The sequence below is a fragment of the Gymnogyps californianus genome, chromosome 3 (genome assembly GCF_018139145.2).
Source record: "Gymnogyps californianus isolate 813 chromosome 3, ASM1813914v2, whole genome shotgun sequence".
Taxonomy (NCBI): domain Eukaryota; kingdom Metazoa; phylum Chordata; class Aves; order Accipitriformes; family Cathartidae; genus Gymnogyps; species Gymnogyps californianus.
The window spans coordinates 64336121-64403145 of record NC_059473.1 but is presented as its reverse complement, the minus strand read 5'-3'; the positions used below and the strand labels follow the sequence as shown (position 1 = coordinate 64403145).

The following is a 67025-nucleotide window of genomic DNA, read 5'->3' as shown; positions in this document are numbered from 1 at the left end:
ATAAAGACATGACACTTTCCAGTATTTTAAAGCAGACTTGACACATTATCTTTGAATGCATATCAAGAAAAATGATCACCTCTCAAAAAGAAGAGGAAAAAGAGATTGATTGTGATCCATTGATTTGAATTTGTTAAGAAAACCTGTATGTTGAAAGGTAACTATTCCTCAACCAGAAAAAATGCTTGTCTGAGGTTATAAACTCTTTGGAAAAAGAACCATCTTTATTTTTTCTGTATTTTTACCCTACTGAGTACAGCATGGTTCTTCTGCGGGACTGGCACACAACAGTAATAGCAGTAAAACATTGGTATCTCAAAGATGGATATAAACACATATATATTTATGATCAACCAAAAGACTGTCAATGTATTGAAAGTCCAGGTGTAATCTTACAGCAGTTTTGCATTTGTATGAGTTATATGACTTCTGCAGGCTTCTGAAATAAATTAACTTTGTTCAAATGAGAGTCATTTCTTGAATCTGCAGACACCTTTAATGTGGCTGCACATTATATTTGCAGAATTCAAAACTTCCACTTCGTAACCTGGATGCAACTACCATATCTTTTTTTAAAAAAATTCTGTTCAGGTATAGACCCAGAGGAACTGATTTTCCTGTCTCTTACAACATGCACTCATTCTGAGAAGCATCCCAAGCTATGTGTGAAATAGTAGAAAACTGTATTACTTACCAATGTAAGTTAAAGAAGCCTTAATTAGTCACACTGGTTCTGAGCTTCCAAGGCACAAAATGAGCTCTTGAAATCTTTTGGGGATGTTTTTCTATTGAAAATAACCAGGGAAAAATCAACAAATGAGAATGGAGAGAAAAAATGTAGCCATGAGAAAGATGTATACATGAAGAAAAGAAAATAATAATTGAGGGAAGTCAAAACGGTTGCATATATTTCCTTCAGTAAGGGCAAAATCTGTTAAACTAGGTCTACATTCAGTTTTACCCAAACAGATTGCTAGTCTTTATGCTATCCTGTCTCTCTGATTGGAAGCTAAAGTTGTCTCTTACAGCGCATGATATCAGTAGCAAAAAGTAAAACACAGGCAGACTTTCAATATAGTTTAAATGTGATCTCTTTGCATCAGCAACGTTGAGGAGAAAGTTACACTGTTTTAGCTGGTGAATGGATGAACGTGTTGCTTTGATGTAACAAGTTTTATTCCATGAGAATGTTCAAACAAACAATCTGTTCAAGTTGTAAGCAATGTGATTATTTATAGTCTGAGTCTGATACAGACCTAACACACTTACTGTGTGAACAGTAAATACTTTGTGAGGGTAAGAAAGTGAAAAAAGTGGTGTTTGCAAGCACTGCCACATGGTGTACAGCATTTGCTGAGAATGATAATGCAACATCTCCTCCAGATCCCCACAGGATGTGTATTCTTGTTATTTCAGGGTCTCTTCCAAATTTATTTGACATTATTGTAGGATTCACATAAAATTCAATGGATTTCGGTCCTTAGCTTGTCATGTAAAATACTGGCTCAATACAGAGCTTATATTCGGAGAGGTGAAATAAAACCTTCCTATTCCCACACCCTGAATAAGCACTTTCACCCTGTTTAAGATCATTCCAAAAATAACAGGAAGCAGGCAGATAATAGGTACTATCTGGCCTAACATTATAATTGCAGCCCCAGGGAAGGAGAGAATAATGGATTCTTCTATACCCATTTTCCCCATGACTGAATCTTCAAGGAAAAGGGACATTTGTAATAATAAAGATTCCAAATCTTTAAATAATTGCCTTTTAAAAGCCAACTGATTAAATAATTACTTAAAAATCAATAATTTCTACCAGTTCTATGCAGTACATACATAGTTGTTTACTATTTACTTTGTTTCCCTTCTTAACTTGAGGGATAAATGTCTAATGAAAAACAAAGTACAGAGAGATTTGTATAACCACAGCTCAGCAGATGAGTGGAGAAAAGTAAGCGTGTGCTTCAAAATGTAGATCTCAGTTGTCAGAGCATGCTTATAATTGCTCTTTATTAGGCTTTCTGCTGGTAGGAGTTAGGGGTCCTCCACAGGGGCTGGGAAGGCATGAGCGGCAAGGGAAGCCGGACTGCCGCGCTCGTTCTGGATCCATCCATCCGTCCGTCCATTCCGTCCATCCGTCCATCTGTCCTCTGTGAGTATAACCAGCTACAGGTACATTCCCGAATGTTGCAGAGCTCTTATATTAGCAGAGTTTGTGCCTTCAGCTGGTGATTTCCTGCTGTTTGTCAGTGACCTTGGCTTCACCCTTAACGACTGCGGTGAGCCCCAGCTTACCTGTTTGTAGTTCAGCAGCCTCTTGTGAACTAAACTTAGCCTGGAAAACCAGAAAGTGAAGCCAGCACCCAGCCTTTCAAGTGGTGAGGTGGCTGGAGGTAGAACGACAATGTTGCCGTGACTCACTGGCAGGAGAGTCAGACAGGATCGCGGGAAGAAGCAAGGGTCAGACACTGGCCTTCAGGTGTCTGTCTGTCTGTGAGGGGGGGACAGACATGGGTGATCTGCACGCAGCTGTGTAAGACCATCGTCTTAACGGTGCAATCATGACTTACGACAGTCCCTTCTGATAAAGGATTATAGCTAAGACACCGTCAATCAAAAAAAAATTAGCTATATGCAAGAAACTTTTTTTTTCGTTGTTTGATTCATGGACGTGAGAATTCACGTAACAATATTTCTCAAAGAGTGTCCCCATTCATTAGTGTAAATTTGTTCTCCTGAGCACCAAGTGGTTGGTTATGCAATTTTAGTGTGACGATTCCTGGGGGATTTGTACACCGTCAACAATAAGGGCTCTATGCTCATCAAATACATGGCCTGCAGATGATCAGAGAATATGTTTCAGCCCTCACCTCACACTATCTTGCTAAACTTGTCTGGGCTGAGGAAACTTGTTTTTGCTCTTCCCTGTGGGCCTCCCACTAAGAAACAAAAATGAAATTATTTCAGTATTTCCATCTCTGCTCTCACAACCCACCTGATTCTGAAAAATCAAAACATCTCCCCTCAAAAAATCGCAAAATGAAACAGTGATCTCCACAAAAGCAAGAAAACATTTACAAAAAGATGAATGAAACCTCTGGTCTGTGTGCAGAAGACAAAAAGTAATCTATCAAGAACAATATGTGTGATTTGTTTAACTAGAAATACTGCACTTCATTATGCTTCATTCAACAGCCAGTGAAGACTGTGAGGCTTTTCCTGGTAACACCAGTGAGAGCTGGAAGACAATGCTTTATGTTCATTTATGACCCACGCACAGGTTCCTGCTGATTTTCTACTTAGCTCCCACATTCAGTAATAATGGAACTACCTTTAACCTTGAGGCAGCTATCATCTTCATGCGAATTAAACTTACCTGTACATGGTTTCTCTGCAAGTTTATTGTTCCTTTCTGACAAACTTTCTTTTCTGTCTTCTCCAGGAATACTGATCATCTTACAGATTATAAATCAAGAAGAGACTAAGGTTATCACATAATCTGGCCTCCTACATAAACCATCTGAATCAGTTCTTATTTGAATTGGTGCGTGGCTTTTAGATGTATTGTTTTATCCTGATCTCATGAGTAAACGCTTCAAAGCCAGAAAAAAAAGGCCGAGGCCTGCATCCAGAAACCCCTGACCACTCTGTTCTGCCTCCCTTTCTATGACAGGTCTTTTGGGCTACATTTATACTTCTAAGTAAAACAGAGTGGAGACTGTGCTTTGGCCTGGAAGACACATGACATGGCTTGAATCCAGGTCCGAAAATCCCCACCACCATCCCCAACAGATTCATTTTATCCAGACCTCCTAATGGGAAAGGTTCACGTAACATGCTGTGCACTTAGCAACACCCACACATTTTCCAGGGTAGTAGTGCTAGTTGGCAAGGGCCAAAGTTATGCTTGGAAGTGTGCTAAAACTGTAAAAGTATCAGCAACTGCAGAAGGGTGCATGAGTGTGAGCTCTGACCCTGTTTTATTTGCATGTGTAAGAAAAGCTCAGTGACCTTTATCTAAGCTTGCAGTCATTCTCTTAGGTTTCTCCATCTGCAATTTACTTCTCTGTCATTTATGCAACACTCCCTGTGTACATACTCCCTTCACTCCTCCTTTCTATTTGTCTTGACTACTGTGTATCTAATAAACTTGTCTAGTTTGTTAGTACACCCTACTGCAGTCTGGGGGCCTCAGGATCTCCAAGATGTGCGCTCTTACAGTTTCAACCTGCATCCCAGTTCTTGCATATTTTGTTTCCTGTTTGTTCCCCCAAGTAAATATGTGATGTGGTAGCTATCCTTAAAAGCAGGCTAACACCTAGCTGAGATGACTGTACGTGCTGAGGAAATGGACAAGTGTTGTCCATCCTGAGTGATGGTAGGTTGGTTTTACTCCAAATGAAAACAATGTGTGAGGGAACAGTCACAGCTTTGGTGCATACGATCGTGAGATCGTGGTAAATATAATAAAATGACAAAGTAGCATTTTGAGAATTGAAAATCCTGAGCATTTATGGGAAGGTGAATGATTCTGAAGGAGACAAACTGGTCACAACTCTATACAGTTGTCTTCTGAAGCTGTCTTAAAATCAACCTTATTTCTGGACTATGAGGGTGGAAATCACGATTTACTATGTAAATGACCTTTCAGTATGAATTTGAGTATAGTGTTAATTTTTATGGCATTGAATTTTCTCCACAGGTTCAGGCAGGCAGAGGAGACCATCCATTGTTCCCATTCATGTGGGGGGGATAATAGAAAGTATTTGAAATTTGTATTTAGTCATCTGAGCATCTTTTGGTTTTTGTCGGTATTTCTCATGGTTTGGGGGTCTTTTCGGCAGTACCTTTCTTTCAAAAAGCGTCATGTCCTCTAGCAAAAAGTAATGATGTGAGAAGACCCAACCCTTCAAGCTGAGATACTTGAACATTGAGAGACACCTACTGATACCATCCTAGTTTTATCTGGCTGTTTAGGGAGGAAGGAGGGAGTTCTTGTCTGTTGCTGCCCAATCATAATTCTGTCATGATGGTGGTGAGTTTTCTTCTCAGGTAGGCAGGAGATGTCACTTCCTTCTTCACTCAATATGTCTGAAGGCAGGGAATGAGGTCTTAGGAAAGATGTTCACAGTACTTGAATGAGGGGCAGCTCCAAGCAAAAAAACGTGTGGATACAGCTGCTACTGGGATCCCAAGGTAGGATAGGAATGTGGTACAGAGTTTGGGGCTGTAGTTTTTGGGAGAGAGCTAAGGAGTAGGAGTCATGGCATGTGAGGATATGGCTAGGGCCTCAAATTACCTTAATGGAGGTAATTGACTTCAGTGCTTAAAATGTGTTCTTTTTTGCTAGCTAGTAACTAACTTCTTTAAAGCCAGCTAATTTTCTTTTCAAGGTCCTACACTGGACCTCTGACACTCATACAAAGTCAGACATGATTCACGTTACTTTTGAGACTACTTCAAACATAGATGCAGGTGGCATCATGATAGTGTTGGATGTCACCCTCTGCAAGATGTGCCTTTCTCAAAACCACAGTCTGCCTTTGTGGTTGTTGTTTTAGAAGCAGCCCTTCAGCTGGTGTTATCACATGATGACACAAAGTGTGGGAAATGAGACAGTCAACAGGTGCTAAGAGACCTTGAATACTAGAAGCAAGAAAAAAAAAAAGAAAGAAAAGAAAGACTAAAGTTAGGCCAAGGAGATACAAAAGCACCAAAAGTTTTGAAAATTATTTTCAAGGTAAAAAGAACCCAAGCCAAGAGAATTATGGGTCATTCTGGCTAGGCCAGAGGAAACACTATGCGAGAACAATGTATTTATAGCCCATATCTTCATGTGGTTATAAGATTTCCCTACTCTATTACATCAGACTTTCTCTAGGACTAAGTAGAACAAAACTTTATTTACTGCTCTTTATTTGGAAGGTTTTGCTTGCAACAGTAAAGCCATGCAACACTTTGTTGTTTTAGTTGTTGCTTTTTCAGTGAAAACAGTTTCAGCACATGGGTTCCAGGGCAACCATAGGGTCTGGAGCAAACTCAGTCCTAGAGTTGTTGAAAAGTTAGGGTAGATACTGTAAGTCAAGTGTAATAAATTTTCTCTTTATTTTTTAGCCTGATTTCCTAAGGAAATGAGGATTTGATTGTGCTATCTGTCCAGAGGTCTGTCTATCTCTTCCTTTGTATGTCTCCTGCCCCATACCTTCTGATTTCACTGGCCAGTTTCTAGAAATTTCAAAGCGTGACAAGTATCATCTCAATGATAATTATGATCCTAAGTGTTTCTTGGAATTCAGCTCCTAGGTGGAATACCATCCCACATTAATACTGCAGTAGAGCAAAAGGAAGCAGTTACAAAAAATATTTGCCTCGTTGGCCAATGAGCCTGCACATAGTGGCTGGCCACCAAGCACATCAGTATCTCCAGGTCAGCCATGATATCAACATCTCCTTCGCACTGGAGGTGTTGATGGAATTATTGTTGAGCAGGGGCTATTGTGGTGGAAATGGTTAAGGGACAAAGGATTCAGATCTGTAGGAAACCAGCAATTCCTTTGCTTATGGAACCACCTATTAATTACACATAAAAAACCTCTCTGGAATCAGAAATATTCAGCATGCAGTAGGCTATTCAATAAGCATATGCATGAAGAAGTACCCCAAATGCATCTTTAAATGCAATTAAATATGTGTACAAAATAGCTAAGGAATATGTTGATATGTTTATGCATCAATTCTAAACATTCAAATGCTTACTTGCGTATACAAATACAAGGTACGATTACAGCACTTGTAATATAGGCACCCAGAAAATTTCATTATCATTTTAGTTTGATTAGCATTATCAATTTTCTCCAGACTACTGACAGAAATCTCAAGTCCAATTAAAAAAGAATAACTGTCCCAGAAGTATTTTAATATATTGTGTATATATATATTTACCAAAGACTTTCAAAATTAGTACAAGACCAAAATTGAACATAATTAATTGTAAGAATATATGTTTCAAAGCAAAGACTGATAATGAAAGGTATCTTCTGAAACAAAGGCTGAAACAAACTTTCAGTCCAAGACATTGTTTTTTCATTGCTATCACCAGTGGGGCACATGGTCCATCGTGGCTTCTCTGCCAACTCTTTTTTTTTATGAGTCAGCAGGGGATCAAAAGTCTGTCAAACAACAGAAAAGAGATAACACATCTGTAGACCACACTGTTTCATATGTGCCTCTACAGCTTTATTCTAACGTGCCAGAGGAGGAGAATCAAAATGACTGCTTCCTCAAGTCCAGCCACGTGCCACTCTGTGCAAGCCTTGGTGAGTTGGACAAAAGGGCAAAACTGTCTGTAAATGAGATTAGCATTAACAAGGGCAGTGGGGAGTCAGCTTGGTCACTGCTGCAGATTAGCCCGTGCTCCCGGCTGCTCTACCCAGCAGAGACGCCGTGGTGCCCCAGGAGCTGTTCCCCAAGACGTGCTTATTCCACCTACGGCAAACCCTTGGATTTCACTCCAAGAATGCCAGGAGGGAGAAGTGTGGGGGCAACTACTGGCAAAACTGCATTACAGCTTTAATCTTACTGATTTTAAATTGAACCTGCATAAAGGATCAGGCCCTCTATGTAAAAGACTGTATTGTACTGGTGAAGAATATTTCTCCCCAGATCAACAAACCAGCAATGAATTACTCTAAAATGAAGTCATTACCTTAAAATTAAGCAATAATTAATTTCTTTAAAAATATCTACAGCAAATTTAAAAAATGCTTTTTTAAAATATTTTAATTTCTAAAGAAATGTTCAGAGAAACTTTCTGGCCCTTTTATGATATATGTTCACATCTTCCAGATGTGACTGCAGCTATAAGGAATAACATTGATAGATCACATTTATTAGGTGCAATTCTGCACTAATAGTTAAAACAATGAAAAATTCCAAAGATAAGCTTGTCATGTACCATACAGAAAAGAAGATTAAAAAACAAGTCAAATGGAAAATCATCTTTAAAATCATCAGGAAGACTCTTCCCCAGAGACTGAGTACAGTCAAAATAAAAAATTCTACCGAATAATTAACAGGTGTTATTGAAAATGGGGTGGAGTGGTTTTAGGCTTATATCCTGAAGGAAGTAGCATGGTACCACACGAAATCATGCATTACAGGAAAATGAAATCCCACCCACCTAGCTGCTGTTGAACCTCTAAGAACTGCCATTGCACAGGTGGTTAATAAGGCAGGAGCTAAGAAGGAAGTCTGGAGCACAACTGCATCCTTCTATTTAAAAGAGTTTCAGCATTGCTCCAGCAGACAGCTAAAATCGTCCTGGCAATGTTATAGGCAGTAATGTCAACGAGCAGTATTGCTGCTACAGTCTACATGAGAATCCAGATCCAAAGCTCAGTGAAGTCAAATGTGAGTGGGCTTCAGTGGGCATTGGATTAGGTCCAGGTTGCACGAGGCAGAGAAGCTGCACTCAGGGCCTGGGAAGGGAAGAAGCCCACACAACCCATCCTATAGCAACCAGCAAGAGAGTGCTTCTTGAGTACCTACACGTAGATTGCTGTCTCAAAACACTGTAATCCAAAGGTGAGTTCAGCTCTTTGTTTCGACAATTCAAAGCTTGTAATAGACGAACTGAAAGGGGTACAGAACATAGCGTTGCACGATTAGCTAGTATGACAGACTGAACCATATGTGCTCATAGTATGGACTGCTGTAGAAGACTAATACAAAGTAATGTCCTGAATAACTGACAATAAAAAAACAAACACCAGAAGGTATTCTTTGAGAAAAATACCTGCGTGACATATGAAAACTCTGACCACAGTATGAGTCACTGCAAGTGACTTCTGATGATTCACTGCCATTTTTTAAAACTCTGATAACAATCTCTAGTTGTTTCCAAAAACTTTTTTTTTTTTGCAAACAAATGGCTTGGGCAGCTTTTCATATCAAAAGCCTGCAATTTAACTTTCTTCTTCTTAAGCCTCTAAACAGCTGTATTAGTGGGCTGTAGTAGGTTAAGATTGCTTACATTTCTTGCTCCTCATATCTTGGAAGGCTATTTCTAGTGTGGAGCATCAAGGTCTTGACTGCTCCATCTCCGACTGTAAATTACTTGTAATTCCAGTGGTGGTGGTCATCTCCCAGGAACCGCACCAAGGAAACAGAGCTCATGCTAGTAGACCACTGGAATGCCACCAGATTACATCTCTTGGTTACTAACATGGCCTCTGAGTAGTGGCTCGTGCCTTACTTACGCAGGAATGTTTAGTCACTTGCTTACACCAGTATCATTGCTCAGATAAAAATAGCTCAGGGGACGTTCTGTCAGGTACGAGAATGTTCCTCCTAGTCAAGCATGAATCCCTTTCCAAATGACATAATATAAACTGAAAAAAAAAGTTTTTCCATATCAGAAAGAGACAGTTGTGGGTTGTTTGAGTCTAGCTAAATCAAAGTAATTTGACACATTCAGCAGTGCCCATGTGGACAGAGTTTAGCAGTGAAAGACTTGGCTCTACAATTACTAGTCCTCTTGACAGTTCCCACAGTCTTCTGTCCTAAACCTTTTCTTTCGTTACTTGATCTGAATTTAGGCATGGTAAAAAAATGTCCCAGCAGTCTCAAGGTATCCAGACAAATTTTGCAGGCAACACTTTTAAAAATTGACATTATACAGTTTTGCAGTAGCTTTGAATAGTTTTGGAAAGTCATTCAAGTTTAATCTGCTTTGCAGATAAATTATTTGAATAAAATAAATGATACACTTCCTAGTTTAGACCACAGGAAGAATTTCTTCAGTCTGTTCATTCTGCATCTTATTACACATAGGTAATATGAAAATTTTGGATGGGAAACACCAATAGTCAGATAATTCTTCCAGTAATTCTGCTCTGAATTTTTATTCTACTCCAAGGCATACATCAGTGATTGCAACCACATGGAAAAAAAAAACTGGTCTTGGGTTATTTGTTGCTCGTATCATTTAGTTACCAAGTCTCAGCTGGGAATCGCAGCTAAGAGTAAATTTTTCCTAAGAAGTTGTTTGTTAGAAAAATATGGCAGAAATACAATCAGGTCATAGGAATGCAAGAGCAGACTGTAAAAATATTCATACTGGATCAGACCTAAGACTGATCTAGCTCAGTATTCAATATCTGCATTTGCCACTAGCAAAAATGATAAGGGGAGGATATAAAGAACAAGGCCAAGTACTGAGTGATGCTGGTGTGTATCAGCAGTCAATAATCAGCAGTTTAGGGGTCTCTCAGTCTGAAACCTCCTGATGGACCCATCCTATGCTGATTTGACTGATCTCTTTTAATTAATCTATATTTTGGCCTTCTTGCTATCCTATGGCACTGGTTTTGCCACAATACACTTGGGCATCACATGGAAAAAATATTCTCCTTCTCTTAAGCCTGCCCTCTGGCCATTTTATGGAGTGGCTCAAGTCCTTATCTTGTAAGAAACAGAAGACAAGAAAAGCTTTTACTAAATGTAAAACCAGCTTATTGTGTCATATTTAATGTATTAGGCATTATTGTTTACTTATAAATCAATATAATTGTGCAAGTCCTTACTGAATTTTTCATTTGTTTTTAATGCATGTGGACCTAGCAGTTTATGCCATTTCGGTTACAGTACAGAGATCAACGCTTTTCTGATTCCTATGGGGACATCTGTTCATTAGCACGCAGGGTGGCCAATATCGCTTTAGGTAAAGATCAGCTAGTTCCTCTGTTCTACACACTTGGGAAGAATAGCATTTCTTATAAAATGTAACAAATGTTTCCTGGACTCTAGCCAATATATTTTTGATCCTTTCTTGATCTTCATTTTCACTAATCCTTTTCTTTTTGTATTCTTGCCTTTTGTTGACATGCCAAAATTCTGTCAGTCTTGTTTCCTCTTTCAAAAAACGTATTTTTGTTAAGTTGAATTAAGCATTCTACCCTGTTGCCAAGAGCAAATTAAGTTCCCCCCACACTGAAATCAAATTTTGTAAAGTGCCCGGGCAATTAGCTCTAATATGTGGTTGCTGTAACTCTTAATTTTCCCTTTTCAAGGGTTTTCTTTTTTCTCTGTCTTTGTTTCTGAACAGAAGACGTGAGATTCCTTCTCTTCCCTCTGGTTGTGGCCTTTTAGTTCCCCAGCATCCAGCAACCATCCACTGATACTTAGCCAAACCTCACTTTTAATCTATAACCCTAAGGTATTTGAAGTAACAAATTGTTCATTCTTCAACCAGAAAGCTGAGCTGGTGGACCAGCCTGCTGGAACTGGAACAAAACTTGAAGAACAGACTTCTGAAGAGCTCTCCCAAGCACCACATTAAGCACATCATATGCACACCGAGAGATTTCCCATGACGACTGAAAACTGGCACAGCTCACCCACATAACTCAACAACAGAAGTCTTTTACATCAGAAGTTATCTTCTATGCATTTGTTGTCAGGGGTTTGATTCCAACAGGTTCAAGGAGGACAAAATATAAGCACATAATTATTCCAAGTAGATGGCAAAGGAAAGGCCCCATTTCAGAAAGATCACGACAAAATCCTGCCTGGTGTTGTATGGTGGAATGGCCCAGCTCTAGCTTAGCCTTCTAGCAATGCTTTAGCATTCTCACATCTACATCAGCCTACTATAGGCTTTCCTCTCCGGGCTGCTTTCAGCGAAGAGGTTTTCCTTATCCCCCACCCCAAAACCTTTGTATTAATGCACAGGCAGCATGCGAAAGACGAGGAATAAGACTTCTCTCTGCTAGCCATACCAAGCACTCTGTGGTGAGGAAGGATGTAAGCAGAGCCAAGGAAGCAGTTGTTTCAGTTCCAATAAAAAGTCATCTTATATCAAAAAATAAATGCTGGATGATTTCCCAATGTCAACTAGATTAGGATCAGCTAATTTGTTCATAAGGAATTTGACAGTTTGAACACTACTCAGTCAGCCACCGTCCCTCTCTTTCCTTTATATCCCCATTTATTTTGGCAGGCTTAAATAGTGCACATGATAAAGCTGTGTTATAGTAACAGCCATCGTGCTATTTTAAACATAACACTAGAAATCGGAGAAAAGCTGCTTGGACTCCAAAGGATATCTATATATATCTACAAACTGACCAGCCACACTGCAAATGCTCTAATGAAGCAACAACTGATTTTAACACATGAAACCTGCAATTACATGAAATACTCTTTTGTTTAAAAAAATTACTTCTATCCACAGACGCATGCAGAAGTGTTTTCCTGCCTCACATACTTCGCATTGCTGATTGCCAATCCCTGTCAATGTACTACTCCTTTAAGCCCAAGATGTGGGTAAGTTTTGCTGTTCCTGTCCTCCCCTTTTTTATTCGTACTCATCCCTGCAACACTCCTTAGTCTACCTCTTCGCTAATTTAATTTTCTGTCAACCCTGTAAGTGATTCAGAAGGGAGGTGCAGCTGAGAGTCAGGTGTCTAGCCCTCATTGACGTTCACTGGGGACTAGGCACTAACTGCCCTTCAGTGTTTTGAAAATTCCCTTATGAATAGTAACATGCTAATAACTTAGTCTCTATTTCAAGTTAATGTGGCCACAACAGTGTCCAGAAATTCATAGCTAGTCTTCAACCTGGCTTGTATGATACCCATCTATTGCAGCCAATTCTCCTGCTCCTTCAGGCCACTTAAAATAATCTGCATGTGGCCAAGGGCAAGAAGCTCAGTACATATCTCCAGAGAACAGGCAGAGGGATCCTGGGGGAGGATGTGGTGACAGGGGGAGGTGAAGCATCTTTTCCTTCAGCTGTCCCACCACTGCCCCCTGGAATGGGTGGGAAGGGGCTTGGAGCTAGGTCATGAGGCAGCCCGCGTCTGAATGTCCTCTCCTTTTTACTCTAGGCATCCTGGAGTACTTAGCAATTCAAACCCCAGCACAGACTCAAATCGCGTGATCTCACCATAGCAGCCACATGTGACCTGCTCCCAATTTCATGCAGTACAGTAACAATGTTAGCCATCTTTCTCTATTGTAATCATTGCCAGAACTGCACTGCCTGTACTCATAGTGCCTCTAAGAAAAGGCTGGGATGTTTGAAGGCAAGTCTGATAGCTTGTGAATTCCCACAAAGCCTGAAGTTTCACAGTAACACTCTGCTCCCCAGTTTCATCCTCCTCCTCTATTTCATGAGCCACCCCCTGCTCCTCTCTCTTCATCTTTTCATTTTCCATCTGGCAGACCTGATTCGTGCTCTATTCTATCCCACATGCTTCAGCTTCTTAATCCTCCTTGATCCTCACCCCTGATAAGACTGACTTCTTTATTATTAATGTTATCAAAAGGATGAATTAAAATTAATGCAAGACTTGTAATTCAGCTGCATTGTTGAAGTGAGAAGTCAAGCCAGTCAAAACAGCAAATGAAACATGCTCAAAGGCATATCACAGCAGCTTTTAAAAGAAAACACAGCCTCTTTAGAAAAGCCTAGGCTTCTAAACAGAAGAGAGAAAGGTGCATGATCATACAAGGGACAATAAGTATTCACAGAAGCTATTTGTGAAGTACATATGATACTTTTTCGAACATTTTAGGTCAGTTTCATGATCAGCACAACACATCTCATGATACAGCTATGGTATTCCTATGTCAAACCTACAATATAATCTATAGAAAAAATAATATTTTTTTTATATTGTAATCTTAACACTATTTTCCTAATAACATCACTCACTATTTTTTCTATAATGTCCTTATATTGTAAGACAAAGGCTAAAAATAGAAGTATTTTATCCAATGTCTTTGAGTTAGTTCATAATGCCATGTAACATACAGCTACTGGTTTTCAGCTTTGAGTGAGATGAAGAGGTCACTGTCTTTTTGGACAATGATTGCAGTCTGTTTCCCATTTGCTTTAACTCTTATTGCTTTCGTGACTTTATTTTGCAAGTTAAGTAGTACTTAAGCTTATATTTCCTGGCCTTTAGGTTAGGATGTCCACTGCTACAGGAAGCACTCTTGAAAGGCATATTATTTTATAAGCATTATTTCCAAGCATGATCAAGTGGGGAAAAATCAGAAAACCTCAGATGGAAAACAGATTTAAATTATCATGAGGCATAAAAGGCAAGAAAAAAACTAGCTATGAATGTATTAGAAAGAAGAGGAAAACAATGTATAGATCCATTGCATCGTGTAGAAAGAAAGCAAGCATGGCTTCACATACACACAAACACAAAAGATAAATTGCAATCAGCCACTTGGAAGAAAATACATTTTAACAAGGACAGAAGAGTACCAGACAGAGCACAGAAAAAGGAGGTTGAAGAACATATTTAGATAAGTGAGTTATGTTCTAGCCGGCAGAGCTAGATGAAAATTACTCTAGACAAAGCTAGCAAAACTTGGAAGTAGCCAAACTAGCTGATTTTGGAACTAACCAGGATACTTTCCCAAATATTAGTGATTGCCTGTGGGAACCTGGGGAGGACAAAGGAGGGTCCAGAAAACGAGAAAGGGCAGAAGCCTTTTAAAGAGAGAGAAAGGAAGATGTGAAGATGCCAAGCATCATAAACTAATCAGTCTATAAAAATCCTGGAACGAATTACTGAACAATCCATGTCAAGTGCCTTAAAGATAATAAAGTGATAAAAACAGGCAACAAGGGTGTGTCAAGAACAGCTCACTTCAAACCAAACTAATTTATTTCTTTGATAGGTAATAGACGTAGCACAGAAGGAAGAAGCAGAAGATGGGCTATATTTCAACTGCAGTAAAGCTTTGTCATTGTCCACATGGCGTTCCCAGAGGGAAGCAGAATCTTGATACAGTCACCATCAGGTAGATAAGCTTGGCTGAAAAAATTGGTTTCAAATCTACTTATCAGTGATTCCCCACCAAACAAAGAAAGTATCTCAAGCGGATGCGATTCTGCCATGGGTATTCTGAATCCAGTTATATTTAATGTTTCCATAATGACTTGCACAGTACAATAGAAATCATACTTTAAAAACTTGTGGGCAGCTGCAAGTACTTTGGTGAAAAGAATCACAGTTCGTACTGATCTTTTTAAATGGGAAGAATGGTCAAAATTTAGCGTGCTGGAAATCAAAGAAGAAGCCTGCACAATGCTGCACAGGAGCAGAACGCCACAAACACAAAAGGAGGAATGATCTGGGCAGTGCGGCAGACCAACAACTGCAGTGCCTCACAAACTGGATGAGAGACGACAATATCACATGGCTAGGAAAAAAAGCTAATATTGGTTTATTCTGTGCTGGGGAGATTTCTGATGGTGCCCTCCCAATCTGTGCTGATACTATGGACCTCCAAAAGTATCCTAGTTCCATCCGTATTGCATACTAGATGTATTCTGCTTCTCAACCCTCTTGCAAACCCTGGCAGCCATCCTGGTTCTCCTGTTAAATAAGAGGTTGAAGGATATTGCTTGTGCTGGGGAGTTTTGAAAAGGCATTTTGTATTGTGAAATTGATAAATGGATCTATGGATCTGACTCAAAGATCAGTTCAGTTAATACAAGTGATAATGGTATGCAGATGGGTGATAAAGTCTTTTGGACAGATTCTGGAAGACTTTACTCACTTCCCTAGCAGAGTGACTGAAGGATTTCAAGAACAGGTTGGACAATAATCTGATAATTACACTTGGTTTTACTTTAGTGGCAATAGTCTTTTGTGGATGGCTCCACACTTCCATCATTAATTTACATTCAGGTAATTTAAAAACAGTAGTACAGATGCTCAGTGAGGGAAAACTGGCTATAACTCTGCCTGGAAAAAGTAAGTTTGCCTGATTTATAAGAGGTTGTGGATCTGGCCTCAACTATTCAAATGTTAATATGTCAGTCTGTATTATGTGAATTAATTGGTGCTATCTTATTTGGGAGTATTGTTGAGTTTTATAGCGGTCTCTTAAAAAAGCAAAATATATATACATTTCTGGTTTACATGGCGTCTTTTATAGAAAAAAAAAATCTATTAATCAATAGACTTGGGTTTGCTTTTGTTTTTACCAAACATTGGTACATATCACATACTTAGGCCTTCATATCATAGGCCAACAACCACTGAAGTCAAGCTTAGGGGCAGGATTTCCTTTAGTCACTGAATCATACCTATACTTTTTGTTAACTTCAGAGTCAAATCACCTTTAGTTCTCCATCTCTTTATTTTACTATCACAGACTGCACAAAGACTAGGCTTATTCACAGGCACCAAGGCACAAGAAGGTTTGATCAAACATAGCGAACTAAAATGGCAAGCACAAAGTTTCTGTATCAAAGACTCAAAAGCCTGCTCAGGCAAAACACCACCCCTACATCTTAGCCGCGTACAAGAGTTTCCCAAACAGCAAGATACTGGCTTTAAGTACAAGGGCAGATCAGCTGAATCTTAAAAATTAGTCTCATGCTATTTGGCCCAAAGCCTGGACAACTGAACAAAATAAGGGAACCTAGATTAACTTTCCAGGTTAGCTGGCTGAGTGTTGTGGGGACTCTGCCTCTGTGGATATCACTTCAGAAAATGTCATTTATTTTTCATAGCAACCACAGCCTGTAGGTGCAAGAACAGGATAAAAGGGAGGAAAAAGAAAGCAATATTTACAGTTGATCTTTTTTTCACTTAGCTCTCACACACAGAAGTGATTCATTTTTACCAATAGGGAAAGTAAGGGCATCCCTTTCATGAGTCAGATTCTTTTTTTTCTTGTGGATTTCTCTGTTTTCAATGTTTTGTTTCTTGATTTTGCTTTTAATTCCCTGTGACAGAGATAAGCTCAGCAGTAAAAAGGTGACCACCAAACGTGCTTTCTCCTCATCCTATTTTCCTTACTATTTTTGAACTAAGTTGCAATTCAGGACTTCTTGTTGCTAGTAACAGTCTGAAGTGAGCGGTTCAGGTCAGACTTAAGTGCCTAAAGTCATGGAAGCTAACAAATACACATCTTTTTCATCTTTGGTCAAGAGATAAAAAACCTCATCAAAGCAGGCCGTATTTCACAGATAGATGAGTAGATTGAGGACTTACCTTTAGTCCTTACAGTTTGAAGATCTTGATCAGCTTTTCTGAAAAAAACCCCAACTCAACAAATTTTATACATACAAAGTTAAATTTCACAATTTAGCCCTGATGTAACCCATCTGGGCCTCCCAAATCACACCAGAAATTAATCAGCCATACAGAGGTAAGGCTGAAAGGGCTCAAAAGTATTCACTGACTTTGCATGCCTCTGTTTACGGTTGTCTGGCTTTAAACACTTACCAGCAGGTGTCTAAATTAGGCTATCTAAAAAAAGAAGAACCCAAAATGTGGGGGACTTTTAGAAAAGATTTCCCCAAGTTACTTGTTCAAGGATTTTGAGTGAGCCAGTGCTCAATTCAGAAAAGGCAACCAAGGGCCCGATCCAAAATTGACTGAAGGACACAGTCGGCTTGTATGACTCTCACGTCTCTGGAAGTGGCAGTCACAATGTATGCCAGACTGTGTAGTATAATGTATATGTTACAGGGTTCTGAGGCAGAGAGGTGGTCATTTTCATATTGAAACTATATACTGCTTTTCTATGCACCTGGCTAGATACTTGGTATACAGGCCTCGTCTTCTCTAAAAAGGAGAAGGAAAAAAAAAAGTAAATGAGGGTTGGTTTTAATCCAGTTCATTCATGATCTATGCTACAATCCTGAAACCAAGGAAAAAACAATCTTTAATCTTTCTCAGCTAGTCAGGTAGTGCCCGAGGAACCTATTATAATCATTTTGACTGGTATTTAGAAAGTGTACCTAGCTTTTTTGAGTTTTCTTGGACTTTCTGAAGTTAAAAACAAATCTGGAAAGTCAGCGTCACTTGGATACCAGCCATTCAAGTATTCTGATGGCAGACTTCTAGCTTGGTTTTCATCTCCCTCAAAGACTTATTGCATAAGATTTAAAAAATCAAAACATCTTAACCTTTTTTTATATTTACAGCTCTGTTAAAATCCTTAGCTCCCCCTCACTGGCTAACAGGGCTTAAAAACTTCAGTTGTCTTGTCTTCCTCAAGATTTTATCAAAGATTAATTAACATGGCTTGAAATGCATCCCTTTTCTTAATAAAAGAAAGGCTGTATTTATCTTTTTTTAAAGTTACCACCAGGAGAGTCAGGATATGAAAATAAAAGATTTTAACAATATAGACAGAAAGACAGTTTTGGGGAAGTTAGACTAACCACCTGACAGTGGTAGAGTGCAAACAGAGGTGAGAAAGGAGGTCAAATGTACATCAGTTAAATACACCTGTGAGAAGGTAGGTGTGGAGAAGAGTTCACTTAAGAAAAACCAGGGAAATGTAAAAGTCCATAAGACACTGAAAACAGATTGTTGAGCTCCCATCCTTCCCCAGCCATCTTGTTGGAAAAAACAGGACAGTATTTGCCTGCCTTTTAGTAAAGGAAATCGGGGCAGATGATTAACAGGTTTTCTGACTCTTTTTACAAAGGTTTAAGTAGGGGAAGAAAATTCCAAGATCTTGGTTATTACATGTATCTAACTAAGCACAGAATTTGGCCGCACATTTATCTTTGTAAGAGACAGGGTTTTTTTCTTTTCATGAAATCTTTACTCAAGCAAGATAATACCTGACTAACAACCACAGGGTGAAATCCAGTAACTATGGCTAGGACAGGCAGAAGAGCACTGACATCCTCATTCCTGGGTGGGGACCTGAGCTACAGAGCAATTGAAGGTTAGGTACAAAAGGGACACAGTTGAGCATCTCCGCACTTAACTCCCACTCCGTTTCTACATTAGCAAGTAGAACAGCTCAACAGGCATGGATTTGCTGCCTGACATGGTTGATGCTGAGGACCCCATGTCCACCCGCTGAGCGCTTCAGGAGGTTTTAATTGCGAGTAGCTGTAGTCTGGCACCAGGCACTGAAAGCCGATTAGCACAGGAGTGCACTAGGTGTGCTCCTGCCACGCACTCCCAGCTTACTTCTACCCGAGAGAACATCCAGCCTGCGCGCTCCCCGGCCACTCTGCAACGCAGACTGGAGCAGAGCAAGTGGGGCAGGATGATCACGGGGTTCACTTCAAAGGTGCAACCATAATCTACAGTGAAGACACTGACTGTCCCCTCGCCTGGGACCCAGCCGGGTGGGCTGGCAGCAGGTGAGCCTGCCAGCCAGGCCCCATCCCCGGCAGGAGGTAGGTGGAGCAGTGCCAAGGCTTTTTGGCCAGGCAAGCTCAGGCATGAGCCAGGCACTGAGCTGTTCAGTCATGTCCACACTGAAGCATTTCTGATACAGGCAGAGGGAAACAAAAGCTCAGGGGCCTGATGAATTTCAGGGCACGACCAGCAGTGGTTTCAGGACCGTGTTTTTTAAAGTATTATTTTGCTGCCTAAGTAACATTTTAGGGACCTGTATAGCACTTTAAGTAATTTGCCTGAAGCCACCACAGCCATTTGTGGCAGAATAGGGAAATACACCTTCATCCCCAGAGGCTCTGGCTAACACCATAACCGCACCAGCGTCCTTCCTCTTTTCTCCTTCCTCCTGGCTGGTCAGAATCAGCTTAAATTCACATAACAGGAACATATTTTGATCACAGAGAGATAGGGCCTTGAGAGGCATTGCAATGAGACAGCTCTTCCTGAAAGGGAGACACTTCGATCACAAAAGAAAAGTCCACGTGGCACGTAACAATCTGCCCAGAGCCCACAGTGGTCTATCAAGTATGAAATGGCCGCAGCAGTATGAAATGAGAGATGGTTGTGGAGATGCAAGAGGAAAGAAGGTGATGAGGTAAAAGGAAAAGCTAAGAAAGATATGTATTTATTCAAAAGAAAATAAAGTTCCTAGCTGTCATTCTGTTTCACTCAATGGCAAAATTTCCACTGACTTCAACAAGACAACTGGCTGACAAGCCACGTGCATGACTAAAGAAAGTGGGCCACCCATGTGCAACTTAGAACTGTCACTCCCTGTGAGACTCTGAGATGCCAACATTTTGTTTCATCCCAAATCAGCAGAAAAATTTAAATATGATGGGGTTTTTTTCAAATTGAAATATGCTGTGAGTATTTGTTTTGATTAAGTCACAACATTTGTTTTAGGCCTTGAGGTTTTGGCTAATGCTACGATAGAAAAAGCTACAATAGTAAGTATAGAATGCCCTGCATATTTAGTATATATGTAGAATATATAGAATATGAAAATTGAAATGATAGACCATTTTGGTAATTTCTTGATAATTACCAAACTAACTGTGATAGCACCTATTACCTTTCACAAGCTTTGGATCAGGCCTTTGGTGAAAAATCTTTAATTATAATTTTCATCACAGTAAAAATCTCAAGAGATGGAAATTAATCAAAAATAATTAATAGATTTTTTCCTCAAGGCTTGTTCTAACTTGTTGTTTAGTTCACTTTAGTCAAATATTTCATTTGTAATACTTTATTTATTGGGTGTAAAAAACTGTGAAAAAAATAATTAAAAATAAATTAAAATTAAGGGAATATTTCTCTCTGTATTTATAATAAGCTTTTCAACAATGCACATTTTCTAATTACAGTGCCAGAGGAATATGCTGTATGTTTTCATTGCACATGCAGAAGTAGCAATGTATGAGTGAATTGCTACCAAATATTCTGATGTATACATTTTCTTGTGGTATGTTTGCAAAATTAATACAAGATCTCATTGAGTTATTCATCTCCCATTCTGTCCTTTATACTAATAAATCGTGAAGAAAAAACACAGTATCTCACAAAAATGATATGGAATAAGATGTGACCCTGTTTTTTTCCAACTATCTAGAGTTTTTTATCAAGCTCCCAGAGTCTGAGCTCCTACAGGAGGGGAAAAATGTCTCAGCTCTAGTCCCAGGCGGCTGAGTGAGTGCACAGGGAAGAGGACTAGTGTTGGTTTTATGGCTCTACCGTTAGGATGGGAATGAGCCGGGTAAGAGGAATCAAAGCAAGAGACAAGAAGAATGTCTGATCTCATATGCACCCCATGAAAACTGAGAAGAGAATGGTGCTGATTATCAGCTTAATGCCAGGTAAGAAGAAATTACATTTCCAAATTTGGGGCAAAAAGTCAAAATATTGAGATTTGCTTTATAAAACAAATTCCAAAAGGTTTCTGGGGAAACATCAAAACAACTGTATTGAAACACTAAATATTGGAATGGTTCTGCTACATGATGTCAGTTTAGCAATACAAAGTGTTATTATTCTTTCTAATGATAAACAGAATACAGACATCATATTAGCACTAATGTAAAGGTTTTAAAAAAATAAAAATAGGAATCAAATAAAAATTAAATAGCACAAGAAAACTGAAATAACATACAGAAGCTGATATTGCCAGTAAGATTCAAACTATTTAAAAATTAAATAAAATCTTGTAAAATATTTGTATTTTGACAGCAGAGTAGCATTTTCTGATAATTTTCCAATATTTTTAAGGAATCTGATAATGAAGATTGTAAGGAAATGATACATTTGGGTCGTGCTTGTTCTTTCCTTTTTTTTTTTTTTTTCATTTTGGTTTTTGGACAGTAAAATGTGCAACTGGAGATATTAGTACCTAGTTCTTTGTGTATAATGGAGACAGGATATGATAGGATATGGTTTTAAAGATCTTTTTCCCTGTGAATCATCTTTATTCTAAAATAATACAAAACAAATGCCCATCCCACTTACAGTCAGCACTTCCCTACTGAAATGCAACACCATGTAACATGGTTCTTACTTTAAGAGTAAAACAAGCTTTCTTGAGAAGTGTGGGAGAAAGTATTCGGAGGAAGACCAAGCCACAGCAAACAGCTTAAGCTGGCCCCTGCTCTGCTAAATGTTTCCTTACACAGGGCTGCCAGCGGCCCTCCAGAACCCCACTGCCAGTGATGCTGTGCAAGCTGATACGGTTTCATCCATGTGCCATAACCTGCAGGGTCTTAATTCCTGTTGCCTCGCTGTGGCTTGAAAAGCAGAAGAAAAGGACACCGGGTAGGAAGTTGCTTACAATCGTTCTGCTACGTTTTATGAGATTGAATGAGGGGATTTCCCATCAAGGTGAAGGAGAAAGCACACCTGTAAAGACTGAACATCAGCAATAATTTGGCATAGCCTCCTTCCTGCTCCGAAACCTGCTGGAACGTTTTTCACTTTTTTCAAACTCTCTTTTGTGTTACAGCTGAAAAACAATATGCAATTTTAAAGCTGCGAAGCTGTACTTTCCTACCTGCTCACGTCTTAACATGACTGGACTATTTTTGGTTTAGAAAAACTAAAGAACTGCTTTTATACCTCTCTTCGTCTTTACCTTCCAGTCTTGCTCTATGATTTATTTTCCCTCACTCTGTCTTTCTCTCCCATGTGTCATCGTGTTAAGGCTCTTTAAAAACTGCCACACCCTCTGTACTTCACCATTGGGACAGCCTGGGTTTTTCTCGTGTTTGGATCACTCACTTGGATGTCACTCTGCTGATAGAAGCCTGGAGTGCAGAAGGGAGATAAAACCCATTTCTCCTATATGAAATAACGGTTGGACAAGAGTTGACCAAAATACATTCTGAAAGGGCCTGATCTAATATCCCCTGCAATCAATGGAAGGCCTTTAACTAACTTCAGCAGGTCTCAGATAAGGACTCACATTAATATTATTACCATTATCATTTGTAACGGAGGCTCTGAGCATTGCTGTACGGTATGTTTTGTAAGAATAAGAAGCAAATAGAGGACGGTATGTTTCTCTCTGCTGTTTTAAAAGAACATTAATTTCATGCAAATTTTTGCTTGCTTTGTTTTCTTTGCTACTTTTATATATCAGATGTTCCCTTGTTAGAGGCCTCCATGTGTTTTGAGATCTCTCAAGACTCAACAGAAAGATAAGAATACTAAAAATCAACAAGGAAGTTTTTCTCACAAATAGTTTAGGCCTTTGCGGTGATTAAGTTTTAAAGAAAAAAGACTTTGGAATTATTCAGATGAAAGAAGAAGTCCCACCTTATTTAATCGGGTCTCACTTGTATGGGTGACACTGATACCATTATCCTTCATGTTGCATTGTGTTCCAGGAAGAAACAGACCTAAATATCTGATATAAAAACCCAAGCTGAACTTTCTCAGGCCGGAGATGTTGAAGGCTTAAAAAAAGGCATAAATACTGCTCCCCTTTTAGAAAATTGCCTAAATACTATGTAATAAAAATCTGTAGAGATCAGAAAAATTAATAGGACTGTCTCTGCCCCTGTTGACCTCCACTGTGGGGAAAGAAGGAAGTGGAGCAGGAGAAACTGTTCTAAAAGAAAGATATCTCTCAGAGAGTTTTTTGCTTCAGTAACTTTCCATTTGATTTATATCACGATCGTTTCAGTGACTCTCATGAAGTTCAGTGGATTAACTTTTGCAATGTCCTCTAAGGAACGGAAATGTTAGTACCCCTTGTAACAGTCCTTAAGCTGGACCTGCTGAAGCTACATGATATGCTTTGGGTCATGCAACAGATTAATGGCAGCATGCAGTCCTCTTCTCTTAAGCTTTTAGTCTGACGAGTGAGCTCAGCAACTCCAAGATCACACTTGAGCACTTGAGGAAGTTGTGCCTGTGTGATTTGCTGCTGGCCATTGCTCTTGAAGTCATCGCGTTTAGGACTGAGCTTCATGTGTTATGTTCTGGGCTTTGTCCTACTCTCATTTAGATGATTAGAAAAATCCTTTTGACTCTGCTGTAAACAGAAGCAGGCATACGACATCATGCAAGGAGCCTGTTCAAGAACTAACAACTAAATTCAGGGTTGCATCTGAGTCTGAATTCTGTCTAAACTGATGTATATACTTAGATATACACGTATGTACACATCTTTTTCTATCAGTATCTAACAACCTGTTTCTTACACCACTTTACTCTTTTACCTCCTCTCCCTGATTTGTTACCCACCATCTCTGCCACTCTAAAGTTTAAGAGAGCTTTTAAAATTGTAGTTTGTATGCCCAAACTTCAATACAGGAATGAAGCAACTAATCAATAAACACTTAAGTCAGCCACTTCTTATCTCTAAGAAGTATCTAGTAACTTCTCCAAGTACTTTGGCTTGTAGGTTTTACTAACTCAGTACATTGAGAAGTGTATGTAACTAGGGAGTTTAAATGAATGTAAATAGTATTATTTATATATCATCAGTGAGGTTTGTCTGTATTAAAAGTTATATAGTTTTAAAATCACATTTTCAGTTAAACCGATGCAGTAAAATTAATACAAATGTGTGATTCATATAAATTTTATCCAAAATGGATAATTAAAGCTAAATTAATATGAGCCAGGCTGAACAAAAAGAATATCATTTATACCATGTTTTGCACTGTTTTCACTAACTTGCTTTCCAGTGTGATTTCAAGCTGAACAACTTTAACTTTGGTAAAGATGACAACCTAAGTCTGGCCTTAGTACTCCGACGCACTAAAATGCTGACGAAGTTACAGAATAGCCAGAACAGAAGGAATTCTCACAGGTGGCTACAAGTTTTAATGCAAGGACAGTTAAAGGTAGGGGAGAGATCCCTCGGTTTGCAATAGGGTAGGAAGGGGAGAACATTGGTTTGCCAATCACAGCTTTCCTAATCAAGGGGGGGTGTGGGGAAAGATGAAAGCGTTGAAAGCCTCAGGAAACTTAACTATAACTTTATGTCCAAATAAAGCTTTATGAGATGGTAATACAGCCAAAGGGAGACTGCGAAGTATTTGCCAAGATGTAACTCTATGAGAATAATTAGATTTGAGGCAACCTGGTAATTGTTATTTCTGAAAAGGATTGATGGATGGCTTTCTAGTCATATACCACTGGCACTCTAAAGAACACCACTGAGATGACCCTAAGAAATAAGAAGTCGGCCATTTAACAAAGCATTTGAGACAGACATTATGGAAGTATTTCCAGCTAATGAAAGGACACACAAAAGCATAGCAAGCATATGTGATCAAAGCCGTAGTCAGTACTTAAAGACTGATCTTGATCACAGATGTGCTAGAAATGCAAAATGTAGGAAATGCCAGAGGAAGGGTCATTTTTCAGTCGTGTGCTGAACAAAAGGCACCCAGGAGGAGCATGCAGAGCCATTCTTCTCAGGCTCTATTACTTGTGTTGGGAAGTCTGATGAACCCTGGAAAGTGGATTTCCTACTTCTTGGTAAGCATACGAGCTTTAAAACAGGTCTGGTGTTTCTATTGTCAGAGCTAGTATACAACAATCTTCATTACCAATCCAAACTAAAATAAACTGGTGTTGCCCCGGGGTAGCTCAGTGGGAGAACTGGACTTGAAAGGGCAGTTTACAGAGGAGACAACACACAGTGGCTGTTTGTTGAGACCCAGTGTATAGGAAGGGTACAGGTTAGCGGTCTGTTGAGCTGTAGTGTCATACCAATGCAGCTGATACAGAAGTTCAAAAGGAGCATCTGAAGAATGTGGGTCTCTTGAAATGTGAGGCAAGAAGGATGAAAAGCTGGAGAGGCAGTTCCCTTGTAGCAGTGATGCACAGCATCAAATCTCATTTCTTGACAAGGTCTGGAAGATCTAGCCAAGAGATCCAAGTGCCACAGTAACAGATCCTGCAGGATGAAACACAGCATACATCTAGACCAAAACCAGACTGACAAAATCCTGGTAGGACAGCAATGTGTTCAGGTGACCACTGTCCCAAAGCCATCAGGCAGGCAGATATGTTTCCCCAAGATATGGTATTTCACATGGACTTGGGCAGAGCTTCCTTCTTGCAAATAGTGCTTATTTTCAGATTTCTCCATTTGGCCAGTGCTTTTAATTTTGAAATGAATCTTTTGGTACTGGCAATATTTGCCCCCCTTCCAACACAAGAGGCTAATTGAGGAAGGCCTGAGCCTTTCGCACTCCTGTACTCAGTACGTGTGCTTAATCAAAAGGAGGTCAAGAAGGTTTGAGTGTTTCCTTAAGGTTTGTAAGTGCACAAGTGTTTCCCTGAATCAGGGCCTGCATCACCGTTACTAATTCAGAGAGTGCAGGAGATAACTGCAAGTGAAGAGCATCTTCCTCATGCAAAGGGAAGTAGCTGGTGTGTTTCGTGCTGTTCTCCTGTGAAATGAGACCAGTGGAAGACACTTATTCTACAAATGAATCTTTTGTGAGTTTCACTGTTGCCTACAGTAACCCTGAGGTCATTCTCCGCAGTCAGTTCATCTGTATCGGAAAGGAAAGGAATACAGAATGACAGGGCCTTTCCAACACCCATAAAAAAAATATTGTGTAGTATACCAAATTGCCTGAAAATGTTTCTCGTAAAACAAAGAGTATTCTTGGCATTGCTGCTTTCCACATAAGAGTAAAACAGTCCTCTTTCTTTCTTCTCTTATATGAAACCATGTGAAGCTTTTATGATGCGTTCCTTACACAAGATTTCTGCTAATAGATTATTGGGGTAAATTACTCCAAAGCCAGGCATGACCTTGTCCTACGGAAAGTTTTGATGACAATGGATACCCCAACCTGTCATCCAGTTACAGAAACAAAAATCTCAGTATGTTTATCCTGTGGAAGAAAGCACAGACACCACAGGGTCAGGGAAATCTACAGGCCATTGCTCTTTGGGAAAATCAAAACCAACAAAACTACATTTGCCTGACCAGAACCTTACAGAGGAGAGTAAATAGTCACAAAATACCCCCTGCCTTTTCAAACAGTAGTGAATTGCTAGCTATAAGCAAAAAAAGCATATTCTTTTGTAGGTTTAGGGTAATCCCTAAAACCTGGAGAGGAAACTGAAAATAGAAGACAGGATGGCCCTGAGGCTTTTAGAAACTGCTGAAAAACCCCAGGATTTCTAGAGTAGCCTACAGCATGTAAAAAAGCCAGAGAATCTCTGAATTGACACTTTAGTGAGGCAGTAAAAAAAAGGGTGATTTTCTGATAATACCAGCTTTGTCTGAGGAAGACCAGAAGAGTGGATATCAATCTTTGTGCGCTAGAGGGAGAGAAATAGCCAGCTGGGCTAGAATATTAGCCAAAATACTTACGAACTGTGTGGTTGCCAAGTACAACTAAAATGTCACTGGGAAGGTTAAGAGTATGTTTTCTTACTGGGGAATTCCAGAGGAATTATTATGAAAAAAAAAAAGGACCATGGTTTATAGGGCAAGGTTTCAAAGCTTTTTTGGCAAGATATAATTTCTACCACATTATCACCAGCCCTCAATATCCTCAAGCAAAGGCAGAGACTGGAAGAAATGTGCAGACAAGATGATCCTTCCTTGGCACAGTTATGTACAGATCAGCTCCTGTTATGTCAGCTAAATAAAACAGACTTCACAGAGAAGCATTTGCCATCTCAGTGACTGATGCTAGAAGAAGCTCTATCTATCTATCTACCTATCTATTTACAGAAGAGAGAGGTTGTACAGACTATATTATGACAATGTCCAGCTGTCTCTGAAACATGTAGATTTAGATGGGAATTTAGGTGAGGAGCAAAGGTGAACGCTGTCTGCAAAATCACAGGAAAATTTGTCTCAGCAAAATCGTGTGAGTACTTTTCTACAAAAGATGCTGAAGTATTATCAGGAGTACCTAAAACTGCGCATTTAAACAGAAACAGCAACGTTGCCTCTATTGCTTGCAAAGCCAAGAAGTATCTGAGGTTAAAAAATCACATGATTTGCCACAGAAGCAACCTCTGGTAGTGTGAAAATAAGTTTAATACATATCTATTTCAGTTGAATGTTTTTATCTCCTGCAGTTGCATAGTCAAAGGAACTTATGCAGTATGAACTGGTACGGGATTTACGCCCGTGTTTAAAGCAGCCTGAAGAAGCAGCTCCTGTAATCAGCTCATGACATTCATTTGGCTAAGTCTGAAAACTAGAGATGGACCATTTAGACATTGTCATTGACTACTTCATTATTTATATCAGAAACATTAAAAGTGTTTCTCAGTTCTGTCCAAACTCCGCCAGAATTACATTTCTTCTAACCTAGACTAAATGCCTTCAGCTTCATTCTTGTCCTCTAGAAGGCACTGGCACCTCAGAGGAGAGAATTTGTGTGTGTGTGTGTGTGTGTGTGTTAGCTTACTACATTGAGATTTAGGGCATCTGAGGTTAATTTTAATGCCCCTTCCCGTGTTATCAGATAGCTCCTACATGTCTGTCAAGAAGTCATTTGTCACAGCTCCATAATGGCACTTAGCTGATGTGTTGCCACTGTTGACTTCTAGTACTTCACCCTAAGAGTTGAGTCCTGCTCTCCAGTTACATTGGGGCAGAGAGTGGGGGTATAAGCAGATATTGGCCTCCTCATCAAATTAAAACAACATCTGACAAGTGATAGATCAGTAAGGATGAATGCTTTACTTATTCATATGCACCCCCCAGCAATTTAGCTGGTTCCCTAATTGTCTTGTTTAAGAAAAGTGAGTTGCCTCTACTTGTCTTATATTTCTACCCACAAAGCACTAAGGATCCACTTCGTTTTATCATTCTCAGAGCTACTAAAGGTACTTTTACCTACTTTCTTTTTCCTTTTCTTTTGCACAGCAATCACACCCAGTGCAAGACTGCCTCTCTGTTAGTGACCAATTTAAAGGGTCAGATACTCAAGAAGATGGAATTGTTCTGTAATTTTGCGTATGTAAATTAGGTCTATTTAAAAAATCACTCCCCAGAGAAACTGCGATCATACCTGTATTTCTAATTGAGAAAAGGGAATATCCCTGAAAATTGCAATTTACCTAAAACTGGAATAAAAAATTTTAATGAGAGTTCCATGTGTAAACATAAAGAGAGGCAAGGCACTACGAAATCATATATGATTGCAAGTGAATAAAAAATGAACTTAGCATAATAAAATGATTGTACTCATGCTTTATTCTTAATGAACCAAGTAGTAAATATTGCATTACAGACTTAAGACTAATAGGTGACTAAGTAAAGGAAATTTTTTCCAATAATAATGTTGCGTGACAAGTCCCTCAGCCAGTTTTCACAGGAAGGAAAGGAAGAAATATCCAACTTTGACCTAAAAGTACAGACCAGAAAAGCTGTCTTTGGCTGCATCTGATTCTAATCTAGCAATAATATCCCCACCAAACTGAAGTCCAAACAATTGCCCCCACAGCAAGTTCACCTCCAACAAGAAGTTAAGCACTCTCGACGCTCAGTTTCTGTAGCATCTCCAAAAATAACTGAGGAATCAGAACCCAACTGCTGACCTGGTGGTACAACAGGCAGATGACGGGCCAGCTCCCTTTTCACAGCTCTTTGTGTTTTACAGCGCTGACAACACTAGAGCTTGTTTTCGTCAGTATACTATCCAGATATGACTCAGAAGACATATGGAGATAGATATGTGTACTACCAAGATTCAATTTTTAAAGTCACTTTTCTGTTCATAACCACACTGCAAAAAAAACCCCAAAAAACAAACCAACAACCACCATACAACAAAAATGTGCTAAACTGACAAAAACTGTCACTAATAGTTGTCTAAATCATTAGCTGGTCATCTCCTGCCCTCTAACTTCAGTGAGGATTGGAAAGGGGAAGCATGCTTGATGTATAACTGTGAAAAACGTCCATTTGGGGAGAACTCTTAGATTAACAAACCTGAACACTGAACACTATCTATTTTACAAAATGAAAAACTGTAAGTTTATGGCAGCTGAACACATGACCCAAATATATTGGTTACTATTCAAAAGAAGGGAAAAAAGAAATAAGATTTCAGTTTGCTATGGAGACTTTTGCATCACAATACGCCTGCAAAGTAAGAAGTGCCTATAAACAGGAGAATAGGCTCTTGTGAAGTCCACCTTTGAAGCTGTATGCATAATATGGCCATTTGCTGGGCGATCTGTAGTCCATACTAGAAAGCAACAGTAGATGGCCTACTTTTCACAAAAAGTGAGAGCTAGAGAAAACCACATTGTGCCATAGGGAGGGGAAGCACAGGCATAGCCTTCATTATTAATTGGCATGCACAAAAAGAGCAAGCAGAAACAAGACGAGTAAAAGAAAGAAGGGAATTCTCCCCGGAAACATATGGGAAGCACAAAACAGAAGTAATAAAACATTAAAGAATAGGGATACAAACACCAGCATGTCCAGAAAGTGCAATCATTAGTAATGAACGTAATGAAAGCACTGGAAGTGTGAATGCAAAGGTTAATGGCTTCTTTTACACGTGTGAGAGAGTGCACGGCAAAAGACCAGGGTATCTAAATAAGAAATGTATGAAAGAGTCTTCCAAGTATCATTTTCTATATAACTCACCAGCCTTCACTAAAGGGAGAAGTAAAGGAAAGCACAGAAAATTCCACTTTGACACCTGTCTTTTAAAGCTGTTTTCATTTTCACAATTTATCTTTGTAGTTCCTGCACAGCAGAGCTCCCAAAGCCGAGCACTGTCAGCAAGTCACTCTGGCTGCAGAGCTTGTTTTCTGCTCACTTAGATCACCAGTCCAATGGACCAACTCCTTTTTATAATTAGCCACTAAGGCTAATTTTCAGGCTAACTTTGCCATGTAAACCCAGTACAGGCTCAAATCCCTAAGGAAAACTAAGTACCCAGCTGCTGTTGATGTGCCCTCTGCTCAGGAAGCTGAGCGTAAGCCTTTTCAATACTTTTGACTATCCTTTTGCTATCTGGTTGAGCTCTCAAACCACAAGTTTCCGAATGTTGTCAATTGACGTTTACAAGGTACCTCAGGAAATATTTTTGCAGGGCCCCGAAGCATTTCCAACCCTGGAAAACCAGTGCATGTAAATGAATGCAGATGCAATGTTACACGCAATTTGAAGAGTTACTACTAAAAACATTTGGTGAACGCATTTTCAAACAGGATACACAAAGTTTGTTGGACACAAATACTCAGTAATAACGTAGTGATTGCTTCAGAGTTGTCTAAGCGATAGCAATCACCTATTTAACCACTTAGTCTTGCTTCTAGTTAGGATCCAGTAAACTTCTTTCAAAACTAATGGTGTGATGTAGGAGTAGCTTAATTGAATTAAATGGCAGCATTTAACAGGCACAAGGAAGAGAGGAAGGAGCACAGCCTTATTTGTATACACAGTGTTACTGCAAACATAATTTGACTAACTCTTGAACAGCAGTGGGTAACAAGGGTTGCAAGGTATAAAAATGGAGGTGATTAATTCTGTCTTGGCCTGAAAAAATTACTTTTCTTGCCAATCTTTTGGCACCTCCTACTGACTAATACAGAAAGGAGTGACATAGGGCCTGAGGATGTAAAACAAATGTAATGAGAAATGAAAAGCTTTACCATCTAGCCTACATGAGGCTACCACAGCAACAGGGTAAGTGTGAAGGAAAGTGAAAAAAGAAGGGAGGGATTGATTCCACTTCACAATATTCAGTTGGTCCAACACTGGGAGAAGGTTTGAGAGGGGGAAGGTTATAGGCATATAAAATATTGGATTTTAATAAGATGATAGTGGACTACGTGGGAAATAGGGTTTTGTGTGTGAAGTGCAAGTGTCCATGATAAATCTACAAGATGGGATTAATAACAGGTTAACCTATAAAAGGAAACACATAAGAAAAGACTGCAACCAGTGAGTTAGGACCACAGAAGGAGACACATCTCCTTTACATATCTTCCAGTACAAGGAGAAATTAATGAATTTTACAGACAATGGGCTTGACAGGGCGAGAGTCTGCCCATCCTTTTATTTAAACCAGTGTAAATCAAATGTATTTCCTTCCAATGTACCAAGTCAATAGAACAAGAGGGGAGAAAGACTGCTGTAAGGGGGAACCAGGCCGCCCCAGTGCCGTGACAGTGAAAAAAGGGTAAATGTAAGCAGTTGGTGTCTATGGGAGGTTGCTATGTCCCACATCGCACAAGTGGCTAAACTCATTTACACGTGTTTACCCTCAGCTACACTACTATGGTTTATAGATTAAGCTCTGCTTTCAGGTACAGCTGCATATATCTACAGTACCTCCAGAAACATCACTGGAGTCACTTTGCATCTACAAGAGCAAAAATGGGAGAGAAGCAGCAGGCTGAGTTCTCTGTTAAACCGGTGCAAAGGTGCACCTTCCTCAGAGGACACTTTTAAAAGCAGCTACAGAACAAAAGCCTCTGTGCTTGCCAGCCGGGCATACATTATACTCACCACACCCTTCTAGGTAAACATGTACATAGAGCAAATCACTTCTTTTGTGAATAGGGTTTACTTTATCATTTTGAAAGGCATATTGCTATTTCTTGACATATTAGTATGCTTAAATGAATCACTTAAGAAAATAAACTTATTTGCCTGTTTACGTTTATTTGTCCTCTCCTCTGTTATTAATCAAATTTGTCTAATATTTTATCACATCATGTTTTAAATAAATAAACACCATGATTGCCTTTGAAATACTAGTTGCTAGCAATAAAATAAAGGCAAGAAATCACATAGTCTCCTCTGTGATGAGAGTAGGTGGAAAGGATGTATTGCTCCAGGTATGCTGATAAGACACAATGTCAATACCCCACCATATTGCTAATTTTCTATTGCTTTGAATGTCAGTGCCCTGCTACAGGTTAAAAAGATGGAGCTGCATATGCAACAAATGCTTCTTATTGTTAGTACTGTGCTTTAAAAAGAAAAAAAGAAATCAAATCATTCTGTGTGATGATGTAGGTTTTTACATGGAAAAGGGCTAGTTTTCACGGGGGGCCCTGCACTCAGAACACCACCGAGCCCACCGCGCTTGGGCAGCCGATTCAACGTGCCGTTCTGCTGGTGTCCAAGGAACTGATGCCACTTGCCCCAAGCCTCATTTTGCACTTACTATACCATGCCGTTTCAGAACAAATGAAATAACAGCTTTTGTACAACATATGTTCAGTTCCTATAGTACGCTATTTTTGCAGTTGGAAGGCCTCAGGCATTGCTCTCCTTCCAAGCCATACACAAACAAAGAGGGTTTACCACAAAAAAGAGCCTCTGCTGAAGAGCGTAAGGTTTACCTTTGCTCCCTCGCTCAGAATCTTAATTTCATCAAGTTATGTCCCTTCCTTTCATTCCATATTATGTAGCTATAACCTAAAGTTTTCTCCCAGCAGCAGCACAGGTCCCTCTTGATTTTCACTTACCTTTTAAACCGACAGGATCATCCACGACTTTGCCATCAGGAAAATCTAGATGTTACACCAGAAGGGAAATAGATCTCTTATTCTGTTAGTAACCCCTTTCATATAAAATTTCAGTTGATTCAGACCAATCTTATCACTGAATTCTTATTGCTACCTGACCTGGGCCAACTATAAAAATAAATACACAAAAAGAAATAATGCAGTCAACTGGTAAGTCTGAATCGTTGCTGTCTTATTCCAGTTCTATACCAGAACAACGCTGCGTATTTTCAGTGTAAGTGCTCTGGTATAATCACAGGGCAACAGTGGTCTAGTGGGCTCTAAAACTGCATGTGCTGAAACCAGATGTGCAAACCTGAAGATCTAGGCTATGCCATCTACACAGCGGCGGGCTGCAAGAAAACGTGGGTGTGATGGTGTGGAGGTAGCCGCATCTCCTGCTGGCCTACAGCCTGCCATCTGTTTTGGCCCTATCCAGGTCCACACAATGTCCATTTTCAGTAAGGCAGGTGGTTGCCACTCACACTTACATGTTTGCTGTTCTCGGAGTCCCGCTGCACATGCAAATCTGGGTGGTGGCACATCCAGCTACCTTTGAGGCAGGTACCCCTCAGGAAGCCAGCAGTGCAGCCACCAGGCTGGCCCTCACGCACTACACAGTTTACTGGAACAAGAATGTTAATGCACATTGTTGGATGTAATTTATATCCGGGGTAGGGGAATTTGGCTAAATAGGTGGCTCTAAGTGACCTGGTATGTGACACAGGCAGCATTAAACCCCGGTCTCCTGCCTCCCTCCCCAGAGTTTTTAATCAACCTTCTTATCTTCTTTTATGAGGAACTTATGTTAGGAAGTCTACATTAAAGGAAAACATACATTTTTATTTTGCTTCAAATGTGTTAACAATATTTATTGAAAATATTTCTGGCCAAAATATCAAAAACCATCTGATTTTCAATGATAAAAATACCACAACTGCATTTGAAACTTTGCAGTAACTACAGTCTAAAAGTGAAACTAAAAAAAGTGAAAGTTGCTTGTTGTTTTTCGCTGCATAAGCTGAGAGAAATGCAGAAAGTAAACAAAAAAGCACATCTTAACATGCATTTATAAAAGTGCTTCTCGCATTCTAAGATGCCTTCGGACTGGCGGGAAAGGTGGCTATTTATAACACTTGTGACTGATAGAAAAAAAACGTGTGTGTGTGATATCACGTAAGTAGTTAGACACTGATTTCACAGTATTCCTTGCAGATTCTGTAACAAACTCAGAGAAAGCAGGAACACCACATAGGTACAGATTGCTGCTGGGATTTTCTGAAGTCTGAAAAGAATTTGTGCAACTACCTCCTATCCATTTGGAAAATCCTGGTGTTCAGGCTTACTGTTCTTCTTCTCCCAGCTAAATTTCCTTCATGATTCCATTTCTATTTAGGTATGCCTAGTTAACTAACATTGGCAATACTCAGCCCAAGTCAGGCCAGCTAAACAGCAGATCGCAACAGGAAAACATTAAGGATGAAGACAACGTCTTGGGTTTGATGTTTAACTAGGATTCTCGAAACTTTCTTCACATGCTTTTAACTCCATTTTGAGGTTTGTGTTTGTACTGGAGGTGTAGGAAATCAAGTCATTTAATGTGTATTTACCATTTATATAATTACTTTTATTAAATTACTTATATAATTTATGTAAGTAAAAGATCACCAGAACATGCAGTTACACTGTTTACAATTACTCTGTCAGTTGATGCAATTACTATAAATAGGCTCAGAGACATCACTAATTAATGAAGTTGGAAGGGTAATGTAAGAAGTCTGCTACTGCACTTCTAGGGCATATGATCTCTAAGTTCAGATGTAGAAGGGTGATTTCTTTTTCTTTAGGGCTTTGGCAAAGATGTATTATAAAGAACCCTCACACCCCAAACTGCCTCAGGCTACAGATGCTCGGGAAAGAAAATAAAATAGTAGAGTTGTGACTCATTTTTAGCTAAATTTTAAGTATTAAGAATGAAGCAACACCAGTGCAGTGCATGCACACACCTTACTGATTTTAGTGGGGTTTATATATGCAGAGTTGGGGAAGACTGATCTTTAAACCTGGAGCGGAGGTGTCATTTCCCTCTTTATTTTGAACACAGCAAAAATATGTTTTATTTGCAATTTTCAGTATTCTTATAAACCAAATGTGTGTGGGGGGGTTCAATCTGGTATTTAAAAAAGGTATTTATTCAGAGTCATTGGAGAGAAATGTAGTCTTACACAAAACCTTCAGAAGAAAATTGTGCATATTAACAGCTCTCTTGAGAGCAATAATAGACATTCATTGCATTTATTCAGCAAATTTACATCCAAATCGGGAAGATGTTGGATTTGTCTCAGTTAACACTGAAATATTTGCAAAAATCAACAAGGGAAAATGTTTCCCACAGAAGCAGGAAGAGATAACCTTGCACAGTTTTGTTTATACCTCTGCGGGAAACTATAGGCAACATGACCACACCGTTTCAGTGAAACATACATTTTCAGTCATGGAGTAAGTAGTACCTACCCTTAACAGCAGATCCAGGGAACCCTGTCATAGCCTTACAGCTGCATCGACTACAGGCCCAGCTTCAGGCCTCCTATGTACATAAGCAATACTCCCCAGCGGAGCAGTACTCAGAAGCCTCTCTTACTTCTAAATAACTTTCTGTAAAGGATTCAGGATTAGATTCTGACAGAGCTGTATCATTCCCATTATCAGTAATGAAAGCAACATTTTACACACACAAAAAATCATACTCTTGTGGATTATTATCAGCTTTGATTCTGCAACAGTAACATCCCCAACACCCGGCAACAGTGGCTAGCTACGGTGTGGACAATGAGATGTCTTTCTGTATTTTCTCTGGCCTTCTGATTTCCTTCATTCCCCAAAATACACCTTTACCAGAAAAAAACCCTCAAAAATCTGATGGATCTGAGTAGCCTTGTTCTCTGCTGATGCCAGTACGCACTTTATATAAAGTTCAGCGGGTGTAGAACAGAGCTGAATTAATCTTTGGTGTTCCAGTTCTCCCACTGCCATTAGCATTAAAGCCCCCCTTCCTAGAAGAGAAATGCTTTGCAAAGATGCGAAGATGTCACTGTACAAAGCACCTCCACCCTGCACTAATGCTGGTCCCCCGGTGCAGCGGACCCATTTTACAAGTAGGCAAACGGAGGCCGGGAGGGACGGCAGCTCCTGTCGGAGGCGTGGGTAGGGCAAAGCAGGAATGACGCGCACCCTCCGGCTAATTTGGGACAAGGTGTGATCCCAAGAAGCGATGCATCCGCAGAGCTCGGGGAGACAGCCCCGGCTGCCTGTCCAGCCCCGCGCTGCCTGCGCCGGTGAATCCCGTTACACGGGAGTCTACGGGACATAAGAGACCGGACGGGGCGGTGGCGGGGGTGCCGGCGGGCTGCGCTGTGCCCCACGCATGGCCCCCGGGCCCGCGGGACGCTCCGCCTCGAGTGGACAGCGGGCCCCCAGCCCGCCCCGTCCCTCCGTGACCGGCGCCGCGGCCCCGCCCCTCCCCGTCCCGTCCCGCCCCGTCGGCGGCCCATTGATGAGCCGCGGGCCTTTGAGGAAAGGGCGAGTGCGCCGAAACCGCTGCGAAGCCCCGATTTTTCAAGCAGCAGCGCAGCCTGGGAACTTTGCATGTTTCGCCATTTTTCACATCCTGACTCATTTCTGTATCAAAAAACGTGTTCTCTGGAGCTCATCGGACACCCACCGCCTCTCCCGCCGCGGCGGCGGCGGCAGGCAGCATCCACCGCCTGGCAGCAGTAAGGGGAACTATAGCAAAAATCCCCCGCGGCGCGGCAGCCGCCGTCAGGCACCGGGGAGCTCCCGTCGTCGTCCCCCGTGTTCCCCCCCGTATCCCCCGGCGCCCCTTTCATTTCGTACTTCGAGCGAGGGGTTGCTCGCCCCCCGAGGGCTGCTGCCGCTGCAGCCCGCACGCCACGCAGGGAGCGGAGCAGGTGCACCAGCGAAGGGCCACCCGCCGGCGGCGGGAGGCACCTACGTGGCCCGGTGGTGGTCGCCGAGACCCCCCGGGGTGGCCGCGCCGCCCCACGGCGGGACTCCCCTTGCCCACCCGCCGTGCACGGGGGGGGGGGGAGGGCTGCCCCCCGCCCCGACGGCTCCATCAATGAAAGCCTCACGCCGCGGGGATGGGGGGGCCGCCGCGGCCGCCCCGTCGAGGGGCCGCCGCGCAAGGGTGGCGGCGCTGGCGCGGGGGGGTCCCGCCGGGGCGGGGCGGGAGGGCCGCGGCGCCAGGCGCCTGCGCACTGCAGGGGCGCCAGATTTGGCGGGAGGGGGAGTGTCCAAGGGCCCTTTGTTTGATGGCATCTCTGTTTACAGAGTTTACTCTTTAATCTCAACCTGTTTCCTCCTCCTCCTCCCGCGGCTCCTCGGCACTCCCGTGCGCGGCGGCGGAGCGCCTGGGCGCAGCCCGGCAGCAGGGCGCGGCGGCGGGGCGCGGGCTCCCCCGTCCTCCTCCCCCAGCGGCCGGTGCGAGGATGGCCCGGAGACCCCGGCACAGGTAACCCGCTGTCTGCGGGCGGGGGGCGGCCGGTCCCGCTCCGCTCCGCTCCGCGCCTGTCAGACGGGGCGCGGGGCGGGGGAGGGAAGGCGGCAGCGGGAGAAGGGCTTGCCCGGCGGCGGGGGCGGCGGGCGGGCAGCCCCCCCGTCCTCCGCGCACCTGGGCTACTCCGCCCCCGGCCCCGAAGGGCAGCGCGAAGCGCCCCGCTCCTCCGGAGGCGCCGGGGGAGCGGCAGCGCAGCGGGACGCACCGCAGAGCCGCCGCTGACGGGGCGCCCGGGCCCCGCGCCGCACGCCTGCCGGACGCCGCGGCGGGGCCGCGGGGGGCCGGGGCTCGCTGCCCGCAGGGGCCAGCGCGGAGCCCGGTGGGGCTCTGCGCGCCGCGCAGCTGCACGGCAGGGCGATGTCGGGCTGGCTCGGCGGCAGCAGGTAGCGCGTCCCGTCTCATTCATTCATTCATTCCCGGCGGGGTGGGACGGCAGGTGGGCGGCGGGCGCGGGGGCTGGGCTCGCTCCCTCGTCTTTTTTTTTTTAATTTGTTCCCGCAGTGGCGGCCCTTTGCCCTCGGGAGCGCGGCTCTCCCCCGCGGGGGTAGTGGCGCCCTGCGGGGCTTGGCTTTTTCCCGCACACGCCGCTCGGCACATGCCGGACCGCGGCAGCGCGGGCGGCAGCTGCGGGGGGCTGCGGGTCCGACGGGGCGCTCGGCCGGAGCTGTCACCCGTGCCCGCCCGCCCGCCGCGCTCCCGGGCGAGGGCGATTCCCGCCGCGCCAGGGGCCGGGGGCGGCGGCGCCCCGGGGGCCCCGGGCTGGACGGGACGGGGCGTGAGCGCCGCGTGGCCGCGTCCGTGCCGCCGCTGCCGGGCGGGCGCACGGAGCGGGGTTGTTGTCTAATTAGCCGGGGACGGCGGGTCGGACACGTGGAGGCTTTTTTCTCTTTCTCTTTGCAGCCCGGCATCCTCCCCTCTTCCCCTCCCCTTTGGCTGGGCTGTGACAGAGGAGAAGGTCGCAGCCCTGCCTTTCCCTGCCCGGCTGCCGGCCCCGTCCGGCGGGACTGGGGACTCGGGGGCCTCTTTTTAAGGAAGAGGGGCTTGCGGTGCGGGAGGAGGCAGCGGGCCGCAGGGCGAGCGCCGGGCTGTACTTTCGGTGTCGGAGCGGGGCTGTCGCTGGGGCTGGCGATGAATCACCCGGCCCGTCTCTCCCGAAAGAGAGGGACCGCCGCCGCCTGCCTCGCGGGCGCCTCCCGCAGGGACACGGCGCTCCGCCGCCCCGGGCTCGGCCGGCAGCCCCGCCGCGGCGGCGCGGGCTGCAGGGGCGGCGCGGTGCGGTGTCCGCCTGCCCCGCGGGGCGCGGCGCGGAGCGGGGCCGGCGGGGCCGCCCCGGCGGGAGCGGGCGCGGGCGCGGGCTCTGCCGCGGGCGCGGGCTCTGCCCCGCGGGGCTGGTGCCCGAATTCCTTCAATCACGGTAGCAGCGGCGAGTCATTTCCTCTCCGCCCCCCTCTTTTTTTTCCCTCTCTCTCTTTCTCTCTCTCCTTCCCCCCCCCCCCCCCCCCCCTTTCCCCGTGTATCGTTGCACAAGTCGGTTGCCCGGGCGAAAAGCGCAGCGCTGCTGCCGGGGGAGCGCTGAAGCGGCGGGGACGGGCTGGGGGGGGGCTCCAACCCTCCGCCCCGGCCGGGTGGAGCGCCGCGCCGCGCCGTGCCGCTCGGGGGGAGGCTCCGGGGCTGCGGCCGGAGGTGCAAAATAATAAAAAGTTTTAGGGCAGCGCTGAAGGCCCGGTTGGCTAAAGCAGCTACCGAGCGTCCCGAAATCCCAGGGCCCTTTTCTCCTGCTGGAGAGCACAGGTAATACAGCGGGGTTTGCTCAGTTCTGCGGTGCCAGCAAGGCCCCGGTTATTTAAATAAACCGGTTACATTACTGGCACCGCACTTAAATCATTTTAACCTGTTCGCCGCTGATGTTCTGCTGCCGTGGCGGAGCGGCGTTTCTCTGCTGTGCCTGAAACACGCCGCCACGCAGGAAGCGTCACTGATGGATGCATACCTGGTGCTTTTACTATCTGCGAAAGTCATTTTCAAAATGATACTTGGAAATCGAGCCACAAAACTTCCTTTGGCATATGAGCAGTCGCACAGCTGTCTCTGTGTGTCACTTAGAAAAGTGAATCTACTTCGAGCGGCGGCAGGGGAAGGAGCCAGCTGCTGCTGGAGCGTGTGAGCTTTGCTCAGGCGGGCTGCCCTGCTGAAGCCCGGGAGGCTCCAGCTGCGAACGAGGGGTGCACGCTGGCCTTGGCGTGCGGAGTGGGAGCTTCAGTCAGTGCTTACCCCAAACGGTTACGTGGGCCGGGGAATAGGGAGTGAGCCGTGGGGCCGGGCAGAGCTGTAGGACTACGGCAGCGGCACCGTGGGGGCGAGTTGAGGGTGGCGGCGATGGGCTGGGTGGGTGAGTCAGGGGCCACCCGGCAGAGGCTCAGGGAAGGCCACACACATCATGGCAGGCTGTGGAAAACTACTTACATGTAGCATAGTTTTCACGGCACATGCCACAGGCCAGAAAACAGGGTTGAAGATGCACGGTGTGATTAGCCCAGTGTACTTTAAAAGAATATGTGTTTAACAGCTTGCATTTTGGAGGTGTTTGCATCTTGACTAACAGGCTGTATGCTTCACTGTAGCTTAATTTAAAAAATGATCTCCTGAAAACAGGTTAACGGGATAAACAATGCCTGATGATTTTATTACCAAATAACTTTATTTTAATGTCTTAGTCATACCTTAGCATACCACAGCATACCATACCATCAGATACATCACAGTTTTTAGTCTCATAGCATGACATTGTCTCCTTTCTAGCACTTGTGGTTATCATCTCTTAGCTGAAGTGTCGGAACTGCTGCTCATATCTTAAAAGTTGGAAATAAAACACTGCCCACCAGAAAGACAGCTCTTGCTGCAAAACACTCTCTTTTAGTTAACTGAGCAGAGCAAGTGCTGTTTGTGAAAAGAGTAATAGAGTCCTTTTTACCCATAGATAGCCTCTGGGGAAATCCCTTAGTCATGAATTAGGTGAGAAGCAGAGTATTTCAAAAACAGTATGAGGTATTTAGAAATGGAATAGAGGTAATAAAGTCTTAAGTTAGAGAAATGGAGAGTATAAAAGGGTTCAATCATTCGTTGGTTGCAGGACATTAAATACACTTGTCCTCAGCCCTTGTCTGTCCAGATCCATAAATGGCAGGCACATTTTATATTAGAGCTTATTGCATGTTAATGCTACCACTTACTGGCTTTACTTAATTATAGAAACTTTTGCCTTCACATATAGGGTCCATAACCATATTCTCAAACAAGGTTATTATTGGTTAACTTTTTGTATTTATACACAGTCTGTTTTATTTGGGAATGATATAACTATCTATCTGCTCTATTAAACATACAAAACCACTAATATTTTTCAGAATGTATGGCACGAGTTAAAGATTTTGAACATGCGCTTGTGTAATGGACACAGCCTCTAGTTCTCTTTATTGTCCCAAACATTGTATTTTAATTTGAAACCTTCATTGGTTGAACGTTTGCCAAATGTGTAATTCACCACTGATCTAACATTAAGAGCAGGTCTAAACATGCACAGTAATACGAAGGTTGCCAGCCCTTTGCTTGTATCTGTGGATACCAAAAACAGCAGAACCAGTTCAGAATACTAGAACAACAGAATGTAGAACAAAATCTTGTTGTGCAAGTTTTAAAACTTTTATCTGTGTAACCTTTGTAAGGATTGTAGTGGGTTTTTTGTGCTTTGTAATTAAGTAGCTCAAGTCCTCATGTTCCGCACTGTGTCTCGCTGTGTTTCCTTCTGCAGTATATATAGTAGTGATGATGATGAAGAAGATGTTGAGATGTATGATCACGATTATGATGGTCTGCTTCCTAAGACTGGAAAACGTCACTTAGGAAAAACCAGGTGGACCCGCGAAGAGGTAAATCCGAGTTGCGTATCCGCAAACTAACTTCAGTGACAGTCCCATGTATATGAACGAGGACAACTTTTTTCGACCCATTAGCTACATTCAGTGTTTTATTTAACTTTGAGGATCATTCTTGTCTTCTAAATAAAATGTATAAACACCATTTTTTTATGTCCACCAAGGTCTATGTTACAGGTATGTGAGTCTTTGCATAATCCCTGTTGGAGAAACACATTCAGAGTCACCTGCAGCAATGCTTGATTGTTACTGCTGCCTCTTTTTGTTTGAAAACGGTTGCTATGCAAGAACTGGCATGTGTTCAGTGTCCCACAGAAGCAAACAACTATGGCAGAAACTGCTGCAGTCCTTTTGTGCCATTTGAAATTTGCACTTTAATTGCAGCATTATGATTCTGAGTAGAAATAAATTAAAAGCTGGAAGAAAGAAATCCAGCAGTTCTAAAATTGAGCATTCAAGATGTATTTTGCTTTTGAAGGTCAGAATGTGTTTTAGTCACGATACCCTTGTGCTGACTTTCCGGGTAAATTGTGGTATCAAACTCCTTTGCCAGGTGGATATCCTGTGGCCATTTAACTGGTTTGAGTTTATTGTGAAATACATTAATACAGTTCTTAAGTTATGTTTTGACTTTCTCCTCTCTAACAACGTATATTGATATATAAACAGTGGCAGGTCACCTCTTGCAAGCATTTTTTTATTTTTTTTTAAATCATAGTCTGTTTTAAAGAGGTGGATGTGGTTGTGGAAGGGATGGCCATGGAGCCCAATGGCCACTTTCCTGTCACATGAACTGGGAGTGTACTGGGAGGCGCTGATCGGGAAAGGGGAGGGTTGCTCCCCTCCTCTTATCTCTTGGGGCAGTTCTCGCTTGTTTTACACTATCTTGATCTTTCCCAGTACATGAGATTGGTTTCTTTTGTCTTTAAGGTCTATATTTCTGGCCTTATCATTAAAAATACTGGGCCAAATTTCTTGCTATTGCGAGTATGCAAAAATCCCTCACAGTGATCAGGAGCAAAAAGAGCCGTTAGTTTTATTGTGCATTCGTTGTACACAGATAGGCAATGAGCAAATTACTGGAACGCCCATTACTTGCAAGACATACTTGCAAGCTTAAGGCTGTGATTTTCAGAGGTCCCCAGACAGCTGGGTGCCTGAGTGTTACTGAAATTCATTGCTATTCTGATGCCTGGCATCTGAACATCCATGCCCTCCTGTAAATCCAGTACAAGAATAACAGTTACATTGCTTTGAGCAGTAAAATGGGAACGTATAATGCGAATCAAAGAACAGCACAGAAAAAGTCAGTCTTTCTCCTGCAGCACAGTAAAGAACATACCAAAATCCACAGGAGTAGGAAAATCTCCTGATTTAGGCAATTAAAAGTATGAGAAGACTACAGGCCACCTCCCCTTACACTCAGGAAGCAGAAATAGATGCATAAAAAGCTAGCAAGACACAATTTTTAAAAAAAATTATTTCATTTGCATTGTAAGAGATTGCGATATTAATTATGTCTGGTTTTTTTAATGATTCAGGATGAGAAACTGAAGAAGCTTGTGGAGCAGAATGGCACAGAAGACTGGAAAGTCATTGCCAGTTTCCTTCCTGTAGGTGGATATTGGTTTCTGTTTCCAGTTCTAGTGACAACTCTTTATCAGAGGTTTCCAAGTAAGGGAAAAGGGAGTGGTTGCTTTATAGTTACATTTTTGCGGGAGATATAAAACCTCCACAGATGGAGACCTCAGAAATATAGTTCGAATATTGTGGAAACCCTTACCTTTCATTTTCCTTTCACTTCTCAGAAAGGGTTGGAAAAAACCAAACAAGCAAAAATGGGAGGTGGCGGGGTGTTGCACGGTAGATAGTCAATGTGACACTGAAACAAAATGTCTCAGCACAGAGAAAAAATAGCTTTGATGAATTGTAAGTATGGTTTAGAAGATAATTGCTTTGTCAGCACTTTTGGCGGTTGTAGAAATACTGCATGTGAAAGCATGACAGCTATTGTGTAGATGGTGAAGGTTCAGTTTGTGTAGTTTTGGTGGTACAGTCCTCGCTGCAGAAATGATGGAAATCTTACCTAGTTCAGTGAGCAAATTGATAGTTGAGCACCTTCTTCTCAGACCTACCGTATCACTCCATGTTGTTTAGTAGTCGTAGTTGGCAGTGAAATACATCGGGAACAAGTGTACCTAAATAAGAGCGTTATCACTCTACATTCATCTTGTCTAAAGAATGATCTGCTTTGCATATTTCACATTTCACTAGAATCGGACAGATGTTCAGTGCCAGCACCGATGGCAGAAGGTACTAAACCCAGAACTTATTAAAGGTCCGTGGACTAAAGAGGAGGATCAAAGGGTAATCAGTTTTCCTTTCAATCTGATTAATGCCTTACTAGCGGAGTTCATGTGTTGGGGCAAAACTCCTGGAGATTTTGGTGGTCTCAACACTAATATGGCCAGAGGCAGACTGATCTATCAGTATCAGTGCTTAGTATTTGCGTAGTGCTTTCTAAGTTTTCTATGCAAATTAATTAATGTTGCTTTTACAGCACTGTAATGTAGAATTGCAGTCTAGAAACGCCTTAACTATTACCAGATTTTTCCTTTGGGGTAAAACTATAAATGGGACGTGGGGAACCTTAATTGTGTGTTAGTTTTACCGTGGCAATTTTGACAAATGTTGTTGAAAATATTGCTCCACCACAGAAAAATTTCATTGATTCATTATGCGTCATTAAATACAGGCAGTTTTTATGTCCTTCTTTGAAGGTAATAGAACTTGTGCAGAAGTACGGTCCAAAGCGCTGGTCTGTCATTGCTAAGCATTTGAAGGGAAGGATTGGAAAACAGTGCAGGGAGCGGTGGCACAACCATTTGAATCCAGAAGTGAAGAAAACCTCCTGGACAGAAGAGGAAGATAGAATTATTTACCAGGCACACAAGAGGCTGGGAAACAGATGGGCAGAAATTGCAAAGTTGCTGCCTGGACGGTAATGACATATACCTTTAGCTCTTAAATAGGAAAAAAGGAAAAAGCTGCAGGTCTGAGCAGTCCATTTCAGTTGCCTCAGGCTGCACTTCATAAATCAAAAAATTTTGGAATCAAAACCTGGAAAGCCAGTGACATCGATGTGTGTTTTTCTCAGTGGGGAACTGTGCTGTTTGGTCAGTACATGGAACAGTACGCTATTTTTACATGCTTTTAATGTTTGCCATAGGTAAAAAAACCCAGTAACTAGAGCAGGACCGTAACAGTTTCCTAAATGTGCAATTTTATCTGTGCTTGCAATAACTGTCAAAATTTAAATTGATTTAACAGGGAAGGATCAGGCTCTGCAAGTGGAACATAACTTACATTCAGCTAAGGGTATACCTTCAACATGAAATCCAGTCTGTTTATTCAAAATGATTTAAGAGAAGGCTGCTTCAACATTTGTCATTGCTCCTGAATCATCCAGATGATTTTGTCCTGTTAAAAATCCATGTATAAAACAGGAGAAACTGACTTCCTGAAACTCTGGTCCTGGAAATACTTGTCTCATTGAAAGCTTATGCACAGCTTGCATATAATTTCAGAGATTCAGTGTTTTACTCGCTCTGTAGTAAAAGTGACTCAACATAAAGTGTAGTCAAGCAAATAATGTAAGCAAGGGAGAGGTTTCCCTTCCCATTTTTATTCCTGCTATTTGGTGAAACATGTTCAAGATCTAAATATAATGCCTAAGTTCATGATAGCCTTTTAAGTGGGTATTCCCTAGGCTGCTTTCACCTTCTAGAAGAAAACAAGAAAGGAATTACCCCTTGGAAAGTTTTTTTGTAGCTTCTACACATCACAGATACCACTTTCAACAATAACATGTGGTGGTGATATTTTTCAAATAGAGGAGCTGTTCCTAAGCATACTGTTAAAGTCTCACAGACTTGATAAGTTTGCTTTTTCTGACTCATGTATGTGAGAATTTGAATCTCAGTTTTTCTGTAGCTAAGAAAAATCCCAACAGCTTTGTTTACTGAATTTGTGAGTATAGCATGATGTTGTCATTGTCGAGGTGGCCGGTTGGAAAGTTGCTTGGAAGTTAGTCTTTTCACAGCTGTTCTCCACAGTCTTTCTTTCCAGCAATGAGATACAATAAAACTCCACTGTAATATTAAGACTTAGGAAGATGATGTTGGCAGTCCTTTAGGGTAGCCTCAAAGGGGTGTTAGCCTTTGCAGTCACCTCACCTCATGGGAATGAGGTGAAGCTGAAGTTATTAATTTCTTACAGTTTGAGGACTTAAGGCTTAGAGATTGCTTTAAAAAGTACATAAACAACTGTAGCCCATTTGTCTTTTCCCCTACCTTTTATACTGAGCATCTTTCCTGAGAAGTTGAGAGTCGCATCTGTAAAGGTGGGGGCAGGAGGGAGGTCAGAGAACAGCTCAAGGTTTAAACAGAAATGCCAACAGCGGTTTCCTGCCTATTAATCTGTCTGAATTGGAAATGGTCATTTTTAAAACTCCTCAAATGTATGTATTTCTGTTGCAGAACTGATAATGCTATCAAGAACCACTGGAATTCCACCATGCGCCGAAAGGTTGAGCAGGAGGGCTACCTGCAGGAGTCCTCCAAAGCCTGTCACTCCTCAGCAGCCGTTGGCTTTCAGAAGAGCAACCACTTGATGGCCTTTGCTCACAACCCACCTTCTGCACAGCTGCCAGTAGCCGGCCAGCCCCCGCTGAGCAGTGACTACCCCTACTACCACATCTCTGAGCCACAAAATGTAAGCACCTGAAAATGTGGGGTTGGTTTGTTTGTTTTGCTTTGTTGAATAGGTGGGTGCAATTTAGCCATACCTGATTTCAGGAAGCATGAAGGGTTTTCTCCCACTCTTGGTGGACTTGTATGTGTTTGATGTCAGGCGAGGACTTCTTTGACTTTGACTTCATTCAGTGATGCAAATATGTACATTTCAAACTGATTGCCGGCATTCAGGTGGTGGAATTGGGTTCAGCGTTTTTAATGTCTTGTAAGCAGTGAATGTGTTTCCAGTACTGTTTCTTATAGTGATGAATATTATATTTCTTGAAAATCCATTGAATCTGGTTAATTCTGTGTTCTATGTCAAAATCTCCCACGTTCCCTTCAGTAGTACTCTGTGGGTTGCCTGTTGGAACCAAGTAAACAAGTATTGTTTTTAATCTGATTCCTTGTCTATTAATGATTAATAATGAAACAGGCTGCTGCTTCAGACAGTTGCATTGTAGAGTTTTAGACGATAATAAATTGCATCTTTTGCATTTTCACTTCAATTTAGAAAAATCTTACAAATGCATCTATAAATGATTCATCTTTTCTCATTCAGGAAGGGTAGATATTTCATATATGAATTTTCTTTCTTCCTCTGTAATGCTCACTGTCATATTCCTAAAAAACTATTTACTTTTCTTGTAAATGCTGTTGGTTTTTTTGCTATTTCATCTCCATAGATTATAAATATTAAGTACCTAAAACCAAAGTATGTTTAAGACAAACTCACAATGCAGGCAGACAATATGATAGAAATAATAACTTTTAGTGTCTTTTGCTTTTTGGCCTAGGTCCCTGGTCAGATCCCATATCCAGTAGCACTGCATGTAAATATTGTCAATGTTCCTCAGCCAGCTGCTGCAGCTATTCAGGTAGATAACTTGCACCTCATTTCAAGAGTCAATTTGTTAAACATTTGATAAGTCAAAATGCAGACATTGGACATTAAGGAAACGTTTTAATGTAATAAGTGTGGTGAAGAGAGAAAATGGGGAAGGTGGGGGAGTTCTAACATGGCTAATAATTGCTTCTTCTGAAGTGGATTTAAAACACAGTAGTTGACATCTGGTGTGATAGCTTTCACTTTCTCCGTTTCAAATGTCTATACTGAAATTCAGCAGGGACTTTGGTAGTGGAAAACACAATTGACATTTGTTTCATCTTTGAGTCTAATTTGGCTATTATAACCACAGGACGGCAAGCCATAAGCATTTTAGTTGCTACATCCTATCAGACCTTTATCTTTTCTTTTCCCTTAACTCTTAATTTCAGAGACACTATAATGATGAAGACCCTGAGAAAGAAAAACGAATAAAGGAATTAGAGTTGCTACTAATGTCGACTGAGAATGAACTGAAAGGGCAGCAGGCATTACCAGTAAGATTGTCACTGTGTGCTTGGATGGAGGGATAGCAGCATTACCCCAGTGCTTGTCTTTTTAACTTTTTACTCCCCCTCTGCCTTCGATACTAATCAAGGCTCTATATTTCCGTTTTAAAAGGATGAAACATAGCACATATATAATCTGTATTTGCTTCGTAAATTCTTTTACTGAAAAAAAAAGCAAACAATTTGCAGGTATTTTACTTCGCAAAGTGGGAGCAGGGCTGGGCTCTGTAACGTGATGTAATATTGGAAACACGATGATTGTACGAAAATGAAAAATCCCACAGATCTTAAATCAATGGGAACTGCATTTCTGAAAGTGTGCAATGGTTCATGTGATGAAAATGTAGTGCCTGTACATTAGATTTTTCTTTTCTGTTGTATTCTTTCCTTCAGCTGTGTTTTATACACTTTGTAAGCTTCAGACTTGGTGCATGTTTGACAGTTTGTTTTACTTCTCCAGATAATGTTAGATTCTTCATAACTGCATGTGTGGAGCAAATGCTGGCTATTACTGAATTCTCACACTTTGTTGTATATGCCATTGGATGTTAATGTGTGAAAACCCTTACGTAATTACTTAACACCATCACCAAAGCCAAGAATCCCCAAATCGTTTTTGAAGATAGGTGATAGCCAGCAGATTCTTTTTTTGGGTAATATTTAAATTAATAGTAAAACAACTGCATGCATGATACGTTAGTTTGGCCACTTTTTAACTTTAGTTAATGTTTTGCAATTTCTTCTGTTGCATGATCACACTGGAAAGAAACTTCTGTTAATTTGTTCTTCTGCTTTCCTAACCACGTTGATTTGACAGCCTCTTCATTGCATTGGTGTAAGCTGTAGCATTAGACAGGGATAGAAGAAGAAAAGGAGATAAGCAAACAAAAGCAACTCTAACTCTTAAACCCTTTAGCCTTCTACAGTGCTGAGCGCTCAGTAGGGAAATCCTGCCGTTTCTTGCTTCTCACAGAAAATGATTTGCAGACACTTTTTGAGCTTTCGGAGTAACACAGTATGAATTAATTATGTGTTAGTAATGATATATGCTCATAATCCTGGAAGTAAATTATGAGGTAACTTTGGGATAACAAATACAATGCCGATGTTACTTAAAACGAGATCTTGCACTGATGAAAGGAAACATCTTGACAATTGTTTCATAGGCATAAGCTTTTAGATGATGATGCAACTACTTTTATCTTTCCTCCAGTGGCATCTGACACCTTGTGCAATTTCATTGCTAAGTTCCTTCTGCCTTTTTTTCCCCCCCCTCTTTTCTTTTTTTTTTCTTCTTCCTTTAGACACAGAACCACACATCAAACTACCCTGGCTGGCACAGCACCACGATTGCTGACAGTACCAGGACCAGTGGTGACAATGCACCTGTTTCCTGTTTGGGGGAACATCACCACTGTACTCCATCTCCACCGGTGGATCACGGTTGCTTACCTGAGGAAAGTGCATCCCCTGCGCGGTGCATGATTGTTCACCAGAGCAACATCCTGGATAATGTTAAGAATCTCTTAGAATTTGCAGAAACACTCCAGTTAATAGACTCCGTAAGTAGACTTGCCGCCTCAGGTGGATTTGTGCGTGGTCAAGGAGTAAGGGGAGAGGAACTGGGACAGTCCTAAATGTGTTTCGTTTTTTTTTTTTTCCTGAGTAACTTCTAATTGCTACAGGATCTGAAGCTTAGCTTCTGACATAACAAAACGTGGCTGCTCATAAATGAAGCCCCCAAGTGTGGATGCGTATGCTTTTTGTGGGTGTCTCCCTTTCCTGCTACATCTCTGTTTGGGAGTGTGATTTTTAGCAAACTGCACAATAGGAGCTTGAAACGATCTCTCGACATTAAGTCTCCTTAAAATAAAATCAGAGACACCGTGAAAGATTTTAAACAATGAAATGATACTTATTTATATTTGAAGTGACATATGCCGTAGGTTTATGTGTGGCTGCTCACGTATCTGCATCATTTTCTAAAAGTTTTTGTTGTAGCTTCAATAGCTGCTTCTCAAAGTTTAAGGAGCTTGCCCTGGCGTACGTGAAGAACTGGAAACACGCATTTTAAATGCCAGGCAGCTGACTGACATTGACATGGGCCTTTTCTCATTGTGGTCTCTGGGATACTACGTGTAACAGAAGTGGCACGTTGAAATACATGTGTTGGTGGCACCGTCCTTCAGCAGCAGAGGTGTCTGCTTCATGCAGCATCACGTCCCATTCAGCACATCCAGAGCAGGCGTGCAGGTTAGGAAGAGACCACTCTTGGTTTAGAGCCCAAGGCACACATTTTTTGGTAGCGAAAGGCACTGTCTTCATACCAAGCAGAAAACCCTAGGCAAGTAGATAGTAAGGATATCATTTGACTCATTGTTTCTTTAGGGACTCAGTTGCCAGCAACACTGCTAGGATGTTAGACAGTTTGATGTGATCGAGGTATATATTGAAAACATAAATAAGCATTCACAGTGTTACTACTCAGATAAACAGGGTCAAGCTGAATTGAACTGGGAAAGATTTTGTTGTTGTTGTTGTTGGTTATGGGCATATCCTAGCGCTGTATTTTCATGAGGTGGCACTATACACTGTCTTATAGCTCCGTGCCTCCCACGTTGTTTCAGGATCCTTCATCATGGGGTGATCTCAGCAGTTTTGAATTCTTTGAAGACACAGACACTTCGGCTAGCAAAGCTCCCTCAGGCAAAGTCGCACAGCTTCAGCAAAGAGGGGCGAGTGCTTGTAGACCTCAAGGACACCCCATCACAAACTTGCGCAAAATCATGTCGAGTCAGGGCTCTCCTGGCTCACCAAAGTCCTTATCTGCCTCACAGGGCAGCGCGGCTCCGTGGGTCCTTCTTCGCAAAAGGAGAGGGCACTCCAGCCCCTTAGCCAGTGGCCACGGTAGCACCCTGGTCCTAGCTGACGTCAGCAGCTCAACTCCTCCTAAGCGCTCCCCTGTCAAAAGCCTGCCCTTCTCTCCCTCGCAGGTAGATCAAGACTTCTGCACAGATGTTACTAATTCTCAAAAGTCACCCCAGCCTTAACAATTTAGAAACTAATCCTTTGGAACAAATGACTAATTACCGTTGCGCTTGTTGATTTCGCTCCATGTTTGAATCTTCTCACTGCTCTTAGTCTTCAGCGCTGAGTTTAGATCATCAGCAAGCTAACTGTTGATTCTCTTATTATAAATTCATCTGTGGGGCTTGGGGTTTTTTTTTATTTGGATCATTTTTGTAGGGGAATACGATTGCTTGCTTTGCTCTTGCTGTTAACTCCTTCAACTACTAGAGTTTAACATTTCTGATCATTTGTAATACTTTCCATCTCTGTCCACTTACAGTATGATTCATTGACCTAGAAAACCCCAAACTGCATTTAAATAGCATTCAGGTTGTGAGACAAACTGACAACAACCAGAAAATTCAAATCACGGCTCGCCATCCTCAACCCAGGCCATGTGGGGTGGAGCAGAATAGGAATGAGGAGTAAAATGGCCTGGCGTGCACTTCCAAATTCCTGTCGATGGTTGCTTTGTTTCACAACTGTAGCACTATTTAAAAGTGTTTTGGTTTTTTTTGTTTGTCTGTTTGTGTTGGTTTTGCCTTGGTTTGGCTTTAGTACTTGAAGTCAGAGAAACACTGTTTCATGAAGGGTAGTAAAAGATTGCATGTAATGATCTCCCACTGTATCTCCCACTACCTATTAGGTATTCTAGTCATATATCATTTATCCAGTGAAATCTGTATTTTCTTACATGCCATATTTTTATAAAGTGTGTTTTAATCCGGTGCAAGTTGAGACTAGAAGGTAATACGATGAATCATTGTCAGAATAAAGGATACCACTACACTCACAGATTTGTAGACACTAGAAATGGAAACGATATTTTAGGTTACGAGGTAGAACTCATGCAAAAGTAATTTTCTCCAAACTAATACTGCCGCCTCCTTTTCAGTCAGCTGTTTCCATTCCAAAACGCTCCACGCACCCATCACAGGTGGCAGTTTTCATTTTATGCTATGAAAATGGAGCGCTTTGTTTTGAGAAAGATGATAGGAAATTTATTTTCCTGCCATAAACACTTTATTTACTGCCTTAAAAGCACCTAGATTCCCTATATAAATCTTTGTGGAATTTAGCCCCATTTCCTGTGGGTTTATTCCTGAAACATCCCTTACTCATTTTCACCCAGTTCTTACTTGGGCACACTGCTCTTAATATTAATTAAAATTTATTCGCAGAAAATCCAGATCAGGTTTTTAAGATGTGGCTCTTAAAGTGGTGGAGAGTGTTTCTCATTGGAACGGAGTGTCAGTTTCTTTGTAACTTCCCTCTTAGAAATGCTCATTTTGGCTTCCTGAGTGCTCCAGCCAAACTGTTGAGTATTGTTTTGCCATGTAGTCAGGTACCCCATATACACCTACCCGCATCGTCGGGTCAGGAGAATCACTTATGTCAATCAGAAGGAAATAATTTCTTTTTCTTTGTTCAGTAACGTCAACTTAATAAGTCAACGTTGTAATCTGGATGTTCCTGTTGATTTTTCCTTTCCCTGCCTGCAGTTCTTAAACACCTCATCCAATCACGAAAACCTGAACCTGGACAACTCTGCGCTAACTTCCACACCGGTGTGTGGCCATAAGATGGCTGTTACCACGCCGTTCCACCGGGACCAGAATTTCAAAGCTCAGAAGGAAAATCATGTGTAAGTCTGTTATCACATTGTCTTGTTGGATTCACGAGGGTTCATTTCTTCAAGTTTGCACGCAACCAAAGTGCTGGGTCACACTGCTTCCTGCGGAGTTGTTTGCTAACACATTCAGATTTTTCTTAGTTTGGAGTAAAGCTCCCACTTTATAACTGTGGAGATAGGTTATTAATACAGAACAATCATTCATATAGACTCACCAGTTTTTTAAATAAAGCCATTCCACCTTGTCACAGTTAAATACATGTTCTGCCAGAAAAGCAAAATGGATTGTAGGATTGCAGGAAAATATTTGTCCGAGTCTTAACAGCAGCCACTGCCTGTATGCACGTATTTCTGGAAAGAGGTAGTATTTCCAAGCATGTTCCTTTAAAGTTTTTCTCCATCTTTTTAAAGTTTCAGAACTCCAGCAATCAAGAGGTCGATATTAGAAAGCTCTCCAAGAACACCCACTCCATTCAAAAGCGCACTTGCAGCTCAGGAAATCAAATATGGTCCTTTGAAGATGCTGGTAAGAAGGAAACAATGATAAAAGTTGCTTTGATATTAGTGCAGAGGGATGTTCTGGGACTTGGATATAACGTTTCTTCCTTTCAGCCTCAAACTCCGACTCATCTTGTAGAAGATCTGCAGGACGTTATCAAACAGGAGTCGGAGGAATCTGCAATAGTGGCTGGGCTACATGAAAGTGGACCCCCTTTGCTGAAGAAAATCAAACAAGAGGTAAATCTCAAACTTACCTGAGGCAATTTAATTCAGCACTCTTCGCTGAGAAACTTATACCAATACCTTTTCTGTTAAATAGCTGTGTCTGTTTTTCTTTCATGTGAGCCCCAAGATCTTAGTGTCGGTTCTATATAGTATACTAGGCATGCCTAATTCATCTCCCATTGATTTCCATAGAAGTCTTTCTGCTGTTTTCAGCAGGGGTTTGCTTGGGCCGTTCTAATGCAGTTTTCGTTTGAAACTTAAAAAGAAAAAAAAAATTAGACAGGAATTTGGATTGAATCTTTCTAATATTGGTGAAAACTATAGAAGAACCCCACGGGGACCAAGCTCCATGGAGTGACTTAGAAACCTGAACATTTGAGGACATTGCATTATATTACTTTGTCACTGAAGTTCTAAAAATACATATATTCTCAATCCTTTCTAGGGGATTAAACTTCTGAATACTGACAGAGCGCTGAGTGCAAGTATTCAAACTTTTATTAGGTGGGGATTTTTTTGAGAACCTTGAACTGTTTTCTTCTGCAAAGAGCAAGGGCGCTGTAAGAGACAGTACTGTAAACATGCATTATGCATGGCTGTGAAGAATATTTATTCAATTTATTAAGCAACTGACAGATAAATCTGCTTCTGGTCAGTTAGGTACTGGTTTTTATCATGCTTGGTTTTCCTGCTTTCAGGTGGAGTCTCCAACAGATAAAGCTGGAAATTTTTTTTGCTCGAATCACTGGGAAGGAGAAAACCTGAACACTCAGCTCTTTACACATGCATCTACTATGGAAGATGTGCCAGTAAGTGCAAGTTTTCACACCACCAAATCATTTTTCTGTTTTACATCCCTGTTCAGTTCTTAAATGCAAGAGAGAAAATATTTTGTCTGACCTTCCTCACAAGTAGGCATTATTCATTATTTCCATATTGTTTTCCTGTATTAAACATGAGAAGCAAAATCCCACTCTTAATTAGATCACTGTAATGCCTGTAGAAGGTAGTAGAAGTTGCAGTCATTGTGCAGCCCACGGTCTTTGTAATGAGCCTGCACTTGGAGGACGCCTGCACCTGTGTATAGAAATGACTAGGTCACAGAGTTAAAACTGGTAAAAGAAAGAGAGAGTCTGTTTTGGTTTGTGCAAAGGAGACCTTGCATGAGCACGGTTCCCTTTGCTTCGCCAGGACTATTCAATGTTACCATTATTCTTGCACTTGAGAGTTTCACTGGATGAAAAACCTTTGCACGTGACAATGCTCCTGCAAAGCCAAGTCCCAGGGACCCCAGGCTGAGGTCTGCTCCCAGGCTGAGCGCTCCGTCTGTCGCTGTGCCCAGTGTTGCACCCTCTGTAGTCAGGCTGAGTTTGCTTTTAATATGTTCGAATGGAGGTTGTTCTCTTGAGTTACTGAAAACCATTTTTTTTTCTTTTCCTTTTCAGAATCTTCTTACCAGCTCCATTTTAAAGATGCCTGTGTCTGAAGAGGATGGTAGTTTTCACAAAACATTTGCAGTACCTAGGAACAGGCCACTAGCTAGTCCTCTGCAGGTAACTATTCTTTGATAAAAATACCCTTTGTATGTAGAAATACATACATATATTGCTTTCTTACAGACTGATTTTGAGTTTTGAGTATGGAAGAATGAAATGTTCAGATGAACGTGGTTGAGGATCTCACTTTACCTGTGGAGCATGAGGACATGGAGGCTACAGCTGTGCCAGGAAGCTAAACAGGGCAAAGCCCCATGTGTGGTGCATTGTAACTCAGCTGGCTCCAGTGTTAAATTGGTAGGATTGAGAATTAATGTGGGCCAGAGGCTTTTTCCTATAGGCTTCTTGTAGGTGGCTTTGCTGTTTTGGAGAGCAGGAGAGTTGAGTGGTGTGATGGTGGCCAGAAGTTGTCACTGGCCTCAGAGCGAGAGGAGAGACTCTGGCACTGCCCGTCTGTCCGGCACAGATGCAGCCAGTATTGCCCATCCAGCCAAGCACCAGGATGCCCTTTCCCTGAGTGCGGGCTGAGGTCGCACCAGAAATGCGGTTGTAACTGGTGGTCTGAAGGGGCCTCATAACCCTTACGGCCAGTTGTACATCTTGGGATCTCTGAAATGAATTAAATGTGGAATTGTTGTAATGTAAGCCAGATGTGAGGCTGGGTTCTACGTATTTATGCTTTTTCCAAGTGTTAACAAACATATACATTTGCTATACTTTAAAATATAGCTGTTACCTCGGACCTGATCCAAAGCCCACCAAAGTCATTAGCAGACTCTTTGTCAACTCTCGTGGACTTTAGATTGGGCCCACAGCAAGTCATTCAGAGAATGAAACACAGTGTAGATAGTGATTAACTATCCTTCCACCACAACCGGTACTTTTGAGGTAGATGAATAAGTGATTTTATAGCCCTTCTCCACACGGGTGAATTGAGGGAAAGTGTCTCATTCCCCAGGGTGAGTCACTGTCAGAAAGGAAATTAATAACTCCATAGTTCCTGACTTTCAGACAGACAGTCCACATGGCTAATCCTTTCTTTCCTCCCCCTTTCCAGAATTTACATTAGAGGTTATTTACAGTAGGAAGGAATGAACAAAATGTGGTTTTGATTAAGTATCTCTAGCTAGGCATTATAAAGTGAGATATTAAAATTTCACACATGTCCTCGTTTGGCACAGTTTGCCATGGAGTAGGTTTGTGTTTTGCATTGCAGAATCATTTGATGAAAAGCAGCTTTGGAGAGCAGGGACTGTGTCTCCCCTCTGCATGGAGGTGCCCGTAGGGACCAAAGACTCACACTCCCTACTGCTTATTTGCTCTTTTCTCATGAACCGTGTTTCTTAGCTGCGCTGTGGTAGACGGCTAAGAGAGTGATTTGGAGATCCACTGCCCCTGGGTTAGGGCAATTATTTAGGGACTGAAATCATACCATCTCATGGCAAAGGAGCCCAGGGCTCCAGCTTTGCAGGGGGTCGCTGGAGCTCCCCAGCTGGTGCATGGGAGGAGGCTGCTGGTCCCGCTGCCTTGCCAGCACACTGATGCCTGGCCATGTCCCCCAGCCAAACTCCAGGCTCCTCTGTAGGTTTAGGGCAAAATTTTCAGGTAGCTAAACAGAGTATGTTGTGGGTTGTCCTGTTAGTGGTGGTTGCCTGCACTCTGCCTGTAATAAAAACGAAGCATCTGAGGTGCCTGTAAAATAGGATCTTTAGATCTTTGGCATAACAGTGTTATATTTCCTGCTATCTAAATATAATTTCTTTACAAGCGGCTGTAAATGAAAGGGCTTGTTTAACCTTCTCTCCTCACACGCTGATTTTGTTCAGGAAGTTTACACGAGTCAATTTGTGGGCCATTCTAGATCCCATTCTTCAGTCCTTGGTCAGGAAAAGCCTTTAATTTTGCATGTTAAAAGTCAGGTATTCTCATTGTTTGGATAAAGAGGACTTTTCCTTACGTAGGAACTGAGTGAAAAATTACTTCCCAACTCATCTCAGTGTTTAAAACATGCTGAACTGAAAGAAAAAGCAGTTGTAAAAGGCCCCCAAATGAATATGTAGTATGCAGCTTCTTGGTGAACCAGTATGAAGGTAAAATTATTCTCTCTGCCAATGAAGAAACATTGAGTGTTTCAGCTGAAATGTAATCCTAAATGAAGAATGAGGCTAGGGGTTTCTGTGGTGGTGGCACAGATAGCTTTTTCAGGATGATATACAGACTTTTTGTAACAATGCGGTCTTGTCTGCCAATCGCTGCGGTCTCTTTTTTGGACTTAGTGTCATGGTTGAAAGGGAGAATCTGCTTCATCCTTGGTAAGGCTGCTTGGCTTCAGGTCAGAGCTGGCCCCATACAGCTCAGGAAGGACACGCGGTCTGGCTGTTTCACACCAGGAACTGCTGCTGCTGCTCTGCCCTAATGCTTCTCCTTCTCCATCCCAGTGGAGCCAGACGTCTGTGATGAGGCCGCAGCGTGTCTGAAGGGTGCAAAGCAATTGAAAATGTTAGCGTTTGCACTTGATTTTGACTGGTAGCATTTTGTACACGACCAGTTTTTAGCATCTTCTTATGCTTTCTAGTTTATAATTTGGTATATTGCCCACATACGTGGACACACGCATGGATGCGCACACGAACACTGGACTAAATCCACTGATTGCATGCAGGTAGACATGAAACACCAGGGAACGCATCTGGGTGAAATTTAATTGTGTCTGCGTATGTTTACATTGCTGCTGTTAATACTTTGGGCCTGATCCAACTGTTCTTACTTAGGCAAATTCTCATTGACTTCAGTCCAAGTAAGAATTATAGCACTCTTTGCACCTTGAGATGTGTGCATGGAGAGGGAAGAGAGAAAGAAAGAGAGCACTAAACTTTTTTTTTCCAATATGCTTTTAATATGCTTGGTTCTTAAAATTCCATTTTCTTTTAAATTTGAACTTACATAAGAGGGAGGTAGCACGCTTACCAGCCCCCAGTATTTTTCATTGCTTTAATAATTTGCACTGCATTTACGTAAAGAAAGGGATACTTGGCTAGCAATAGGCTCACCAAAGTGCCTGACTACTTACTGTTTTGCTGTTAAGTTCCAAAGAAGGCAAAAGTAACAAATGTTCAAAGCAATCTCTAAGGATGTTTTTTACTGCCTTTTGGACACACAACTGATCATATGCAACTTAGTAAATAATAGTTGATGACCATATCAGATAGCATGATATGATTCACCATCACTTAGGAGGAACAGTATGTTGCATCATTTGGCATGTGCGGTCAGGGAGCTGCATGTAACTGCACTGGGAATGTGGTGGTATTGGTGTTGCACTTAAGCAATGGGAGAAAGAGTCCCCTTAGACCCGAGAAGAGTTTGGGCTTCATCCTCATTTGATCCTCTGGTTAAGTCTCTGTAAAATGTTGGATGTAAAGGCAACTGTGTATAGGATCTTTCTGGTAAGGTATGAAGGTTCAGCCAGCTTTTTTATCCTGCATGGCAAATCTCACGGTTGTGCATTGGGTATTCTCTTCCTGGCAGGAATAGGAGATGTCTCACCACACCCACATGTTGCCTTGGGGTGGAATTACTCTTACACTCCATTGCATGGATCCCAAATACTGCTGCTTTATATTGGTGGAGTTAGTTACAAGCTATATTTTTGCGTCCTATATTTTTGTCACTCTGACAATACTTAGTTTCTCTGTAAGGAGATTTTGGCCTCACTAGGAACTTTTCCAAGGGTTAAGATTTTGGGATAACATATGAAGCCCTTATTGAGGCAGGCTGATGATATGTCCTGAGCATTTGCTTGAATAGTGCCTCATAAGAGGTTACGTAAAAACTCTGTTTCTGGCTGTTCCTGTGTAAAAGTTATGTTTTATTTCACATTATGTTCCATAGCCAATCAAACAAGTAGCAGTACATAATACAAACTATCCTAACATAGAAATTTTAACAGATAGAAAAGTAGGCTAAATCATAGACCATCCACCTAACCCTGCAGGCTATCAAAAGACACCATGAAATGGAACATTTTAAGAAAATAGCACTGCTTTGATATCTTCTTCCCCCAGTAACAAAGGAAACAACACAAGGTAGAAGCCCTGCAAGCTAAAGAGAATGTTCTTCAACCCCTAGCTCCTGTCACTTTCCATTTTTTAACCACAGACTGACACATTTCAGCTCGAATTTCCTGACTTTCAGCGGTTTATGCAACCATTTTCTTTAAAGAGTAAGTTTAAAGGTTTTTCAAACAGTTACTTGGTTAACCTTTTCAAGAGCGTAAGCTGTCATTAACCTTAATTTTCTCTGTTTAGAAAGCGAAATGTGGAATTTCATTTGCAGCTAGTTGTCAGACAAAATGTATAGGCGAGGCAGCGTGCTCCCCTGCAGCAGCAGACTTTCTCTGGTTTTCCTCCATGGCTTTTTTGGGGCAAGAAGAACCCAAAATCTCACACTCTGTTTAATCAAGGGAGAGGGGGAAGCACGCTGTGCGCAAGTCCCGGGAGGTGTAAGATTTGCGCAGCAAGGGAAGGTAGCCCTGTGGGTTTCCCTCACTTGTGTTGTCCCTTCTCTCGCCAGTGGCTGATGTGTACAGGAGCTGTGCTTGGCACAGCTGAGGGAGCAAAAGGAGGTTGGAAGTTACAGGTCAGTCATCGCATGTTTTCGTCCCAGGGCAGCAGAACTTGGGTTGCAAACAGATCAGGAGTTACAGCTGCCCTGAGCAGGCGATGGCCTCTCAGAAAGAAGAAAAGTGACAGCTTAACTATCGGCCATTTGCAGCAATGTGTTCTGATCCACGAATTAAAAAAAATACTTAAAGACAAAACTGGAAAGGAACTGAATATCCTAATGTGAGTTGCAGGTGCATAGCACATTTCCGTATCTCTTCCATTAATCTTACTTGGAAAGCGCATACATCTCAAACAGGAGTTTTGTCTGAGTAAGGGCTTCAGGGTTAAGCTCTTAAAAGCGCCACCAAATAGCTCTTTCTTGCTCTGGTATCAGTCTTATCATAAAAGCTGAAAAGTTGGACCATCTTACTCTCTCACATTTAGCAAGCTGTATTTCTGAGCAACTGGGGAAGCCCCAGAGTTTAGGAGAAGGCTGTCCCATGTCCCAGAGGAGAACTAGCAATGTGAGCAGAAATAGTGCTCTGCCTTAGCAAATGAAGTAGAATTCATTTATGGTCACTTGAGTTTTTAATTAGTCTTTACTGTCTGGTCTTGATAAGTAAAAGGGCTTCTCTTGGTTCTGCATCTTTACAGAATAGAAAGCCATACTGTTCTACATGATATGCATTGTATTCTGCTAGGAAATTGCTTTGTTTAGGACGTTGATTGTTTTACTGTTTTGGAAGGAGTACTGCATTTCTGTTGCAAGCCTGCTTTTCACCAGCATGTTCTGCAAATTATCCATACCGTCTAATCTAAGGGAAAACTGGCAAGAAATCCAGCTTTTCGCAGTAGAGAAACACAATAAGATACCTTCTAATAGTCTGAGCCTTCTAAATATTTTAAACATTTTGGCTTTTTTTGGTTTTAAATGCCACCACAACTTGGCTAAATTAATGGGAATGTCTGTAACACCAATAACTTTGCTGGAGTTGCTGAAGATACCTGCCAGCGTAGCAGAGATTTAAAATCTGTCTTCTAACACGGTTCTTTGCCCAAAGATTTTTGCTATGCTTCCATCAGTTTGGGAGCTTGGTACTGCAGGACTGCAGCAGCGTTTGGTTTTGGCATCCACTTCTAACATGCAAGGTGTCGTAATGCAGGAGGTTCCTTAAGCTATGCAGACAGCACGTGAAAAGGCGGTCCAGGCTCCGAGTGCAGAAGGATTAGCTCTGTTAGAAGAGCACCTTTCCACAGTCTTTTCTTTCCTTACTCTGGTCTGTTTTCTCTAGATGGTCCAAGTTTTTATTTAAAGTGCTTTAACTGGATATCCCAGTACAGCTTTGACAGTTTGTTTACAGTTTGCATCTGCCTGAGGGCAGTTGAAGGCACATTACAGAATAAGCGAGGTAGTTTTGCTGCCAGGAGAAGGATACGCTGGTAGGATTACTGAGGTTAAAAAAAAAATGAGCCAGGGAGAATGACACAGCTGGAATTGTACCATGGGTCTGTAATTTTATCCTATGGGAACTCATAGTAGTATACTTTCTTCTCCCCCCCCCCAAACCCCCCCCACACCCCCTCCCCCCTTTTTAACTTAAAAGAGAGAAAACTGCTGTGTGTGGAAGAGAAAAATACAGCTGGAAGTACTGGCTGAAAAGGCTTAAATCCTTTTAATTGACAGCAAAACTAAGAGTAGTCTCCTGCTCTTTGAGGTAATAAAAAAATATATATGGAGTGAATTGTACTGTGGAAATCCCTTTCTTTCCTCACTGGCTAGGGATTTAGGTGCCAAAACAAATGCCTCACTCTTAGATGGCTGAATTTAAGTAGGATGAATCCACTGAATCAATGAAAACATGCCCATCAATTTCAGTGGGTTTTGGGTCAGGCCTTTTGACTTCTAGTTACAAAGCTTTTGTGTTTCCATCTGTTGATTTGCAGAGTTGGACCTTTAAATGTGATAGGAGAGGTGCAATGAGCATTCTGCAAAAGGCGCGGTGTGACTTGGGTTCCTGTGCTGTTTTCCTGCATGCCTCTAGCTTTCTGCCCGGGTCTCTTCTCTTTTGATACGTTTGCTAAGCGCTTCTTTCTGCGGGGCGCTGCCGCTGTCCCGTAACAGAGCCCTGTCAATACTTGCTGCGATGCTGGCGTGGAAGGAGGCGTTGTGCTTTTCCCTTTTTACTAAGGGATCCCGTAGCTGTGTGTGCCCAGACCCGGCAAGGCGCTCTGCCTGGGTTGTGGGACCCGGCGCTCCCTGCCAAGGAGGGAAGTAAAACTTCTCGCGTCGGGATGACTTTCACACGTGCCTCCGGCGCTGCGCTGCAGGGCTGGCAAGGCAAAGGCATTGTGCTTTGGTTTGTGTTGGCTGCCGAGAGCCGAGGCTTCAGACAGAAAATGTTTATTAAAAATACCCAATTTAAATGTTGTCTGAGTTCCCCAGGATAGAATTGAAAGTTGTCTTAGTAAATATACTACTTCAGTAAATATATTACTTTGGGTCAAATTCTGCTTTCTTTACTGGAGCAAAGCTCTCACCACCGCCAGTGAGACTGCAAAATTAGTCTCTTTTTATAAATTTGTCGTGAGAGGAAAAAAAATAGTGTAAAGTATTTCTGGGGAAGTACTCTGTGGGGAGATTCTCCCGCGCTGTCTCTACGGCAAAACTTGAGTAAGTTGTTTGAAGCAGGCTCGAGTCAGGGGTCTAGCTGATCCTCCTGGCGCTTGCTGTGTCTGCTGCCCGGTGCTCCCCCGGGGCGCTGGGGTGGCCGAGCCCGGAGGGAGGGCAGAGGGTTACTGCCTGCCCGAGCGGCTTCTGCTGCGCTGACATCAGGTTAAACGAAGACCAGGCTTTCAGTGGAATGAGTGACATGTAGCAGCCTGCTGAGATGTTGGAGATATCAGGATACAGATTTATTATTTTTTTTTCTTTTCTAAGCACATGGCTGTTAATACAAAGAGCTCAGTGTAGATACTAACAATTAAGCCTAATTTATGAAATCGGGACACTCCTTGCCTGAAGTTACTTCTGTTTTTTAAAAATTGACATACTGTGACAGATGGACTTTTCCTTACATGATTTCAGTTATTTAAGGGACTGCTGATCTCTCATTTCTAGACCAGTCCATTGAAGCTTTGCGGGATCACAGGGAAATACCGGTTGGACACATATTTTTGTCCTTTGAAATGATGGATATTCTGGAACTACCAACTACTTTTGAGGTGTACAGACCAAATCTGACTTCTAAGTAAAACTGGTGACATTGCACCAGGCATTAATTTGGTCCCTGATGCAAATATCTCTAAAACAGTAGGGTAAAATATTCACAGGTGCCTGAGTCCCACTGAGGATCAATAGGAGGCTGTAGGTTCCCAGCTGATGTAGGTGCCTTTGAAAAAGCTACCCTGGAAGCTGTTTAACCAAAACATAAAAGAAGCTGTGGCGTGTTGCATGCATGTCTGCGGCATGCAGAAAGTATGTCACACCTGCTTTTTGGCTGTGGCACATGCCCTAGGCTGAGCCACAGCACAAGGTATACAGCCAGCCCAGGTTGAACCACTCTAGAAAAGAGGTATATGGCATGTTTGTTCACTTCACAGATGCGGCTTTCCCACAAAAAGCTGCAGAAACTTAATGATTTGAGGCCTGACCTGCCTGACCGTTGTCCTTTGCACGGGGAACTCCCACTGAAGCTCAGCAGGAGTTTTGCCTGCAAAAAGGCATCAGGAGCAGAGCCAACATTTGGAACTTGTCTACAGAGAAGAGAAAGCTGTGTCTAGGGAAGCCCAGCAGAAGTTTACAGAGGACTAACATGCTTGCCCTCATCTTGGCCACGCTGCTTACTTATTCATTGGTTTTGTCCCTTTTAGACTGTAAGCCCTCCGAGGCAGGGAACCTTGGTCCCTGTGTTTGTACCAGTGCCCTGATTAGGGCATATTATGAGAAATTATCTATATTTCATATGTTGCCCAGCCTTTTACTATCCATATGTCTCAGATAACACTGTTTACAGTCAGAAGAGCATTCTCTAAACATGTAGGCCAGAGAATAATTTAAGGATCCTCTTGTAAAGTTAGCAACCAGAAGGAGTGGCATAAAGAGCCATGGGTACGCCAGGACAGTTCTGCTCTTAGCAGATGGTTTGCAGTCCGCTATTTATGCTTCACCCAGTGTCCTAGATGTTGGGAAGGCTTTGGCCATCTTGTTGAGCAATGTAGATCTTGAACTGCAGAGATGATCCTTGTTGAAAGCAGAGGAAAATAGAGAGGGGTTTCTCCTGACTTGTCTTTGTTGGTGGATCTTGGGCATAGACCTTCTCAATATTAACAGTACTGGGATCTCCTTACTGGCAGGCAGCTTTCCATTAAGCACAGTCGTGTGCATTTTTGGAATGCAGGGTGTTCGTACAACTCGCTCTATATAATAACAGAGTTTTTATTCAAGGCTTAGGGAATATCTCAATGTGGAAAAGCAGACACACTGAGTAAGTGAAAGAGTTCAATAAAAAAAGAGTGTGTGTAAATGTGTGTGTATACTGGTAAATTCCAGGAGCTTTGAAATTTCATTACTGTTTATAGCTCAAGGCAATGAGAAACATCTCACATGTGTAGTGAGTAAATAAATACAGTGCGCACAGCCCTCTGCAGATATGTTTATCTCACTTTAACATTATACTAAATGGTGTCTGTAACCTCCATAAATACCACAAGAAGTGAAATGGCTTACACGATAATTAAAAAGCTGTTTCTGCTGAGAGTCGACCCGCCCCCCCCCCCGCCTTCTCCGTTGCCGGAGGAGCTCTGCTAATGGGCACGTGCTAATCGCTGCACGCAGGTGAAAGCAGCTTTGAGCGCGGGACTTTTTGTTAGCTGTGGTCAGGCTGTCAAGATTGTCAGGTTCATTTAGGGAACGCAGGGGCAGAGCAGCTGTATTTCTAGAATGGAGCTTCGGCAGGAATTTGTGCGTGGTCATAGCACTGAACATTATAACTGTGGGCTTTAGCCTGTCTGTGCCCTGTTGACTGTAACGTCGACCTGCAAGTAAATTCTCTTTTTAGACCTTTCACAGAAAGGAAGGATTAAAGGCAAGGCTATAGATATGGCCTCATAGAGAAGACATTGAGAGAGAAGTGGGGAGATTCGTATCCTGGCTCTTGTGGTGTGCCCCTCTGCAGGTCGTCTGGTCTGCCCACCCCTCCAGTCGCTAACTGAGGAGTGGGGATGATATTTTTTTGTCTGTTGTGTTGAGATTTCAGTTTCTCTGGAGATGGAACAACATCCTACTGCGCGTTCATGCAACACTTAATCGTGAGCGGGCCCGGCTTCGGCTGGCGCTATGAATAAGTCACACGACGTTCACCCCAAATCTCTCTGCCTGCTTCTAATTTAGCATCTGAACAACGCCTGGGAGTCAGCGTCCTGCGGGAAGATCGAGGATCAGATGGCCCTGACGGATCAGGCGCGCAAGTACATGGCCGCCTTCCCCACCCGGACTCTGGTGATGTGAAAGGGTCGACGGACAGAGAAGCATTATGGTTTTGAGAACACTTCACCTCCACTGGGAAATTCCTGTTCCTCTGCATGAAAACTTTTCATGAATGGGAGAAGAGCCTATCTTTGTTGTGGTACAACAGTTGGGAGCAGCACAAAGTGCATTTAGTCACTCAGCATATATATTCTTGTTGGATTTCACCCAACTTAAGAGGATTTTTTTTTTTTTTTAAATAAATGATACTTGCCTAAATTATTAGGTATTAAGTTTGAATCAGTAATTAATGATCTTAAGTGCAGACTTATAATAAAGATAATTTTTCATGTACTTTTTGAGATCAAGCAGACCTAATACACCAGTATTGTTATTTCAGTGATGTGCTAGCCAGGGGTGGGGTTTTGTTTGTTTCTTTTTTTATTTTTTTTATAATAAAAGAGCAGGTACTCAAACAGATATATTTTAAATCACTGAACAAAATGCATTGGTGTAAAATACTGAAGTGAAAAGCATTACTACAAACGCTAGTCTGTGCAAAGGGGGAAAACTGATCAAGATCGTGAATGCTCAAACATCCATGCCTCTTGAAATACTCTTTTCTGTTATGGTTCTAGACCATTATACATCGTGTGTTTCTGTTTGGGGGGGGTAATTAGCTTGCTTTAAAAAAATATTACTGTATGAAACATAGATTTATGAGAAAAATTATATTTTTATTCAGTAATTTAATTTTGTAAATGCCAAATGAATACTGTGTTTTGCTGCTACAGACCTTAGTGTGTAGACATGCTGCTAGTGTAAAAGGAGCAGTAGAGCTTTATATGGAAAGAAAACAAATGTTGATGTTAGCTAATTGACTATGCACTAGCATTTCAGACCTTTTCATTTTTAATTTTTTTACATCATTTATATTTTTTTCCCCTTTTTTTATAAGCAATATTTTTGAACACTGTTCCTGGGAGATTTTTTTTTTTGTCTGGATGTCTTGTTTTGTTTCTCATTGGTTTGTAACAGCATGCATTGCACCTTCATACGTTTGGGAGAACACTGTCTTGTTCATGTTGTCTGTTTTGTTCCATGTCTAGCTAATTGTTCCCTAACTTGGGTCTTGTGTACTGAATCAGGTTCTTAGAAATACATGGTTCTTCGTGCTGCCATACCAAATCTTTATCGATATGGCAAAACACTGATTTATTTTATTTTTTTATTGTTTGGGTTTTTTTATAACAGCCTCTGACTTTGCTGCCTTAATAGCATTTGGTGCAGCTTCATCTGCACTTAATTTTTTATACGATAATGTACTGCCTTGTAGATAAATAAAGTGTGTTCTTTTTTACTTAAACCCACATGGTCTCCTAATCTTGTTTGTCTTTAGTGTTTTGGCGGTGTTGTTATAGGCAACAATCAAGCTAAGAAGGTTTTTTCCAGCACACTTAGATAAGTAAGGAATAGAGTTTTGCACAGCATAGGTAGCCTCAACATCCTTGGTTCTCATTGATTGTTAAGGAGGTGGAAGGAGCACAGCACAAAGCAGTAAGTATCGAGCATGTGGGCTTGAGGCACATCTCTAGTGACACCAAAGTCCAGGTCAGCTTCAGCCGGTGGGAGGCTTACTGCGCCTTTTGTGCAAAACTGCTGTTCTACCAAAATACTGGATAATTTATTTCTTCATCTAAGACCATCAGATCAGGAACCAACTGAATAAGAGCAAAGCATTCTGGAGTTCCTATACGGTAGAACAGATTTTTTCATGCTTAAGAAACCAGAGGTGAGAATATACTTTGAAACCTGGTGTGTTACACTGCACAGCAAATAATTGGGCAGACCTGCAGAGCCCCATGCAGCATAAGCGCTGAGGACATTGAGTCCCAGGAACGTTAGAGAGTAAAAGCAATTGCCAACAAAACAGAGAAAAAAGATGCAACCTGCCAGGAAAAAAATTGCATTTTATTTAGTAGCTTGAAAATAAATTGTTTGCTGAAATTTAAGTTGATGCAAGCGCTTCGAAGTCAGACTGATATTCTTGAGAGCAGACTTCAGCTCTGTGAAGGAAATAAATCCAATTTCCAAGCTTGTGTAGCCACCCTATATGGGCTGAGAGCCCCCACAAACGCCTACCAGTCCATTTTACTCCTCCTCCACCAGCCTGCCC

The 67025-nt window shown here is 42.1% G+C and overlaps 1 protein-coding gene across 8 annotated transcripts; it reads left to right on the top strand.

Annotated features, from left to right (window-relative positions):
• The first annotated feature begins 37618 nt into the window (after positions 1-37618).
• On the top strand, positions 37619-65083 carry MYB (MYB proto-oncogene, transcription factor). 8 transcript variants are annotated; one of them, XM_050894632.1, is made up of 16 exons: positions 37644-37692; positions 41546-41663; positions 43211-43282; positions 43944-44036; positions 44450-44670; positions 46208-46442; positions 47260-47340; positions 47741-47836; positions 49162-49419; positions 50485-50850; positions 52429-52571; positions 52971-53085; positions 53172-53297; positions 53984-54094; positions 54731-54838; positions 64775-65083. In XM_050894632.1, exons 1-16 carry the CDS (start codon positions 37670-37672, stop codon positions 64889-64891), a joined length of 2283 nt encoding a protein of 760 aa, XP_050750589.1. In that variant the 5' UTR covers positions 37644-37669; the 3' UTR covers positions 64892-65083. The 8 variants fall into 8 exon arrangements, with proteins under 8 accessions (XP_050750596.1, XP_050750589.1, XP_050750590.1 ...); XM_050894633.1 differs by having other exon boundaries at positions 47741-47845; positions 49162-49371; XM_050894631.1 differs by having other exon boundaries at positions 47741-47845.
• The last annotated feature ends 1942 nt before the right edge of the window (positions 65084-67025 follow it).

What these genes read in the sequence shown, in the direction of transcription:
- MYB (XM_050894631.1), top strand. Translation starts at nt 37,670, where the DNA reads ATGGCCCGGAGACCCCGGCACAG. An exon ending in GCAAAGTTGCTGCCTGGACG is followed by an intron (nt 44,671 to 46,207) that starts GTAATGACATAT and finishes TTTCTGTTGCAG; the next exon opens with AACTGATAATGCTATCAAGA. An exon ending in CAGCTGCTGCAGCTATTCAG is followed by an intron (nt 47,341 to 47,740) that starts GTAGATAACTTG and finishes TCTTAATTTCAG; the next exon opens with AGACACTATAATGATGAAGA.